Source organism: Rana temporaria, chromosome 2, assembly GCF_905171775.1.
Source record: "Rana temporaria chromosome 2, aRanTem1.1, whole genome shotgun sequence".
Lineage (NCBI taxonomy): Eukaryota > Metazoa > Chordata > Amphibia > Anura > Ranidae > Rana > Rana temporaria.
The window spans coordinates 500,493,094-500,565,182 of NC_053490.1; the positions used below are offsets into that span (position 1 = coordinate 500,493,094).

Consider the following 72,089-nt stretch of genomic DNA (forward strand, 5'->3'; position numbering starts at 1 on the left):
TGCGTCCTCACTTGTTATGAATAAGTGGACGGAGGTGGTAATGTTAAGTCATGTTATGTGTTAGTTGGTTTTGTTTGCTAGGTATTTTTCAATTTTGTCATTTCAGATCCCCAAGGATGCCTAGTCTGGATTTTGGGACACTCATTTGTCTTTTGGGGGGCAAGGCGGGCGGACGTCAAGCCCGGGGGTAGACAGCTGGGTTTGCCCAGGGAGGAAGGAAGGGTCAGGTGGATAGGCATACGGGGCTTGATGTGGCAGAAGGTAGTACCGGAGGTGCACAGGGGCGCAAGCTTAGACCGGGTACCGGACATTTTGGTAATACACGCGGGGGGGAATGACCTGGGCATTCGTCCTATGCGTCAGGTTATTAAGGACATCCAGTGGGATTTCCGGCGCCTCCGGGCCTCTTTTCCCGACTTAATCATAGTCTGGTCAGATATCGTAGCTCGTATGGCGTGGAGAGAGGCCCGGTCGCTGGAAAGATTAGATAAGGCCCGTATAAAAGTAAACAGGGAGGTGGGCAGATTTGTAGTCCAACAGGGGGGGGTGGCAGTTCGCCATCCAGAACTCGAAGTCGAGACCTGGAGGTACTTGAGAGGGGATGGGGTACATCTCAACCCGATCGGGATTGATCTGTGGGCCCTAGGATTGGAGGAGGGCATCAGGAGGGCCTTTTTCGTTTGGCGGCGGGCACAAGTGTGAGGTGTCTCACTTGTGCCGCAGTGGCGGTGTGTGCCCTGACGTTTTTCTAAAGAGAAGGATGGTTGGGTACAACGGTAGGGGCACGTTTCAGGGATTGAGTCCCCCTCGGTGGTCTGGTGTCAGTCTGGACCACCAGGGAGAAGTGGGTGGGTCTGTGGTCAGCTAGGGTCCTCGAGGCGGTGGTTGCGACTGGGGACATGTTGGTAGCTACGAGGGTACCACAGGCCCAAAAAGAGTGATCAGTGGGTTGTCAGGGGGCTGACAACCAAGGAATGGTAAAATGTTTATTAAAATGTTGTTGTTCTATATATTTGGGATTGGGATATATATATATATATTTTTATATATATATACAAGTATTTTGGTTATTTTGTTAAATAAAGGCCGAACAGGCCATTTTAATCCAGCAGGTGTCAGTGTGGTCATTTATAGAGAATTAAGGGGTATAGGTATTTGTGTTGGTTGGTGCAGTAAGTTATCCGGCTGCCCTAGTCAAGACAAGTATGGAGCCGTAGTGAAGCGTAGGTGGAGTACAGCATGACAGGGTGTAGGGAACTGGCAGTGGGGGAAGAGGTTAAAGGAGTGGGGGTGGTCAGTAGAGTAGGAATCGTAGGGATTGGAGGATACAGCAAAGGGGAGGAGTTGGCTGATTTTGTGTGGAGAGAGGAGGAGGGGACAGCAGCAGTCGGTGAGAGGAAGCCGGAGAGGAAAGTCCCGCCCTCCCGCCCTATTTTCAGGAGGTAATTGGGGGTGGTTGGTTAGGGTGTAGCGGTGTGTGCCCTGACGTTTTTCTAAAGAGAAGGATGGTTGGGTACAACGGTAGGGGCACGTTTCAGGGATTGAGTCCCCCTCGGTGGTCTGGTGTCAGTCTGGACCACCAGGGAGAAGTGGGTGGGTCTGTGGTCAGCTAGGGTCCTCGAGGCGGTGGTTGCGACTGGGGACATGTTGGTAGCTACGAGGGTACCACAGGCCCAAAAAGAGTGATCAGTGGGTTGTCAGGGGGCTGACAACCAAGGAATGGTAAAATGTTTATTAAAATGTTGTTGTTCTATATATTTGGGATTGGGATATATATATATATATTTTTATATATATATACAAGTATTTTGGTTATTTTGTTAAATAAAGGCCGAACAGGCCATTTTAATCCAGCAGGTGTCAGTGTGGTCATTTATAGAGAATTAAGGGGTATAGGTATTTGTGTTGGTTGGTGCAGTAAGTTATCCGGCTGCCCTAGTCAAGGAACGTCGTCTCAGGTACAGGCAGGTTCGGCAACAGGCTGGCAGCAAGGTAGCAGGAGGAACAGGCAGGGATGTAGTCAACACAGGCCGAGGTCAGATGCAGGCAGATAAACAGGGTTAGTCAAAACAAGCTGGGTAGGGTCAGCTGGAGCAGGATGCAGGTAAAAGACAATCAGAGGTCTCAGGTATTGCTGTAGACCGGACAGCACCGATTTAAGGAAGTAAGGCAGTTTAAATAGCCTATTAGAGCTACAACGTCATTGCGCACGTGCGCCGGCATTTCGCATGGCACAAGTGTGCAAGCGGCTGCGAGCCTGCACAGGCGCACGCACAAACGCACCCATGCAGCCCTTCTCAGTGAGACAAGCAGAACAAGGGAACGACTATAGTCGCCAACTTGATTGCTGGCGTATCCTTCCTAACAGCCTTACTCAGGGAGAGTGTTCCAGCCTACAGGGACAAAACAGGGATCCTCAGGAGTCCTGCCTATCAGCACTGCTGCTGTGCTCTGCTGTGCATGTGATAGAAGATCATCTTCCTGTTAAATCATCTCTGCTGCATCTGTGGAACCTACTTTTGGACACTAGCCTATGGCAAGTATTTAAACTGTGTCTTGTATACCATTGATGTGACTAAAGAGAGGAATAATAACTACAGTGCCAGTTTACTGAGCTGCGTTCTATAACTTTGGTAAATGGACTATAAATCTGTGCCTTATATGCTAACAAGAGAACTGATTACTCCACTTTTGTAAATATAATTTTCCACTGCTGCTTATCTTGCAATTACAGTTATTTAATTTATACAGGTAATACCTTCAGGAGCCTGTTCTGGAACGTCCTTACCCTTTGGCCTTGGTCTCGCTGGGAATTGATGAGCGGGTAGAAGCCCACCTTGTGCAAATCTTTTTAAAGAGACACTGCATTCAGACACCTTTACTTTCTTTTGCATCACAGCCTTTCAGGAGACACTTTGTACTAGTTACCCCCTGTTACTGAGTTTCTTTGCATAATAAAATCTCTTGGTACAGTTTAAACTAGCTGAAGATATAAGACAACTCAACTATAAGGACTCCCATATATCTTCTTCTGCCACTCCAAAAACTCAGTGACAAACACTGATAGTAACTGTAACTTTAACCACTTGCTGACCGCTGCACGCCGATATACTTCGGCAAAATGGCAGCGGTGGGCAAATGGGCTTACAGGTACATCCCCTTTCATTTGTGGTGCGCGCTGTGCTCTCCGTGACTGTGCCTGCGGGCCCCCGGGAACTCGATGTTCACCGGTGGCCCGTGATCATGTCACGGAGAGGCAGAATGGGGAGATGTAAGCAGAGATCTACTGCTCTTTGTCATCGGGAGCAGTGCTCTTTGTCATGTCACTGGTAGTCCACCCCCCCCCCCACAATTATAAACACTCCCTAGGACACACTTAACCCCTTGATCGCCCCCTAGTGTCCTTTACACAGTAATCAGTGCATTTGTATAGCACTGATTCCTGTATAAATGACTATAGTAGCAAAATAATTGTCAAACGTGTCCGATGTGTCTGCCGCAATATCGCAGTAACGATAAAAATCGCAGATCGCCTCCATTACTAGTAAAAAAACAATTACTAATAAAAATGCCATAAATCTATCCTCTATTTTGTGGACGCAAACCAATCAATATACGCTTATTGCAATTTTTTTTATCAAAAATATGTAGAAGAATACATATTGCCCTAAACTGAGAAAAAAAATTGCATTTTTAGGTATTTTTTGGGAATATTTACTATATCAAAAAGTCAAAAATATTGCTTTTTTTTTCAAAATTGTCGCTATTTTTTTGTTTATAGTGCAAAAAATAAAAAACGCAGAGGTGATCAAATACCACCAAAAGAAAGCTCTATTTGTGGGGGAAAATGGACGTCAATTTTGTTTGGGTACAACGTCGCACGACCGCGCAATTGTCAGTTAAAGCGACGCAGTGGCGAATCGCAAAAAGTGCTCTGGTAAGGAACCGATTCTGGGACTGAATAGGTTAAAGTATAAAGTTGATGTTGCATATTGTAACACGCTTTTGTGTTTGTGCCTATGACCTCAGGATTCTAGGGAAATAGATTGACCAGCTACAGGTCATCTTCGTTCATCTTCATTCTAGAGAATAATAGGGCTATTCAGGCCCTTTGAGTCGGTTAAAGCTGTGCTCTAGATACTTTTTGCCTTTGTGTTAACAGTTATGCTGCATAATATCAGTTTGCCATATTTAACTACCTAATTAAAGTTATTACTGTTGTCTTTTAGTAAAATACTTTTGGTTCACTACAGTTTGGTGTCCTTCTGCCATTGTGTCTACAGTAACATTTGATCACTAGGTGTGCCAGAGGGGCCGAGACAGAACCAAATATACTCAAGGGGCTCCTACAGGGGTGGCGCTACATACACTACACATCCCATAGTCCATAGTCCATCTCAGGAGAGAGCAAGGCAGGGTGGCTACGTTCCTACATACAGTGGGATCATAGAGAATGAAGGTAGCCACCCTCTAACAGGAAATCTGATCACAGCAGCAAAAGAAAAAATGAATTCAATTTGGAAAAGAATGAAAGCAATAGAATGGACTTTTCTGAGTTAAGAATACATTCTTGAATCCATTTTTTTTTAAAAATCTTTACATTTTTTTACTTTTTAGCATTAACATTGTCTGGGTCCAATTAGGACAGAAATGTTGTACGAGAACTGACATTACCAGGCCAAGCCAAATCTATACTGTAAAGGGATGTGAAGCACTGTGATAATGTTATCAGTTGTTGGCAACGACTGATAGGTGATGGCAACCATTCTTGCAGAGACGTGTAGCTTTCATTTAGAGATTGCCGGCATAGGCTGAAATGTTCACAGAAAATAAGTCATAGTAATTCAGAAAATAACTACAAGGAAAAGTATTACCTATTAGTAATGCCCTGTACACACGATCGGTTTGTCTGATAAAAACGGACCGATGGACCGTTTTCATCGGACAAACCGATCGTGTGTGGGCCCTTAATTTTTTTCACCAGAACCTGTTTTAAATTTTTCTTATGGTTAAAAAAACGATAGAAAAAAACGATCGTCTGTGGGGAAATCCATCGGTCGAAAATCCATACATGCTCAGAATCAAGTCGACGCATGCTCGGAAGCATTGAACTTCATTTTTCTCAGCACGTCGTTGTGTTTTACGTCACCGCGTTGGACGCGATTAGATGTTTTCATCAGACGAACCAATCGTGTGTACAGGGCATAAGTGTTAAATGGTACAGTGGAAATGTTTATTACCTTAAAGCAGAGTTCCACACAAAAAGTGACCTCCGCTTTTTGGAACCCCCCCCCCCTCCGGTGTCACATTTGGCACCTTTCAGGGGGGGGTGCAGGTACTTGTATAATACAGGTATTTTGCACCCACTTCCGGGAATAGACTCCCGCAGGAGTCATGCCCCTTCACGTCATCCCCGCTGTCTTCTGGGAAACACGCTGGTCCCAGGAGACAGCGGGGACCAGTTAGGACGCACTGCGCGACTCGCACATGCGCAGTAGGGAAACTGGGCAATGAAGCCGCAGCGTTTCACTTCCTGATTCACCGAGGATGGCAGTGGGGGCAGCCGAGAGACGAGCGATTGCTCGGCTTCGGCTGCCGACATCGCGGGCACCCTGGACAGCATTATAACTGTGCTCTCCAAACTGTGGCCTGCGGGCTAAATTTTGCCCTTTGCTTGCCTTTATCCATCCTTTGGGGCACCATTCCTTCCACTGACACCAACATTGGAGAACCATTCCTCTTACTGACACCAACGATAGGGCATTTTTTCTTCCACTGACACTAACGATGGGACACTATTGATGGGGCACTATTCCTCCATCTACTGACTACAGGCACCATGTAATTTTTTTTACTCTTGCTGACACTGGGGAATTTTCTACTCCCTTTGGCCACTCCGTCGCCCCTAAAGTCTGAAGGGCAGTAAACTGGCCCTTTGTTTAGAAATTATGGAGACCCCTGCATTATAACATACATATTTCACAGGTAATGTTTTTTGGTCTTGTATATTGTTATTCTTTGTTTATTATGGGTGGGTCTTAAAAGCAATTTTTTTTTATTTTTCATGTAATATGATATAATGCACATTAATACTTTGTACCTTCACATGCAGCCAGTGGGTGGTGCTCTTGGCTCCTTTTCAGAGCTCTCTGTAGTTCCTCTGAAATCCTGTTCACAGAGCTCAATAGTTTAAGGTGAAATACACACACAGCTGAAAGATCAGAACAGTGACTCTCCCCTCACTCTCATTCCTCCTGTGTATTGACGGCTCTGTACAAAGTTTAATCACAGTAAGACTGTCAGGGGAAGCAGCTTATGCTGCTTTATCTTCAAAAATAATGCATTTTTTGTCATTGGTACATTCTGTAAGAAATGTTTTTTGGTAGTGTTATTGATATTTAATAAAAAAAAAATATTAAAAACATCAGCTTAAAACATAATAAAATTAAAAAAGCCTGCGCAAAAATAAATTTATAAAAAGGATTTAAAACAATTCTTCTATGCTTTTAATATCCATGTGTGGTTCTTGTCTTCTATCTTTGTTTGCGAGCCAGGCCTTCTCGTCCATATCCGTGCCTGACCTCACAAATGCGCTTCTGGAAGAATGGTCAAACATTCCCATAGACACTTCTAAACCTTGTGGATAGCCTTCCCAGAAGTGTTGAAGCTAAAAAGAGTGGGCCAACTTAATATTGAACCCTACGGACTAAGAATGGGGTGACATTAAAGTTCATGTGCGTGCAAATGCAGGCGCCCCAATACTTTTGGTAATATAGGGCCAGATCCACAGAGCGAGTACGCCGGTGTATCTACTGATACGCCGGTGTACTTTCAAATTTCCCGCTTCGTATCGTTGTTTTGAATCCTCAAAACAAGATACGATAGCTTCTGGGTTAGATCCGACAGGTGTACGTCTTCGTATGCCTTCGGATCTAAGATGCAATACTTCGGCGTCCGCTGGGTGGCGTTCACGTAGTTTTCCGCGTCGGGTAAATTAGCTATTTCCGACGATCCACGAACGTACGTGTGGCCGGCGCATTTTTTTACGGCGTCTGTAGTCGGATTTTTTTTGGCGTATAGTTAAAGCTGCTATTTTGTCGCGTATAGTTAGACTTGCCATGTTAAGTATGGCCTTCGTTCCCGCATTTAATTTGAAATTATTATTTTTTTGCGTAAGTCGTCCGTGAATCGGAATGTACGTAAGTCACGTCTATGTTTAAAAAAATGACGTTGTTGCGACGTCATTTAGCGCAATGCACGGCGGGAAATTTCGGGACGGCGCATGCGCAGTTTATTCTGCGCGGGGACGCACTTCATTTAAATGAAACACGCCCCCTAATCGCCGATTTGAATTCCGCGCCCTTACGCCGCTTGAGATACATTACGCCACCGTAACTTACGGCGCAAATTCTTTGGGGATTCGAACCAGCCTAATGTAAGTTACAAGGGCGTAGCGTATCTCACATACGCTGCGTCGATCTATTTGTATGTGAATCTACCCCATAGTGTGTATATATATACTTTAAAGGAGAAGCATTGCCAAAGATTTGTTGGCTATACTTCTCCTGTGAATCACACAAATGCAGTTCGTCCTGCACTCATGTGATCTGTTTTCAGCTGGCAGAGGGCTGAAGCCCGATGTCAGCTGACGTCACAGGGCAGGTCAAGTTTCCGAAAAGGGCCTGACCATATGGTCGGGATCTACACATTAGCCTGGATTAGCACCTGACTCAGCCTCTAAGCGATCTACCGAGAACCTGAGCCAGCCCCTCACGCCCCCCTCCATAGCCCAGCACTCGAGTAAGCGCTGGAGGGGAGAGCAGACAGCCGCTGACTGGCAGTCACCAGCTCTCTGCTCAGAGCAGAATGGAGAACTGAGTGACTAGCGGTGTTTGATCTCTCAGATCTCACTACACAGCCGGCAGGGGATAGATGCAGGATTGGATCGATGCTGCATCCACCTAGGGGAGTAAAAATATGTATTTTTTTTTTGAAAAGCCATACTTCTCTTTTAAGGCAGACAGAAAAAGAAATGATGATTTCAGATTGGCTGTTTTTAGTTGATGCACTCTGGACATTGATGATTGACTAAAGGCCATCATTTAATGAAGTGTACAAAAAGACGTTCACAAAAAAGAATATATTTAAAGGATTTTTATTACAATAAATTAAACAAATAATTTAGACAAATTCAATAAATACATTTGTGCATCAGAAAATCAGAAACACATTAGTACATGTACCTCTTCGGCTACAATAAAAAAAATGTACATTAATACTATCAAACATTTCCATCATACAGAGCAGGCCATAATGTGATGCTGTGAACACGCATGTGTTGTCTCTGCTACCACGATCCGTTGCCAGTCTCTGACATGGATTACCTCTCTTATGCCGCGTACACACGATCGGTTCGTCTGATGAAAGCGGTCTTTTCATCAGACGAACCGATCCTGTGTGGGCCCCATCGTTTTTTTTCCATCTGAGAAAAAACTTAGAACCTGTTTTAAAATTATCTGATGGTTAAAAAACCGATAGAAAAAAACGATCGTCTGTGGGGAAATCCATCGGTTAAAAATCAACGCATGCTCAGAATCAAGTCGACGCATGCTCGGAAGCATTGAACTTCATTTTTCTCAGCACGTCGTTGTGTTTTACGTCACCGCGTTCTGACACGATCGTTTTTTTAACTAATGGTGTGTAGCCAAGTCAGCTTCATCGGATATCTGATGAAAAAATCCATCAGACCGTTTTCATCGGATGAACCGATCGTGTGTACAGGGCATAAGGCATTGCAATTTTTTTTATACATAGACTCAGATAGTGTCAACTGTCAACCAGCACTGAGTCAAATTAAGACTTCTGTGAATCATATAAGTGGAGCAACACAATTGTCATTTTAGACACTTTGAAACTGAGGGCTGTTGTAAGCTAGCTGTGGCATCTTCATAAGGAAACAATCTAGTGTTATGACTTCTGCAAAAATGCATTATTACCAACTGAGTCATAAACAAAAAACAAAACACTGAAGTCAAAGGCAAAACTATTGTAGCTATATGTAGTAGTCTACAATACAAAACACTTCCTATTAATAGTGCCAAGTGCCAAAATAATTGGTGCCTGCATTTATCTGGGATGGGGGCCGCTGCTTGGAGACCACTGGTCTAGAGGGCCTCAGAAGTCAATGATAAAAGTGAACACAAATGGTTTGTGTTGTGTTTAAAATATACTTGTCATTAGATAAAAGGACAAACCAACACTGTTGATCAGCATGTAAGCATGCTACCGGACTGGCTGTTTTATTGACCAATAGGCTTTAAATGTTTTTGGGTCACTGACATGGAATAATTATACAGATCAAAGAAAAATTACATTTCAGGTCAATATCTCTAGGTATTGAAGAAAGAGGGTCACTATGACAGGCAACTCGTTTATTCAGAAACAGAGCTAGCAGCGGCATCCTCCGTGTCTCTCTCGTGGCTGGTTCACTTTATGCAGTGTTCCCCCCTAACCCTTCTGTCCTAAGCACTAACCCATAAATGCCCTATAGTAATGGCATCTCTGTAGATACCCCACATTGGTTTTTATTATTAATCTCTCCAATTTGCCACTTCTTTAGACAAATCCTGGCATGAAAAGTTTTCCCCTCCAATATAACTAAATAGGGTCTAGAACTGTAGGCATAACAAGATGTAATTAGCTTCATACCTAGCAGAGCGTTAACGAGTCATGTCTACTGCACAGTGTGCACATGCTGCAGAATACAGAGCGGATAGTTAAACGGCTGTGTCATGCAGGGTAATTGGACAAGCAGGCTCACATACCAAAAAAAGGTCAGTAGGAAATTGTATCAGCTTTTCCTAAGCAGGTACGGATTTGCATAGTGGTGAAGCCGACTCCTTGTTCATCGGTAATTAGCACGTACTTGGCTTCTGTCCCATCCACATAATTACAGTGCAGAGCTTAGCAGTGAGACAAAGTCACAGCTAAAGGGTGCACCTGACCTTTTCTGCTGAGCTCAGTAAAATGGGCACTATTTAACCCTTTAAATCCCAGCTGAAATCACAGACACAGATGGGAAATCAGATAGCCATTGTGCTAAGAAACATCAGTTTCATAGTCTTACCTGCTTATCCTTGTTACAGTTGTGCAGGTTGTCTAATAGGCACCAGTGCCCTCAATATTTCACATGGACCTGGTCAGACACACCCCCTTTCTTCCTCTGCAGTACAAGACTGTGTGAGGTCACGTGCTGAGGGGTGTGGCTGTTACTCAGCTCTGCCAATACATAGCACTGCAGTGTTATGGCAGGTTGAACATATCATAACATGCAAGTATACATGAATATAAGGAGATAAAAATGGGGTGGGTCTTCAACTGGGCTTTACAATGTTGTACACCATCACCATGGTTGTACAGGTTCTTACACAATAGTAGGCAAACAGTGGCCCTCTATGTGATTTAGGACTGCAAATTCTAGAGTGCATGCTGGTATTTGTAGTTTCAGAGCAAGAGGTGAACCTGAGGGTGCCTAAAGGACATCAACAATTTTCCTTGCATAAAGTGAATCCGTCATGATAGCAATGTGGACATTGTCACAGTTGACATTCCTATTAAAATCTTTCAGCGGGTGTATTTGTACTGCAGGAAGCGTATAACTGTTTTTAACACTACATCCTAATTTTTTCATTAATATTACACCTATACTTTGTTATTAGGCTATACGCCCAAGGTGCACTATTGTTAGGATCATCACACCTCATTACAATAAGTAGCTGAGCTCTGGGTGGAGATAAAAAGTCTACCGATCCTAATCCCGGAAGCAATGCAATTTCATGCAATTAATTGTGACTTAAAAAATAAAGTGAGAGGTCAGTTGTACATGCACACGTCATCTTTCAGCACTTCTGCTACCCCATAAACATAAACACTCGACTGAGCATTTGCACTTAACACTATAAAGGGAGGAAGCAGGAGAGTGGTACAGGCAGACGTGCTGATCAATGGATGGAAATAATGGAATAGGAAAAGGTTTTCCAACCTGTCCAGTTTTTCCCCAAAGTGTAGACAGCTGACACATGTCTGAATGACCCGGGTTTATATCAATCCGGCCTAAAACGACCGCATCTAGAGATTTTATGTCTATAGAGAGTTTATGTCTATGGGTAATATTATACTAGACTCACTAACACTTTCTTGGTAACAAGGGGAAGGCCTTCAGAAAAAAAAAACAGTTATCTTGCAATATATTTACCAAATATACCAGAAATATACAGATATAGGGTCAGATATCCTTTCAACCTGCTATAAAGAGATTGTGACCAAACTGGCTAAGCAGTTCTGACAGCATTGAGTGTCTAAGAAAACATGTCCATTTTAAAGTCCCAAAGACCATATGGCAGGCAGAAATTAAATACAATCTTTCTAAATCATGTATGATAATAAACAAGTGTCAATGCATTATTCTTTTTCAACCCGGTCATTGCAATAAAAAAAGGGATGTACATACATTTTGTATGTAATATTATCCCATAATTTCGCATTCTTGCAATAACGCTGCCTGGAGCTCATAAAGTGGATCCCCATGATAATATCTACTCTTACAATGTCTAAAAGTGCATTTAAAATGTAAGTTAGTTTAAATATTTACTTTAAAAGTAGTTTGATCATTACAGCATGTGCACAAAATGCATTATTAACGTTCAAAGTGGAAATATAAGAGCAAGGTCTCACCCAAGCCCCATTCAACCCCGAAGAAGCTCATTAGTGCAGGGTCTGATGGGAAAAAGCAAGATTTTAGCTGTTCAGGCTACTGAATTCTGTCTGTTACAGCCTGTGATCATCATCTTGCTCATTTTCAAATTTAGCAAAAAGAAATGTCATCAGTCAGTCATCAGATGTACTGGCTTCTGCAATAATTGGTTTGGTTAGGGACTTTATCTCGCGTTTCGCATGGAACATAAACTGGTCGTGGCAGAGATGTTTGAGATGCGTAGATTGTGTTTTTGCACCTGTCGTCATCCTCATCTTCATCGCAAGGGCGGTACCAGCAGAGTATAGCTCCTGCAATCAGGAGGAAAAACATGGTGGGCCACCCCAGAAAAATTGCTTCCCCGATTTCAAGCCTTTGCATTGTTTTGCAGCGGGGGTTGTTTATTTCTTGAATGATGTTGCTAGTGGTCCAAACGATTGGAATTAGAACAAGTATGCCAGCCAGAATGAAGCCAACACCAGAAGTTAGAAGAAGACAGTATCTGCCATCACGAGCTCTTCTGCACCACCGCACACATAAGAGGGCTACGATAGCTATAATGAGGGCTATGATGGAAAGTACCACAGCAAAGGACATCAGGACTCTTCCAGCTTTTAAGTCAGTGCTGATAATCACCAAAGACTCATACGGTTTGCACTCCATAGAATTTTGATTCTTGGTTGTACAGGTTAGCCACAGACCATCCCAACGGCTCAGCCATTGTCCATCTATACGCTTATCACAGTTGGCGGCATTTCCTTCTACCATGTATGATACCCTCCACTGGGTCATCGCTGTAACAATGATGGTCAGAATTGTGCCAATAAGGCCAAGGATGAGTGCAATGAGCTGGATAATGAAAACGGCCATGGTTCTGCAGATGCTTGGTAGGTTTGAAGAATGTTTCTATATGCAGTGATGAAGTTTCAAAAAACTCTTATTCAGCCTCGGAAAGTCTTTGTGAAAATCTGAGTTTTGCTTCTTTGAAGGAGTTCTGGAGATCTGAACTTGTTGGAGTTCAATGTTTAAATGCTTCAGAGCAAGCTCAGCAGGCTGGTTTTATTAATGAAGTCACGTGAAACAGAAACTCTTCGTCATAACATGCTAACTATGGGCGTGACTACACTAGGAAATCCTATTTATAATTGATGCAAATAAAGAGCTTGGAAGTTGTGTCGAAACTTGTTTTAAAAAAAATACACGTTTTCTCCATTTGTTTTACCTTACCTACAGACATCTCCCAGTAAACATTTAATGACAAGTAGTACCAGGACAGTATGTGCGAGGAGTGTTTCAGTGAAAGTAATGCATTTTAGTCTCAATTCACAAAACATTAATTCAAAGATAATGTTACTTATCCTGCTGTGTTAGCTTTGTGATATAAGATTAATGTAATAGTCATGGGTATTCTAAAAAAATATATATATATATATATATGATGTGTGCAGGCTTATGGGGTAGCTTATGATCACTTGCCACCTATAATGGGTTATGTGGTGCCTTGTCAAATGCCATTTCTGCACAAAAAGTTGGATATCAGTTTTTCTGTCACTTAGTATTACCCACTCAGAGTTATCAGATGTTTCCAAACTTTACCAGGTTTCCCAGTCACCTGAAATTACACACTATACATTACATTATATGAGCTTGTTTTACATCCTATTCAGAAAACCATGGGTATTATAAAATGCCTAACCCCCTTTGTAGCTATAATGGCCTCTACAATTTTTTTTAAATGTGTGTCTGTCGGAATGTAAGCTTCTTTAGCCAAAATAACATATTTAAGGTCAGGCCTTCATGCTGAGCAAAAAGACTGGCTACTGGTGTTCCAATTTTGAGTTGAGGTCAGGTCTCTGCTTTGACCACTCAAGATTCTCCATATCAAACTCATCAAACCATGTCTGTTTGGAAAGGAATACCTGGGGCTGCTCCAAGCATGCCCCTGGCATAGGAAAGGATTAGGACTATCACAGTACCCATGGATAAGGCAAAGGTTATGATAAAACTAACAATTTATTAAGAAAAGGACATGATTAAAAAAAAATTGGAGGATCACGTCAAGACATACTTCTCAGCTCCCCACTCTACCAATGGGGTTTATTTAACTGTCTATCAATTTATGTACAATTGTTTTTAATCATGTCCTTTTCTTAATATTGTTTTTTCATAACCATTGCCTTATCCATGGGTACCGTCATAGTCCTGATCATTTCCTATGCCAGGGGCATGCTTGGAGCAGCCTCAGGTATTCTTTTCCAATAGTCTATTACAAAGGATGAGGGTACCCGCTCCTACCCTTATGCCGCGTACACACGGTCGTTTTTTGTGATGAAAAAAAAACAACATTTTTAAAAACGTCATTTAAAATGACCGTGTGTGGGGAAAACGTTGTTTTATGTCTTCTGACAAAACGTCAAAAAAAAAAATTCGAACATGCTTCAATTTTTTATGTCGTTTTTCAAAACGTCGTTTTTTGTGTCATAAAAAATGATCGTGTGTGGGCTAAAACAACGTTTAAAACGACGCAAGTTATGACTCGAGCTTGATTGGAACAGAGTGCCGCCGTACGTGCTGAACGTAACCGCGCTTTGCTAGAGCATTGTGACAAAACGATGGTGTGTAGGCAACGTCGTTTTTTAAAATGAAGTTTGAAAAACATCGGGTTTTTTTTCATGAGAAAAAACGTTTTTTTACAAGACAAAAAACTACCGTGTGTACGCGGCATTAGACATAATTGATCAAGGCAATTCCTTCTATTTATGTATTTTTGGCGCTGGCTTTGTGTATGCTGTGGGGAAAATGTAATTCCTCAAACTGATACATCAAGATTAGAAATGCACAATTAACTAAAACTCACAGCAAAATTTGGTTCCCTTCAGCAAACCCATAAAAAACATCAAGCTCAAACATTGCACTAAACCCCATTGAAGTCTTTGGGAGATAAAATTTGATATTTTGTTCCTTTTCGAGGTCAGTTTGAAAGCGTTTTTAAAAAAAGGAATACATGGGTAACTGGGCATTGCCATGGAGAACATGTACAAATGCAAAAGGCAACAATAAAATTACACAAATTCTTAAAATAACATGCTTGGGGGATGCCTTAAACCCTCAATTGAAGCTGTGCTTTTGGCCATAAAGTCTAGGTGTGATGGCCATGAGTCTACGAAATTTTTGACCATAGTATCTCTGGCTCTTCATGGTCACTTATCCTATGATGGCATACATATAACACTTAGGTTTGGTAATTTAAATGCCTAAAAATATGAAAGGCTCTGAAACTGACTATAAACAAAAGACCTTAAGAGGACCATAAGACACATCTAAAACGGAAGAAAAAAAATGTTTTGCTTTAGATATATTTAAGTATATCTTGATACATTCAGTTCAAGTATGGAGCATTTTTTTTTGGTATTGCACAAACCATACATATACAGTATAAAAGAGTGAAGAGTTTGAAATACAGTTAAAGAAAAGCCTTTCATAAAAAATCTTTGACCGGAAAAGAAAGGGGGCTTAAGTCATCTCTTTGGGATTTACATATGATTTGTTATGAGTGATTTTTAAATCACAGTTCCAACAGCTTCAATTTACCAATATGTTTTATGTGTCAGCTGCTCTCAGGTCCCAGTGTTTTGTCGAGACATACAAAACGTATTCAACCATCAAGTATTCTTATCCAACCATAACAAGATGTCCACATCCTGAAAAGTCTTCACATATTATTCCGGTGCATTTATTATTCTATAAACTATTTTTTCTCTGTACTGCATTTTGCATATTTCTTTCACAATAATCTGTTGTATCATGACTTTCAAACATGCCACATGTACACCATTTAAATTCATTGTCAAAAAACAATTGTGAAAGTGAAGATAACATTTGAAGTGAATAATAGGCAGACATTTTTTGTTCTAAATAAACATTAAATAAACAGCAGATCACCCTGATTTACATGATGGGGTTGGTTTACTAAGACTGGAGAGTGCAAAATTTGGTGCATGGTAGCCAATTAGATTCTAACTTCAGCTTGTTAAATTAAAGGGGTTGTAAAGGTTCATGTTTTATCTTCTAAATAGGTTCCTTTAACCACTAGCCGACCAGCCACCGTCATTATACGGCGGCAGGTCGGCTCTCCTGGGCGAGAGCCCGTAGCTATACGTCCGCTCTTCGAGCGGCCACTAGCCCGCTCGCCCCCGACTCCCGTGCGTGTGCCCGGCGGGCGCGATCGCCGCCGGGCACACGCGATCGCTCGTTACAGAGCGGGGACCGGGAGCTGTGTGTGTAAACACACAGCTCTCGTTCCTGTCAGCGGGGGAAATGCTGATTTTCTGTTCATACAATGTATGAACAGAAGATCAGTGTTTCCCCTAGTGAGGCCACCCCCCCCCCCCCACAGTAAGAACATGCCCAGGGAACATACTTAACCCCTTCCCCGCCCCCTAGTGTTAACCCCTTCACTGCCAGTGGCATTTTTATAGTAATCTAATGCATTTTTATAGCACTGATCGCTATAAAAATGCCAATGGTCCCAAAAATTTGTCAAAAGTGTCCGAAGTGTCCGCCATAATGTCGCAGTAACGAAAAAAAATCACTGATCACCGCCATTACTAGTAAAAAATATATATTAATAAAAATGCCATAAAAATACCCCCTATTTTGTAAACGCTATAACTTTTGCGCAAACCAATCAATAAACGCTTATTGCGATTTTTTTTACGAAAAATATGTAGAAGAATACGTATCGGCCTAAACTAAGGAAAAAAATAAATTTTTATATATTTTTGGGGGATATTTATTACAGCAAAATGTAAAAAATATTTTTTTTTTTCAAAATTGTCGCTCTATCTTTGTTTATGGCGCAAAAAATAAAAACCGCAGAGGTGATCAAATACCACCAAAAGAAAGCTCTATTTGTGGGAAAAAAAGGACGCCAATTTTGTTTGGGAGCCACGTCGCACGACCGCGCAATTGTCAGTTAAAGCGTCGCAGTCCCGAATCGCAAAAAGTGCTCTGGTCTTTGACCAGCAATATGGTCCGGGGGTTAAGTAGTTAAGCTAGTGCATTGTTGGTTCACTTACATTTTTTTTATTTGATTTCCCTTCTAAATGTTTTTTTTCTTTGTCTGAATTTCTCACTTCCGGTAAGCTTGCCCCCCATAATACAAGCGGTTCTGGCTGGGGGTTAGTCAGCGTGCTCACCCCCTCCCTTGGCACTACATTCCTACAAGGAGACGCTGCATCCCCGCAGGGATGTACTTCAAAGGGAGGGGGCGAGCACGCTGACTAATCCCCAACCAGAACGGCTCGGATGATGGGGGCAAGCTTAATGAGGAGAAACAGAAAGTGAGAAATTCAGACAAAGAAAGAAAAAAAAAGAAAGGGAAATCGAAAAAAAAGGTAAGTGAACGAACAATGCACTAGCTTAAAGGAACCTATTTAGAAAAAAAAAAACTGCACCAGATTTTGCACTCTCCAGTTTTAGTAAATCGGCCCCAATATGCCACAAAATATGTTGCCACCCCTCAAAATTATTGAATCCAGGTGTTTCCAGTGAAGGGTACTGTTAATGCTACAACATGCAAAGACAGCTTAGGCCCCGTACAGACGAGCGGACAGTCCGATGAAAACGGTCCGCCGGACCGTTTTCATCGGACATGTCCGCTGGGAGATTTCGATCTGATGGCTGTACACACCATCAAACCAAAATCCGCGCGGACAGAGAACGCGGTGACGTAGACGACACCGACGTTCTCTATCGCGCAAGTTCAATGCTTCCACGCATGCGTCAAATCAATTCGACGCATGCGCAGGATTTCTGTCCGCTGGTTAGGCGTACTAACCAGCGGACATGTCCGCCGGACAGCTTCCCAGCGGACATGTTTCTTAGCATGCTAAGAAACATTTGTCCGCTGGAAATCTGTCCGCTAGCCTGTACACACGATCGGATCTGTCCGCTGACACTGGTCGGCGGACCATTTTCAGCGGACATGTCCGGTCGTGTGTACGAGGCCTGAGAGAACTGTGCACTTCCTACTATGAAGCAACCGTTTAGTAAAGGCTCTTTTCTGTTCCAGCATGTCTGGAACATGACGTGGTTGTTGAATTTGGCGTGAAGGACCTTGAGTAGCTTACACAGATCTATGATCTTAACCCTACTAAACACCTTAGAGATTGGAATGCCAGTGTCAAGTTAGGTCTCCTAATCCAACATCAGTACCTGACCTCAAAAATGGTCTTTGACTGAATGGGCACATCTTACCCCACTAGGACTCTAAAATCGTATGCTAAGCCTTTTCAGAAAACTTCATATTAATGTACATGGTTTTGAATAGGATAGCCCAACAGCTCATATAGGGTCGTGATGTTTAGGTGTCCATAAAGGATGAGGGAACATAAATGTATGCTCCCAGACCATATATATGAGGTGGCACTGATTCCAGGATTTTCCTATAATGTTAATAGGAGGCTTTAAGTCTCAGAAAATCCCTGCAGTCTAGCGGATCACTGGATCGGGCTTGTTAGGGAACCTTGGATCATTATTATTCCCTGTCAAGATATGCAGCATTGATAGATTCTCCTAATGTGTCTCTAACAATTAATATTTGATAATTAATGCTAATGTGTTGGGGCTGCTCAGCTGCTTATGTAAGATTTAGCATCACAATTACTGCTCTCTGCTGACATATATTTATCAGACCTGATGAAGGGGATGCAGGTCCTCAAAATGTGTTGGTTCCGAATATTCTTTAATAGAATGATCTACATAATTCCACTTTAAAGCTCCACTACACTCAAAGTATTTTTTTTCCCATCCCTACATCCCACCCCCTTTAACTCATTCTTCCCAGAGTAAAGTTTTCCTTACCCGGTAAAGTCTATTATACTCAACCTGAGTCCCCCTCATCTTGGTTTATTTCCTCCTGTGGACAATCGAGTTCTGCATGCAAGCTTTGAAGGCCGCTCCCCCTCACTCCCATAGGCCTGATGCCATCTCTCAAGATCCTAACAGGACCACTTTGCTGGCCGGCCAACGGGTGTGATGTGAATACCCAAAAGAAGAACCCCTCCAAGAAGTAATCAGTGATGAGACAGATCTGGCATTGGATGATCACATGACTCAGGTAAGTGAAAACAGGGTTTAGAGTTTCTTTTTTTTTCTCAACCCAGTGATCAGATAGAGGGAGGATTGGGAGGGGATTACATTCATCCTGGAGTTGGGTTTTAAGCACCCTAAGGCTTGTTACAATCTGACTGTACAATATCTGTACTAATGCTACACACTTGACAGCTCTAAAAAATATTAGTTTGATAGGCTGCTAAAATTGTATAAAAACATATTAAGGTATAAAGAAAATGCTGGGTATGGCAAACACATGATAATTCAGCATCTTTGCATATTTTCATGACCGAAACACATGAAATATAAATATAAATAGTCATTAGCTGATGACTTCTTCTCCAGTCTAGGTGTGGTGTCCCGATGACTTCATACTGTCAAACTTGGAATGTCTGAGTGAATCAAATCAAAATGTAGTATTTATTTTCCCAGCCCAAAGATTAATGTCTGTCCAACTCCTTACACATCGGATACACAAACACAACTATATATTTTTTTCAGTCTAGAAAATTTGAATTTAATTATTTTCAGTATATTGCAAAAACCAACCTTCTTCTCATGCAACTAAACCTCTCCATAGTAAAGGGAATAACTGATTTCCAGAGTAACACAAACTTCTATCAGACAGAGTCATGACCTTTTCTTTTACTTGCTTATGGACCTGCGTTATATTTTTAGCAGAAATATTTGTAAGCTCTACTTTACACCCTAATGCAAAATGTATGTATGTAAAATGAATTACCGTGCAAGTAATTCAAATATCATGTTAGTATTGAATAGTGGTGGACAAAGGGCACCTGTGTGAGACTAAATTTGAATCCCCTGCATGAGGGCAGGGTTAGTCTTGGGGAGAATTTGCCAGTTGGGCTAGTACTAATACAATGTGATGGGCTTGTGGCAATAAATCAGTGGTTCTCCACCTGGGGGTCGGGACCCCCTTGGGGGTCGAATGATGATTTGCCAGGGGTCACCCAATCCTGGGCTGTTCCCGAAGCCCACATTGCTCTCCCAGCCTTTTGCGGCCCCCCAGCAGGGCTGTCCTTGGAACCTGTGGCCACCCAGGTGGACTGTTCCTGGAGCCCGCGGCTGCCCACTCAGCCTCTTTGCAGCCGCCCATTCAGTTGACGGCATGGCTGGGGGGCAGAGAGTAGAGGTCAGCTGACTGATGAGGAAAGTGAAGTGGGAGGGGCTGGAGGAGACCCAATCTCCTGATTCGGCATAGGTGTCCCTGCTACGAGACACCACAAAGTCAGAGACACAGTGATCCCAGAGACACAGTAAGTAACACTACCTGTGATTAAATTTGCCATTAGAAGTCCCCACTACAGTTCTCAGACCAGCAGATGACCTTGATCAAGAGATGATCAGGACTCCCCCCAGCATTGCCACTGATCCCCCCCCCACCCCCACCAGCACTGCCACTCATCCCATCCCCCCAAAGGAGTAAGAGGAGGAATAAAAATTGAGAATACATAAATGGATGAGGAAGAGGAAAAGAAAGCCGGCTAGAGAGAGGGATGGGAAAAAATAAGTTAGGATAGAGAGAGATACAAGGGAAAGAAAGGAGAACAGAGAAAAAGAGTGGTAAATCCTAAAATGTACCATAAGGGTTTTTAACACTGTACAAGTGGAGGGGACTCAGGGAGCACTAAGGCCCAGTATCACAAAGAGCAAGGCGCACATTACGCCGCCGTAGAGTAACCACCGTATGCTACGCCAACGCAGCGCAGAGAGGCAAGCATTGCATTCAGCAAGCCAGTGCTCCCAACGCTGTGCCAGTGTGGCATGGGTTTTAAAGGCGTACACCGACGTAGGTGGAAGTGGGCTTGACCCCATGCAAATGAGGCGTGACCCCATGCAAATGATGGGTCGAGCGCCAGACAGGTACGTATCAAGAACTGCGCATGCGCCATGACGTGGACGCACCCCCCTGCGCCTGCTCATAACCATGCCGGCACAACTGCCTAAGCTACACCAGATCACTGCGTACGCCGTGAACATAACGTACGCCCAGCCAGTCACACGTCCAACACACAATACGCCGGCTTGTGTTCCCTGGTGCAGACCTGAGCATGTCTGTTGCTGGGTTGCACCTCCTTTATGGGGAATAATTTTATGCCGGACGTACAACTTACGCGCATCTCGCGTAGCACGTTCGCGAATCGCCGTATTTCCCTCATTTGCATGTTTGAATAGCTAATCAATGGGAGCGGCACCATGCTCCCAGCCTAAATGTACGCCCACCCTACGCCGGCGTAAGCAAGATACGTCGCCGGGGTGTAGCCTGTTTTTATATTAGTTTGTGGGTCTGGGGCACAGATAATAATAAATAATAAACCTTGATTAAAGGATTCATCATCCTGGGTCCTTACAATTATAGAATAAAGACACGGACTGAGTGACATGGGTTTTATTTGGCCACAGCAGCCAATTTTATTAACCAAAGAATAAAATAATATCACATACCAATAAGTGCAAATTCAACAATGTAATTCCCAACAACAAGAGGTATTTGGGTGTCCTTGAGGCACAATTTTAACTGGAATTGTCCATGTCTTCAGCTGCGCCCCAACTGGCTCAAAGACGTAACGACATCACACATACTTACAGATTTCCCTCCCCCAGGAGACCTAGCTCCTGGGAGAACCACCGCTAACCAAGTGGAAGCGCAATAATTTAGATGGACCCTACTATGTAATTATTCACTGAACCCTTAAAGGACCCCTGGACCTGCCAAGTACTGTGACAGAATGAGCAACATACACCATTTAATAATAATTATATATATATATATATATATATATATATATATATATATATATACGTACGGCAGTGGAGAGATACGAGCCCTCCCACAATTCTTACATGGGTCACACAAATTGAAGAGGTTAATAAGATGGAGGATTTGTTATTATTGACTCAAAATCGAAAGGAGACATATCTAGAAACTTGGGGCCAATGGAATACATTTAAATTCTCGGAGGAAGGGAGTTCCCTCTTTGCTCCTGAGAGTATTTCAAAAAGAGAGGAGTGGGGGGCCTTTGGGGTACGCTCACTCCCCTGGATGATTGTATAGTACAAAACCTTGGTACATTTCCCCTTCAACTCCGACTCCCCCTCCCCTTTTTCCTTCTTCTCTCCTTCTATCTTTTTTCTCTTTTTTTTTTTCTTTCATGGGGCTTCTTACTTTCTCCTCTTCAAATATGTATAGGTTTTTCTTCTTAGTAAACTATGTTAACAGGGCATACAAGAGAAGCAGGTTTAACGGAAGATAGAATGGGGACTATCCTAAATAACTAGGTATTGTTTTTTTCTGTGGGTATAATTAAGATAGGAGTAATGCTGTTAATTGGATTTTGAATGTTGGAGCTCAAATGATTGATGGTTTAATGAAATTGTTTATTTCTCTGTATGTATGACAATTAAAATAAAGAAATTGAAAAAAAATATATATATTTTTTTTTATAAAACTTGATCAAAACTTGAGACACAAAAAACACCATCACTACTGGTACACTGCGATAACCCATAACACCAGCACGGACGGATGGAAAGTTGCCTCTTCTCCTGACTCCTTGGAATGAGAAAAAAACAACCTTTCTGCAAAGACCCTCTCATGAGGGCAACACAGTGGTGTAGTGAGTAGCACTTTCACCTAGCAGCAAAAGGGTCGCTGGTTCGAATCCCGACCACGACACCATCTGCCTGGAGTTTGCATGTTCTCCTTGTGCCTGCGTGGGTTTCCTCCGGGTACTCTGGTTTCCTTCCACACTCCAAAGACATGCTGGTAGGTAAATTGGATCTTGTCCAAATTGGCCCAGTATGACTGTGTGTCCCAAGCGTGTCGAGATCCTACACGGGAAAAAAAATGACCGCACCAGCCAAGCAGACACTGGCTGGAAAAAGCTTTCCCTGACCCTGTTCCCCTCTTAGTCATGCGCAGGAGTGACGTCAAATGACTCTGGCCAATAGCAGAGGGGTTGAAGATGGATGCAATTAGAGAGAGTGGACAGCGCTGACATTGCAGGTTTCTTCTGCAGGTAAGTGGCACATAATGGACTAGTGTGCAATGCATACTAGCCCATTATGCTTTACCTTTGCAGAAAAATAAAGAGGAAGTAAAACCCATCAGGGTTTACTTCCTCTTTAATGTAATTAAAAATGACCTTTCCTTTTCAATCTGCATCCGCTGTAATTTTCTGTAGATGCAATATTACTACCTGGAGGCGTTCTGTACACAGAGGGGCAGATCCTCAAAGAAATTACGCCGGCGTATCTGTTGATACGCCGAGTAATTTAAAATTTTGCGCGTCGTATCTTTGTTTTGGTATCCACCAAACAAGATACAACGGTATCTGTGTTAGATATGACAGGCGTACGCCTTAGTACGCCGTCAGATCTAAGATGCAATTTTCCGGCGGCCACTGGGTGGCATTCACGTCGTAATCCGCGTCGAGTATGCAAATTCGCTTTTTCCGACGATCCACGAACGTACGAGCGGCCGTCGCATTCTTTTACGTCGTTTCCGTTCGGCTTTTTACAGCGTATAGTTAAAGCTGCTATCTGGTGGCATACTCAATGTTAAGTATTGCCGTCGTTCCCACGTATGATTTTGGAAATTTTATGCCGTGGGCGTAAGTCGTCCGTGAATGGGGCTGGACGCCATTTACGTTCACGACGAAAACAATGACGTCCTTCCGACGTCATTTGGAGCAATGCACCCTGGGAGTTTTGACAGACGGGGCATGCGCAGTTCGTTCAACGATTCATTTAAATGAAACACGCCCCCTACTAGCCGCATTTTAATTCTGCGCCCTTACGCTGCGAGAGATACACTACGCCGCTGTAACTTACGGCGCAAATTCTTTCAGGATTTAAAGATTTGCAAAGTAAGTTACAGTGGCGTAGCGTATCTGACATCTGCGCCGGGCGCAGTCTATGTATGTGGATCTGCCCCAGAATGTTTACAGAACGCAACCCCCCCCCCCTTCCCCCCAGAAACATCATTACCAGCTTGTTTGATGGGCTCACTGGTTTTCCCAGAACTCTGCACAGAACTCAGATTTAAGTCATCATCTGCAACAAAAATGTAATTTTTGGTGAGATATTCCCAATCGGAACACGTCTAAAGGGAAGCAGGCCCAGCAGATTTCATCAGTAGTGCTCTGCAAGGTGCAGAAAATCTGATTGATAATTATGAAACCACTTCCATTAGATTCAGTTTCCCACATGGATACAAAGAAACAACAGAGGGATTTCTTCATAATAACAAAAGGTCAGAATCTGCAACAAAGTTTGTTATACTCCTTGCAATGTACATAGATCACCCAAAGGGGAATGTTTTGGAGTTACTCTTTAATGAAAACTGTAGCTCTCCTATAACAGGGAAGGTGCTCATTACACTACATTCATTCACGTGTCATATTTAAATAATCCAATAAAATCAGATACACACATACTTCTCCTTTGAAGAGTTCTCCTGCAAATTATACAGTTCACCATCACAGCCACATTAATGCTCATTAGCAAAATTATTCCTCTGCAGTTTGTTGATGTATTAAAATATACAGAATGCTATTACATACTTTACGGGTGACTTTGCCAATTAAGAAAGAAAAGTAGTAAACAGTTCTGCTGTGTCAGTTGTAAGCAACATTCTGACATAAGTAACACGGCACTTTATGGATTTAAAGTTTGGTATTATTCTGGATTTGGTAACATAGCTCCATTCTTATTTTCATAACATGGAACTACTTCTAGTTCTGGAAAACCAGTTCATAAATGACTACAAATTTGGTAAAAAATAGCCTGCTTCGTCCATTTGCTTTAACATGTGTGCTGTGCATAGACAGCGGCTAAATGATTCAAGCCAATCAACAAGACCATTTCCTGCGAAATGTTTATGAATTTTTCCCATTTTGAAGTGATATTCCAAAATCCAGCTCTGACAGATTCTTCTAGCAACATTCATACGTAAGTCACTTAAGTCTCGTACACACGATCAGTCCATCCGATGAGAACGGTCTGAAGGACCGTTGTCATCGGTTAACCGATGAAGCTGACTGATGGTCCATCGCGCCTACACACCATCGGTTAAATAACCGATCGTGTCAGAACGCGGTGACGTAAAACACAACGACGTGCTGAAAAAAATGAAGTTTAATGCTTCCAAAGCATGCGTCGACTTGATTCTGAGCATGTGTGGATTTTTAACCGATGGTCGTGCCTACTAACGATCGGTTTTGACCTATCGGTTAGGAATCCATTGGTTAAATTTAAAGCAAGTTTTTTTTTTTTAACCAATGGTTAAATAACCTATGAGGCCCACACACGATCGGTTTTGACCAATGAAAACGGTCCATCAGACCGTCGTCCTCTGTTTAACCTATCGTGTGTACGAGGCCTTATTGAACTATAATAAATTCTACAATGACTACGTCTGGTAATATGGCTCTGATTCTGGGTCCGGTAATGTGACTTTAATTTTGTCTCTCGTAATGTAGCTCTGATCCTGGTGCTGGTTCAATGTTCCTTTCACACATTTCTTTGTATGGTCTTAAAAGACTAATTTAAAATAAAAAAATAGCTCACTTACACAATCATCTCAACCTCATACAGAATTAACAAAACTTTCCTACCTGTCCTGTCCTTTAATTTAAGCTTATAAATTTGAAATTGGTTATTAAATTGCCCATGCAAGATAAAAATCATGATATTGAAATTACTAAATTATAAAAGATCTGTTTGATATAGCCACCTTGGGTTATGTGCATTGCTGAAATGAGCTTACAGGAAAGAAATAGACTTGAAGCTCTTATAAAAATGTTTATTAGCAGAAAGACGATGAGCCGAGGGCATGTAAAGACATGGAGTCTGAGAACTCTTGTGACCATCCCTATGAAATATTATAAAGTATGCATGTTACTGCATACATTTTGTGCATTTAGAACCATTTCTCTATCTTTTCAGCTGTGTATTTGGTTGTTTAGCCAGAGTTTCCTTTACTTTCAAGTTTATATTACATAAATAAAAATAAAAAATAAATAAAACTCTGGTTGCTTAGAGCTTCATCATATTATATGACCACGTATGTTTCATTTTGAACATTCCAATAAAATCTAATACTTATGTTTCTCCTTTGAAGAGTCATTCTGGGAATCATAAGGTATCACAGTTATATAACTGATTAAAATTATTCCCATTTTGCAGCTTGTTCATATTCTACAGTATATGGAATAACATTAAATACTTTACAAGTGGCTTTGTCATCCAATAAACACAACTTACAAAAATGGTATTCATTTTTGTTTGCAGGGAAAATCGCCAAGCCTACTTTTTATACTTTTACACAAGCAGTTTTTTGTTTTGTTTTTAACGGAAAAGTCGCAAAAGAGATAAGGCGTTGTTGTTGTTGTATGCTGTGGCATAAAAATGGTGCATGTCCAACTTTGACTGTGTTGTGGTGCATTGGCACCCTATTCTAATGAATATTTGTTAATTATCACCATTTCATACAACGTATTACATTAATGTGAATGGACCTTAACCCCCCTGGCGGTATTCCCAAGTCTGGCTCGGGGTAAGATTTCATTACCAAAAGCGGTATCCCCTAGTCGAACTCTAGATCGCCTTAGCAGCAGCCACAGGCAAAGTAACTTACCTTGTCCCTGGATCCTGCGATGCATCCCCGCTGTGTGAGTGAGCGGCGTCCTCGCTCGATTCACACAGTGTCCCTGTGTGCCGCAGATCTCCGTTCCCTGCGACGTTACGACACACGGGGGTGGAGAACGCTGCCAAATTTAAAAAAGTAAATAAACACATTACATACAGTATACTGTAATCTTATAGATTACAGTACTGTATGTAAAAAATACACACACCCCTTGTCCCTAGTGGTCTGCCCAGTGCCCTACATGTACTTTTGTATAATTAAAACTGTTCTTTCTGCCTGCAAACTGTAGATTGTCCATAGCAACCAAAAGTGTCCCTTTATGTCAAAAGTGGTTTTAGAGCAGCTAGAAAACAGCGATAATAAATTATATTCACTTGCAGAATTGAGTGATAGCGATTTGTGGGGAAATTCATCATAAAAAAATAAAAGTAATGACAGCGACAATTCTGCAACTGAGCAAATTTCTGTGATTTTGAGTTGATTACATTATTGAATAATTTTTATTATAATTATATTATTATTTGTTATAGTTATTTATAATTATTTATTATATTATAATTTATGATTTTGTTTTTCAAACTTTTTCATACCCTCTTGTTCGGACAGATTTAAGTGAGTTATTCCTAAGAATTATAGGCCTACAATGTAAAACGCCAAATTTCCTTGCAAAATAATGGTACCGCTTTCAGCACCTAAAATCTGAAATAATCATACCGCCAGGGAGGTTAAAAAATTGAAGGTTATATGTTTATGTAATTAGATTTCATTATATGATAAACCTTTCCTGGTTTGGCATCTGTCCAACCTCCATGTACCATATGGTTATTCCAGGTTAGCAGGGTTGCCAACTGTCCGTAAATTTACAGTTTCTAAAAATCAAAGATTTTTACAACTGTCCGTAAAAGTCAATTTTCAAAATTTTCTATCTGAAAAATCAGGAGAATGTGGACACTCTTGCCAATACTGCTCTTCTAGTCCTGGCTGCAGCCCTGTCACAACGGAGCGGCATCTGTCCAACTTTCAAGTGCCATATGATTCTTCCAGGTTAGCAGGGTTGCCAACTCTTTGTACATTGAGTTTGTAAAGATCTATTATTTCTTTAACTATCTGTAAATGTAAATTTTTGGCCTTTTTTTGTCCATAAAAATCGGGGCCTTTTGAAAGATTACTGGCAGGCCCCTTCACCAAAAGACACTGGGGGCAATGGGTAGGTGCAGACGGATCAGGTGGACGCTCTTGCCGATACTGCTCCTCTAGTCCCAGCTTCAGCCCTATTATAATGGAGTGGCATCTGTCCAACTTTTATGTGCCGTATGATTCTCCTAGTTTAGCAGGGTTGCCAACTGTCCCATGGAGCTGGAAAGCTGAGGGGGGGTTCTGAATCTACCCACAGAGGGTGGCCGTGATGACCAAAACCACCTACTACATTTAAACAGCAGCAGTACAAGTACACTGGTCTGCCTGTGGGGGAGTTGAAAGAGCTGGTGAATCTGGGGCCACAGTCCGGGGACACTGGTTGCATAATACTTTTTTCTTTCCCTCCGTGGGATAGATATTACATCTTCCAGTTCAGGAATCCCTCCATACATTCTGGGGAGTTATCTAAAATCCCTGTGCCATTATAATAAAGCAGGAAACTGTCAGAAGTGGCGTGGTCATGGGGCAGTTTCATATATTCAATCACATGAATAAAGACACCAGTCCTTAGGCCGCGTACACACGACCGCTCCATCCGATGAGAATGGTCCGACGGACCGTTTTCATCGGTTGACCGCTGAAGCAGACCGATGGTCTGATGTGCGTACACACCATCAGTCCAAAAACCGATCGGGTCAGAACGCGGTGACGTAAAACACACAATGTGCTGAAAAAAATGAAGTTCAATGCTTCCAAGCATGCGTCGACTTGATTCTGGGCATGCGCGGGTTTTGAACCGATGCTTTTGTGTACTAACCATCGGTTTGGACCGATGGTCAGCCGTCCATCGGTTCGATTTTAAAGCAAGTTCCATACACACGGTCAGTTTGGACCGATAAAAAAAAGGACTTCAGGCCGTTTTCATCGGTTTGGACTGACCATGTGTACGTGACCGACTTGAGTTACCTTCTTCTCCACCAACAAGACTATCACAATGACAAAGAGAAGACTGAAGTGAAACAATTTATCCCTGACTTCCATTTTGGCTTGCATCATGAACAAAAGTGACAAATTTAAGTGCTGTACCAACAATGATTGAAATTCGGTCACATGCTGGAGGCAAATACATATAGACTCATGGCATGTGTACCAGGCTCCTAGGCCTATCCATTGTTTTTCTCTGGCTGTTCAGACTTTTTGCTGATAGAGCCAATGTTAGTTGAATGTGCCTGCGTGTATGTTTCAGGCCCTGTACACACGACTGGGTTTCTCGGCAGAATTCAGCCAGAAACTCGATCGGAGCCGTATTCTGCCGAGAAACCCCGTGGTGTGTACACTTTTGGCCGAGGAAGCCGACGAGGATCTCATCGGGCCAAATAGAGAACATGTTCTCTATTTCCTCGTTAGTCAATGAGGAAACTTGGCTCGCTGAGATCCTCGGCGGCTTCACAAGGAACTTGACGAGCAAAATGATGTGTTTTGCCCGTCGAGTTCATCGGACGTGTGTACAGGGCCTCAGAAGGAATAAAACTTGCTTCCCCATATGGAAATCAAACTCCAAGCTGAACTGTAGAAGCTGCCTTCCATTGCTTTCATGAACATTCAGTAATGTCCATAGACCTAACCAGAGTATAAAAATATAAGTATAAAATAGAAGCACAAGAATTCCATCTTGAGTAATAGATTATGCAAAACCTTACTGGCCAGAAACTCACTAACAGACACTACATTACCTGTTTAGAGATTGTATTGTAGGCTATGGTTTGTTTTTATAACCTATATACTATATGCTTGGGCTGAAGAAATACATAGCTGCACATGACATGTATAATGTTGTTTGTTATAGTAAATATAAACTCTACCTGACATCTTTTCAAGTTGTATGACTCACAGCGCACGTGGCATGTGAAACCATGCAGAGAAAATTGGTAGTTTATGTATGAGGCGGCATAGCTCCAAATCTGCGGTTGGCAGCCAATAGCTGTATAATAAAGAAAGTGATGTCATGCCAAAGTCATCTCAACAGGGCATTGGGCAAACAGTGTCATTTACAGGCCAGCCTCGTGCCTGAAAGCTGCTCTTACCTGCAGGACTGCATGTTCCACATCAGAGGGTGGTTCCATTACGTGACGTGACCTGCTATTATTGCCTCCTTGGCAAATGTTTCCATGAGTATTTTTCAGAATCAGGTTTTATGTTTTCCAAGATCTGTCAATATGCTGGAAGAACAAGCCCAGTGTTCCGGAAGCTTGTATTGTTAAAATATGTTTTAGCTATCCACTAAAAGAAATCAATTTGACAAAACACCTACCTGTGTGTGGAAACAAAATCACTTTTCAGTAATTCAATGCATTGAGCTTTTGTAGAAAAAAAACATAACATACTGTAGGAGAGACAGGAGACAAAACAATCTAATTCCATGAAGAGTTCTAATTTTAAAGCATTATTGAAGTACATTTAGTAGAGCGCTGTGTGTTATAAACAATACCAATTTTTTTAAATAAAATACTTGTACTCACGTTGATAACAGTGGAACATGTGCAATGAGCATTGACATAGCCCCTTGTAGTCTCCATTAACTACTTCAATACTGGGCACTTTTACCCCTTCCTGAAAAGGCCAATTTTCAACTTTCAGCGCTGTCAAACTTTAAATGACACGGTCTTGCAATATCTTTTTTTTTTTTTCACACAAATAGAGTTTTCTTTTGGTGGTATTCATTCACCATTGACTTTTTTTTTTTTTGCTCATTTTGAAAAAAAAAAAATAGGGCCAGATCCACAAACGAATTACGCCGGCGTATCTATGGATACGCCGCGTAATTTTTAAAATGCCCCGTCGTATCTGTGTTTTGTATCCACAAAACAAGATACGACTGAATCTGGGCTCGATCCGACAGGCATACGTCTTAGTACGCCGTTGGATCGTAGGTTCATATTTACGCTGGCCGCTAGGTGGCGCTTACGTCGAATTCCGCGTCGAGTATGCAAATTAGCTAGACTACGGCGATCAACGAACGTACGTCCGGCCGGCGCATTTTTTTAACTCGTTTCCGTAAGGCTTTTTTCGGCGTATAGTTACCCCTGCTATATGAGGCGTATCCTATGTTAAGTATGGCCGTCGTTCCCACGTCGAATTTTGAAAATGTTACGTCCTTTGCGTAAGTCGTTCGCGAATAGGGCTTTGCGTAGAATGACGTCAACGTCATAAGCATTGGCTTGTTGCGGGTTAATTTTGAGCATGCGCACTGGGATACCCCCACGGACGGTGCATGCGCAGTTAAAAAAAACATCATTTACGTTGGGTCAAGACGTATTAACATAAAACACGCCCCCATCACATACATTTGAATTGCACGCCCTTACGCCGCCTAAGTTACACTACGCCGCCGTAACTTACAGCGGAAATTCTTTCAGGATACAACAAAAAAAAACTGTAAGTTACGGCGGCGTAGTGTATCATAGATACGCTACGCCGGACGGAAGAATGCGCCGCGCTCCGTGGATCTGCCCCTTAATGTTTATTTTCTGCTGTTAGAAAAGTTTGCAAATAATCGTTCTTTATAAATTTAAGCCAAAATATATTCTGCTACATTTCTTTGATAAAAAATAACCCAAATCAGTGTTTATTTATTGGTCTGTAGGAAAGTTATAGGGTCCACAAACTATGTTATAAATATCTGAAAATCTATCAATCCTGACTTACGGCCTATGTCATTTATTGAGACCCGCAAATGCAGGACAGATCAAATATGCCCCAAATTACCTTTTTTTTGGAAGGTAAACAGTCCAATGTATTTAGTAAGAGGCACAGCAAGTTTTTTTTAAGTTTTACATTTTTTCTCAATTTTTTGAAAAATTAAGATTTTTTTTTTTTTTTTTTTACATACTACTGTCACTAGTGTAGTACAGCATCATCATATAACTGGTGTGGTGGTGATCAGGGACACTGAATTGTGACAGTATGTAAAAAAAAAATAGGGATTAGGGTTTTGGTTTTCTTTTGCACACTATTATTGCTTATAACAATGATTATCACTGTTATAGACAACCATCTTTACTGAATGAAATTCAGTGTTCACTATTGTGATTAGCAGGGGTTGGTCACAGCTAATCGTATGGTACAATTGGGCTGTGATTGGCCCTGTCTGTACCATGTGATTATTGTGCCCAATCTCAGAGATCAACATAATAGTACACAATGAATGGCATGAATGGAAGCCATCCATTTTTACAACTGTCAGCAGGCCGGTACTCTGATCTGTCATCTGCTGTGTTCGCAAGACACAGTGGGTGACAGATTGCGCCAGAGCGCAGCCTGTGGGGCTCGTGAGGTGCGTTCTGGGGAGGACGTCATATGACATCCACCCAGATATAGAGTTCCCGCTTGGCCGTCATTTGACCGTAGGCCAGTCGGGAACTGGTTAAACAGAGCATTTGACACGGAGACAACACCGCAGAACAATTGGAAGAAAGGGACAGAACATTGCCACACTATATGAGGGAGGACCCTTGTAGTAAAATCACTAGATAATACATACCTCCCAACTTTTTGAGATGGGAATGAGGGACACCTATCTGCAAAAGTATGCAGGCATAAGACACACCCCTTACCATGCCCCTTAAAGGAGAATTGTACAAAAAAAACAAGATTGGTTAAACCCACAAATGCTTTTTTTTACCACTACTATTTCTTTATATTGGCTTATAGAATTTACAAATGCAGCAATTTAGAAATCAGATGAAAGGTTTAGCACTGTAAAACATTTTTTGATAGATAAAAAGTTAATTTTATATACATCTATAAAGATCAGACAAAAATGAGGGACAAATAAGGAGGAATGAGGGGCAGAGGGACATTGCTCGAAATCAGGGACAGTCCCTCGAAATCAGGGACAGTTGGGAGCTATGGGAAATATCTTGATGAAATCTGCATGCAAAGAGGGGTTGTGGGTTGGTGAGCCTTGTGTTTGTTGTGTCACCTGCCATGGTCCCTATCATGTTACATGTCAGGACCTGGATCACCTGCTGGTGGCACTGTGGATGTGTTCCACTGTCCACCAGAGGGTGTCTCTCAGCAGCCAGCAGATCAGTCTCCATCTGATGCTTGCTGTTGGAAGGGTATTTAGTCCCTCCTCCACTAGCACATTATGTGAAACTTTTTCTGAAAACAAAGCATTCCAGCAATGCGATCTCATCACCAGAGGCCGCTTTCATCTTCCCCCGTCTTCCTTCCGGGTCTGTGGACTCCAGCTGTGTGATTAGCTGGAGCTGCAATGATGTCTCTCCCACGCATGCGCAGTGGAGCCATCATTTACGGCACAGGATTATGAAGGAATGGCCCGGCTGGCCATTCGTTCAAAGCGCATGCACCAATGATGTCTTTAGCTGCATATATAGTAAATATGCACATTTAGGAGACATTTACAGTATCTATTGGTAAGCCTTATTATAGGACTCTGTGAAGCCTCGTACACACGACCGAGAAACTCGACGGGCGAAACACACCGTTTTGCTCGTCGAGTTCCTTGTTAGGCTGTCGAGGATCTCGGCGAGCCAAATTTTCCCATTCCCTTCGAGGAAAAAGAAGACATGCTCTCTTTTTGGCTCGAAGAGATCCTCGACAGTTTCCTCGAAAAGTTTCTTGCTGGTTTTCGCCGAGAAACTCGGTCACGAGGCCTGAGTCATTCAGCCTGACCTGCCGTAAACGCTGACCCAATTTCAGACTCACAAACTAAACCATGAGTCATAACATAAATTTGCCTGCACTAACACTAGTAGCACGTGAGAGGGTGCTACAATAAAAAAAATTGCAACAACCATCATTTTATTCTCCAGGGCCTCTGCTTTTATAAAATATTTAATATTTGGTTTAATTTTGTGTGTGAAAAATCTGATCAATCTGCTCTCACCTGTTCCTATGCTTTCACAATCATTTTACGCCCACAGAAATCGCATGATCCAGGGGAGGATTTAACCCCTTGTTAATAACCGAAAATTTATGTCTTTTTGTGAATATCTATAAGCATACAAAATGATTTTGCTGTCAACATAAACTGCAATACCCTTCCCCTGAAGAAGAGGTCATATAAAGTTAAGAAGCCTCGAAACGTTGGGATACCTGTCTTCACTCTACAGTCAGTGTTTGGTCTTGCATCATCTTTTGTTTGTTTATGCTTTGCAATTATTTTCACCTTAATATTATTGCCGCTGACCTTGTGCTGTCTTCCATGTAGTTCTCTCCAATCTCCTGGATGCGCTTCTTATGATAAGTTTGGCCGCCATACCAGTGATGTAAAAAACTTTTTGCTACTAAATTTATACGTTTCTATATATTCTTGTGACCTATTTTGTCACGTAGTAACCTAGTCTTCCCAACTTAAAGTCACATTCTCAAAAGTGCTGCAAAGTGTCTAATGCTGAAAAGTTCAACTCCACAGTAAAACTGTCCTATTCTCTCTTCAGGAAGTGCTTATTCAAGTTGGAGGTGTGCAGAGTCAACTAGTGTCATACCCTCTAACAAGGACCTCCATTGGATTGTGTTCAACTTAAAGAGAAACTTCACCTGACCCCCCACCTCCTTACCTTTTTTAGCAATCAATTGGTGCTCTGTAGGGATCTGCTGTTCTGCCACTCCAGACCCAGTCCTAATCATCTTCTACCCTGAAATCATCAGGGGGCAGGCTGTCTCTTCCATGTTCTTGCAAATGGCACCTTAATGATGCTCATGTATAATGCCGCATACACACGATCGGCCATTCCGACAACAAACCGTGGATTTTTTTCAGACAGAATGTTGGCTCAAACTTGTCTTGCATACACACGGTCACACAAATGTTGACGGAAATGACGTTCGGCAAGAACGCGGTCACGTACAACACTACGACAAGCCAAGAAAAATTAAGTTCAATGATTCCGAGCATGCGTTGAATTGATTCCAAGCATGCGTAGGATTTTTGTGAATTGCATACAGACGATCGGAATTTCCGACAAGAACTTTTGTTGTCGGAAAAATTGAGAACCAGCTCTCAAACATTTGTTACCGGAAATTCCGACAGCAAATGTCAGATGGAGCATACACCCGGTCGGATTTTCTGACAACAGGCTCACATCGAACATTTGTTGTCGAAAATTCCGACCGTGTGTACGCGCCATTACAGTGCATTGTCAGGGGTTGCCTGTAAGAACCTGGAAAAGACAGCCATCCCCCTGTTGGTGCTTTGGAGCCTGTGCTGTAGAGTACCTCCTTGGACACCCATGGCATGCATCAAAGGAGACTGTGGGCAACAAATAATTCATCCTCACCCAAGCAAGAATCCAGGAAATTTGGGCAGGAGTGCCCAAAAAGGGTATTTTAAAAATAATACAAATAAAAAATATCTGATAATAAAGAGGAGGGGAGCAGTAGTGGGATTGAAGAAAGGGAGGGTGAAGGTTAGCTTTGAGGCATACAGCCATGAGGTTTCATAGAAGGCAAATTTGCAAAAGGCCTTTGACCATCTCTCCAAACATGGAAGGGACCAACAACAACTGAAGAAAGAGGTAATACACCTCCTATACTTCTTTTTTATACCTTACCGTTGTGATGAAAGAATAAACAGAAGAAGAATTTCCTTTTAAAAGCAATAAGTCAATATATTTGTTTAGTGCCGTCACCAGATATCTATTTGCTGTTCTGTTTATTATCTTACTCTGGAGATCCATCTACATTTACATTCAGTGAATCAACTGCTTTGTGTCAACTCTTGTTCTAGTCTCTGCCCTCTCTCACCCGTGGCACAGCTAAGTGCTAGAAGCATCTTAAATATTTAAATTGATTGTGTATTACACTTTATACCGTTTATGAACCTTTGCTGTCCCATACAATGGTATGTATTTAGAATTTGGAATTAGTAGGTCTGAAATATTTTGCAGACCTCTGATAACTGACTTTATCCAGCATACTATAAAGCTGGCCATACAGTCTGAGGCCTATTTCACATGTGACCAGAAGAATGTAAAAACTGACAGTTGATCTGTGATTTTACAGCCTTCGACCCGCCACCTACACCTACGCTTTTGTGATTACACATTGCTTTGTATTGTCTTGTGGAAACATTAAAGGGGTTGTAAAGGTAAAAAAATGTTTCCCTAAATAGCTTCCTTTACCTTAGTGCAGTCCTCCTTCACTTACCTCATCCTTCGATTTTGCTTTTAAATGACCTTATTTCTTCTGAGAAATCCTCACTTTCTGTTCTTCTGTCTGTAACTACACACAGTAATGCAAGGCTTTCTCCCTGGTGCGGAGTGTCGTGCTCGCCCCCTCTCTTGGACTACAGGAGTATCAGGACACCCTCTAAGACACAGCTACTTTCTCTATCTGCAACGTAGAGAGCATCCTGACTTGCCTGCTCGCCCCCTCAAGAGGCTTTCTCCACACCAGGGAGAAAGCCTCACATTACGGTGTGGAGTTACAGACAGAAGCACAGGAAGTGAGTATTTCTCATAAGAAATAAGGACATTTAAAAGCAAAATGGAAGGATGAGGTAAGTGAAGGAGGACTGCACTCAGGTAAAGGAAGCTATTTAGGGAAAACATTTTTTTTACCTTTACAACCCCTTTAAGGCAACATGCTAAGTTTAACAGGTGGCACCACCTGTCAAACTCTCCTATGTAAGTGAATAGGACCAGGCTGTAAATCAAGAGAGCCAAACACTTGGTTCACAGTTGCGGTGTGGTTCCGCAATGCAATTTCGCAGATCAGCAGTACAATAAAATAAGCATCCGGTGGTGGCAATATCACCTCCTGATCACCTGCAAACCTCCTTTCACCTCTGAAAAGTCATTCACTGTGAAATCCTTTTGGGGGGTGAAAAACATTGCTGCTAGTGGCTGTTTCATTCACCCTATGGTCTCAACAAAAATCCACATTATACTGTGCAGGTAAATACTGGAACAGCAGCTGGATCTGATTGGACAGCCAATGACAGATGCCCCATAGTAAGCCTAATTGAGCGGTCCATGGGTGAGTTTTTATCGGATGGACTGATTGTGTGTACGCGGCATTAGGATACCATTCAGAATGAATGGCAATGCACTGCACAATTGTTCACGATACTAATTTACATTGGCGCAGTGGTGGTAGAGGTTAACAGGAGCGGTCATTTTTCTTTTACAAACTGTTTTTTTAATGCACTGCAACGTTTATATACAGCACTTTAATATGCTTTGCTGTACAATGAATACTAAGCGAGGAAGGTATAAAAGAAAGAGATATGGAAAGATTGTAAACGTCCTTGCAAACTAGTTTATTATTTATTACATAAAACATTATCAAGCAACATAAAGAAAAGCAAGCAATAAATATTAATGGACTCGCAACAGAATAACATACTTTTTTTTATACATATTATTTGTTAAAATTAAATAATCTCACTAAGATAATTGAACCTATTAAATAAATACATGTTTTCTAATAGCTGTGTACTATATGTAGTAAAATAAAAATATTCACAGTTTAAACAGATGTAATACTGAAGACCTATAAACAGTTATAGGTTGTCATTCATCATAAAATAAATAATACTGATAAAGGCTGGATATTGGGATCTGTACACATGGCAGTTGGGGTCAGTGTACATTGCAGTCAGTTAATACCTGAGCACAATTTATGCTCATTCACATATTGTAATTTCATAATCAATTTACAGATAAAATATTTAGTGCTTTCCTCAATGGAAATAATACTGATAATACTGAATAGTTTCATACTCATGTGTGTTGACAGCACTGACATATATACATAGCTGTGAGTGTAGGGGTATATGTATTTCCTTCCTTAAGTGTTCCAAAATTATTGAAATGATAATACTGAAAATATTAATCTTAGGTTAAAACCCAAGGCGGATTTATGTCTATACTTTGCAGGAACGCAGGAAGTAATACTGAAATGTTGAAGCATTACAGTGCCATTAGCACTAAGGTAATGTAATGCAAAGGCATGTTTTGGTGCAGCTGTAGCCTGTTGATTGTAATTGGTGACCTTAATGCAGCATATGTTAATGCATGACATACGTGCATTAACACATAACATAAAAATGGGCCCTAAAGTTTATCCTGTAATGTTATCCTCTCTTCATGAACCCTTTTCAGGTGCAATCAAGCCAAAATGTCGAATTGTTGTCTAAGACCCTGAGGTTGAAATTTCCTCTTACTTCCAGTATCAATGACAATGTTGTCACCAAAGTGGGAAACAAAGGGTGTATTTTCCAATGAAGACGCAGACAGTTAAAAAAAAAAAAAAAAAACACTAAAGCTGAACTCCAGGCTAATAGTTCAAAACAGAACTGAGATAAGCTTTTTCCTTCTGTAGCCAGTTTTGTGCTCTAGACATACCTGCCAGAACACACAGATCCATAGGCTTTATTTTCTATATTGCAGTTAAGCAGTACAATTTGGTCACTTTCTTACCCCTCCCTACCCAATCACTCTGTTTGACTAATAAAATAATATCACCACATTGGTAACATCATCACTCTGTTCTCTCCTACTATTGCAAGCTTCCAGCATTGCATGGATTGAATGCTGTATAGCTTCATAATATTGACTCTTAAGCCTCGTACACACGATTGGATTTCAATCAGACAAAGTGTAGGACTTTTGGCCAGGAACTTGAATTGCATACAAACGGCAAATAATTGTCGGCCAACAAACACAAACCTATGTGGTTTTTCAGTTCTTTAGCGCCACCCTTTGGGCAATTTATGCTAATGTTGTGTTATGGTTAGCATTGCTTCTGAGCATGCGTGTTTGTACCTTGGTGCTTTGTCCGAAGGACTTGTGTACACACGGTTGGATAATCCGACAACATACATTTGTTGTCGGAAAATTTTAAAGCATGCTATGCAACATTTGTTGGCGGAAAATCCGATAACAATTGTCTGATGTAGCATACAAACGGTCGGATTATCCGACAACAGCCTGTCATCACACAATTTCCGTCGCCTTAACTCTCTTTTTTAGAATGTTACTGTCTAGAAGATTAAAAACAGATTCAAGTACTAGTTGATATAAAAATGCATATATTTTAAAATTTTAATAGCATACATAATTGGATTATGCATGCCTAGAAATAAAATTTCATATATTTGTTCCCTTTAGCTAAACTAAAACTGCTAAATAGGAAGGTTTTTCTGTTGTAAGGCATTTGCATTTTGTTTGACACTAAAGCTGTCTTCACATTGAACACCCAAGTATGCGAAGAAGAGGTAGTTAAAAAAAAATCAGAATTTTCTTGGCTCATGATCAGATAACTAAATTGAATATAGCTTCACGAAGCTAAACTAAAAATGATCTCCTTTAATGAATCAACCGCACATTGGCAAAATCATTTGTTGCTGCATCTCAATTAAATAAAATTCCACTATCATACAATTAATAAATAAATTATATATATATATATATATATATATATATATAGATAAATAAAAATAAAACATTCTGATTCTAACATTCTTAAATATAGATATATAATTCTAACGCTAACATTCTTATATATATGTATAAATAAAACATTCTAATTTACCTCCATTCAATCTCCATGTGTGCGTTGTAATTGTCTAAAACTGTAAATGTCACTTCTTGCAATAGAGCAATGATGGCTAACCTTGACACCCCAGATGCTTTGGAACTACATTTCCCATGATGCTCCTGCACTCTGCAGTGTAGTTGAGCATCATGGGAAAAGTAGTTCCAAAACATCTGGGGTTCTAAGGTTCGCCATCACTGCAATATAGCATCCTGCTTTTTTTCTTAAATGTTGATTTACAGAACATCCCGAGAAATTACATTTTCTATTAATGTGATTGGTTGCTTTCCCCGGAAGATACTTTCAAAAGTTCATTCACTTCTAATAAAATCCGGACACTGCAGTTTTCTCATTACAACACTGAGATTGCTCATGTGACTAAAATGAAGTCAGGTCCATTGATTTACAAGTCAGTTTTAAAAAATAAATAAAAAATTCTTCAGAAAAGAGGAAGGTATGAAATGTAAAAATTATTCCTTAAATCTGTGAAATGTTTTTTTCCCTCAGAAAAACTTTAAAGCATACTGTTTAGTTACATTTAAGGTACCAGATATTGGTTGGACAGAAAGCGTTGCTGCTTTAATAATTTCTCTTCTAACGTATCTATATTCTTAGCTCTTCATTCTTCCTGCAATGATTTTTAAAGATACAGCATTCTGTTGCTAGAGGTTTTTCCTTTTTTTTTTTTTTTTTTCTTCAACGATACTTTAAAGAATGCTGTTTAGTTATATTTAACATACTAGTTATCGGTTGGACAGAATATTGCTGCTTTAATCATTTTTCTTCTAATGTATCTATATTCTTAGATCTTCATTGTTCCTGGAATGAATTTTAAAGACACAGAGTTCTGTTGCTAGAGGTTTCTCCTCTGGACAAGGGTGAGGTTCTAGCTGGCAATCTGACGGAGGGATGCACCTCCCATTTCTGCACTGACAAGAGTGGTACCAGCAAAATATGGATCCTCCAATGAAGAAGAGCAGGGCAGTTGGCCATCCGAGCATGACGGCCTCACCAATTTCTTGCTGCTGGACACTTTTACAATAGGAAAAGCAAACGGCTTTCATGACGTTGACGGCTACGAGTGTCACGGGTATTAGAACGAGAATTCCAGCAATGATGTAGCAGATACCAGTCAAAAGAAATAAGCAGCGACGGATGTCTAGGTTCTTTCTGTAGCTCTTGTTCAACAGCATGCCAATAAGACCATTCAAAAACCCAGTAACTGCTGCCAGCACTGCAAAGGCCATAAGCACTCTGGAAAGCTTCAGGTCTGGAGTCAGACCAATGGATGCAGAATAGGATTGACAAGACATTGGATAGTTGCTTTGCCTCACGCAGGTTACCCAAAGCCCATCCCAACGGCTTATCCAATGTCCATCGAGGCGCTTGCCATAGCCATCACTTTCTACTAAAATAGACACTCTCCAATGGGGAATCCAGCAGACAGCAATTGTGAGAATCATGACTATGCCACCCAATATCATGCCAATGGACTGGACTATATAAGGAATCATCATGGCACTAGGATTGGGTCTTTTCTAAGACCAGAGATGATCTATGTGAAAGGAGAATCGCACCTTTTCAATTTGATTGTTCAAACAAGTCAACAATCTCTTGCTCTGTTCAGTATCCTTGTTTTAAATGGCTTCTCTTGGAGTGTTCAGTGTCTTCTTTTTTGAACACTTAGTGTCTTCTCTTTGAATACTTAAAGTCTCTTCTTTGGATGTTCACTGACCTGTCTTTGGACTGAGTATATAGATTGGTAGCCCAGCTTCTTCTCTTTGACTGTTCAGTGTCTTCTCCCTGGATGCTCAGTGTCTTCTCTTTGAATATCCAGTGCTCTCCTTGAGTGCTCTCAGGTTTACTTCTCATTCAGGTCTCAGTTTAAGCAGGTTCTGAAAAACTAAGCTCTACGAGCCAATTTATTATTCCTCTGACACGTGTATGAAATATGTTCTGTTACATAACTTGTCAGGCGTGGCATAAGCAAGATGTCCATTCTAAACACAACTCAGTGATCTAAATCAGCACATAGACACCTGAGGCTATGAAAAGCCGTCACTCTCAGCATTGGGAAATGAGATGTCTAAGGTAATGCTGTGATAAATGTGTATAGTATGTGGTGTGCACGGTATATACAGTACATTATGTACAATACTGAAAAACTAATAGTAAGCATGTGAATATCTAAATGTTTTAACCGGCAGTTAAGTGGTTTCAGCTGATATTTTGAAACATAAAGGGAATTCTATACATACTGTACATGGAATTCTGTACAAACTCTCAATCTCTCAGATGACACAAATGTATCACTGTAACAATGATCCGGATAGTCAGATAGTGTCAGTCGGACAGTGTCAGAATATATTACTTCAAATGCCACAACCCCATAAGAATATACTGTATATAAGAAAGCTTGGGACCTTAAGTAGGGCACTAAATATTTTGATTAACCTAAAAGGAATAAGCAGTGGTATTACTGAATTAATAAATTATATATAAATACTTGTAAAACATGTAAAATGTATATGAGTATGCTCCAAACACAATGCACTGATCAGAGACTACAGACGTAACACAAGAGATAGTCAGAGACTCCATGGACATGATACAAGAGATGGTCAGAGACTACAGACAAGATACAAGAGATGGTCAGAGACTGCAGACATAATACAAGGGATGGTCAGAGACTACATACGTGATACAAGAGATGGTCAGAGACTACAGACGTGATACAAGAGATGGTCAGAGCTGCCTCCTCATTGGCTGAGAAAAAGCAGCTGTCAATCACTGCCAGTGAAGAGGGAGTGGGGCCAAGCTCCATTCTGTGTGTCTTATGGACACACAGGGCGGGGCTCAGGAGCTGCTTGCTATGGGGCACTTTGAGAAGAGGAGGAGCCAGGAGCAACTGTAGGGGACCCGAGAAGAGGAGGATTGGGGCTGCTCTGACCTAGGAGTTATAGTAAAACACCTAGGGGGCAGATCCACAAAAGGATTACGCCGGCGTATTATTATGAGGGACCCCAGGAAGCATGTAGATATAAGAACTGCTGGGCTTTGTTACTCCAGGTGCCTTGCTAATAATCATCTCCACATTCCATGGCGGTGAATACCAAATAACGTGAGGGTATGGAAAAATACAAAAATGCCTCGGATAGTGTAAAAACGTCTTAACTTTAATAAATAAAAGGAAGTAAAAACATTGCACTCACAGTTTTGCAGTGACAGATTTGCCTAGAGTCTGCTGTGCCGGCCGGACACAAACAGACAGACCCGTCTGTCTGGGGAATACGAGCAGTCCAGGAAGGTGACGTCAATGCGCTACGAGTTTCGTGAAAAATCAAGTCTTCCCGGGGCACGGGCAGCACACTGCGTCACCTCCCTATGTACACAATAGCATCACATCAAGCCTCGTTCCCAGTCCCAGTACGCATGCGCACCGCAACAGTGAGGTAACCAAGCCTCGCTTTGGGCCACCATCCTTACCATAGCCCGTACGCACGCGCACTGTGATACTAAGATAACCAAGCCTCATTTTAGACCGCCATCCTCACCATAGGCTAGGCCAGGGTGAACTTATAGGACCGTGTGATGCGATAAACCGGAACAAAAACAATATGGTCCTTGTCTCGGGAAACAATAAAAAACAGGACACCATCACATTCACCTTAATGGGGCAATGGTATGGTGTTGTTCCCATTTACACCTTTCTTTGCAATAATGAATGCAGAAAGTAAAATTCAATAAGGATTATTGGCTATATAGAATATATGAGCCAAAAATACTTAAATGTATAATTGAATAAATAGGTAAGGTTTGGCGAAGCGTATACAGCTGACTCTAAGAGTGTAAGACACAACCCATAGTCGACCACCAAGGGAGGGCTGAAACGCTAAGTGGCTATGCCAACCTAAATCAATTCACAAATTAAGGAATATTAAAAACATTACAAATATTATCCTACACATAAATATGTGGTTTGAAATCTACAGCCAACACCACATAAATATATTTTAGAACCTTTTGTATTGGTTAAAAACATTTGATGGCACATGTTATTTTATACCAAAAGAAGTTCGGACAAAAACCCAAAATGAGGAGGGCTGAGAACAAAGTCTCAGTGACCCCTGAATAGAGGCCTCTCCTCGCATCGGACCTATAAATCCTACAAACAATAATAAAATTGGAAAAATGTAAAAATAAAAATTAAATAACATAAACTGTTGTAATAAAATTAAAACGCTCATAAACCACCAACGGCACTCAATAACAGATAGAAAGGAGTTAGAATCCCACGAGTCACTAGCAAAAAAACATTGATGACATCACAAATTATTAATAAAAGCGTTGATGTCCGTGTCTATATTGAGACCGAATGGCGTATATGTTTTTAAGGGATAAATTCACGTGTAACCATTCCCCCCACTGTCCCCATGATGGTAAGCAGGATTGATTCTATCATAGCTCACACTCTGGGGTGGATGTGTCTGTCTGGTGGGGTGCTGATCCCACGTACGAGAGGACATCCCCTGATTGTAGTGTTGAATGACTCGTCCAGGGTCACCCCCCCTCTCCCGCTACCCTTAGATGAGGCTACAGCTTGAGTTGGGCCTTTCTTAGGGGTTTTCTCAGGTTTATTAGGGTGTTGTGAGGTTCCCTGTCGGGGTGGGTGTGAATGACCTCCCTTATTTTGAGATAATGCAGAGTTTACAGTCGGGTCCGTTAATCCAGAGCGCTGAGGGAGAGTGTCCATCACTGTATCACTTTCATTTTCCAAGGCTAACTTATTTTGCCACAAAAAAACAAAACCTGAGTGATAATCCTCACTATTTTTTATTTTTATTTATTTTTTGATCCTCTCTCTCTAGTGTTTTGCGTAAGAATGCTCCTTATACTCCTCACCACTTCTGAGGGGGACCAATTGGTCTTTAACCAATTTGATTTCTTCATCTAGTCTGGCCAGTTTACCGCTCTTCCTCTCTGCAAGAAAGCACAAAAAGGCCACCCCAGAGTCATTGAAGTATTTGGCCCACCCTTCAATGTCGGTGTCCCCTCTCTGAGGGCTCACCCCCCACCTTAAACTCCTTGGGACCATGGCACTCCTGATGTATGTTTCCAAGAATGCAATGTCCCATTGAGTGTGGATCTCTGCCACCAAAAGGTTTTTTAATCGCATAAATAAACCACTGATGTCAGATCCTGGGGATGTAGGGGTGGAATCGAATACACCCTCCGTATTGACTACTCGTTTAGCACGAAAGTCTAAGATGTCCATAGTGAAATGGTCTTAAAGCTGCAATTTAAATTAATTTGAAATATAAAGAGATACTTTTTATCTAATCCGATTAGGGATAATCAGTTACCCAACACTGAGTACAAACACTCTAATTTGGCTAACGCTTCATTGTTTAATCCCCCAGGGTCGTTGGCTCCTAGCATTAGAGTCTTTCGGGATGTCGTTTTAAATGATTTAGAACTCATCAAAGTTAAGAAAGTGAAAATGCATAAAGACTTAGAGATGGGTTTGGAGTCGTTGTGCTCCAACAAGTCTCTGGTACTTAGACCTGCTGACAAGGGGGGGGAGTCGTCGTCCTTGATCGATGCGACTATCTGAAAGAGATGCATCGTATCGTAGACGACTCTGCCACCTACACACCTTTGAGCAGAAATCCAGTGGGTAGATATAAGAAGGAGCTTAAGGTCATTGTTGACCGTGGTTTGAATAGTGGCATTTTAAACAACAAAGAGTTGGGTTATTTCTGATACCAAGTGCTCCGCGCACCCCAGTCATTTATTATCTACCCAAAATACATAAGAATCAGACTTGCCCCCCGGGACGTCCCATAGTCAGCGGAATAGATTCCATCACATCCCGGGTGGGCAAGTACATTGATTTCTTTTTACAACCACTGGTTCAGAAGATCGCCTCTTACATGAGGGACACCAAACAAGTCATCAACATGCTCACTAACATCACTCCTAAGCAAGGGTTATGGATGGTCACGGCTGACGTGACCTCCACCTACACCATGATTCCACATCAGCTTGGTCTTGAGGCAGTCCTACTATATCTAGTAAGGAGTTCGGGGTTAGTTCAGATGCAGATTGATTTTATTATGGAGCTGTTGCAATATTCAGCTAGCCATAATTATTTCTGGTTTGATAACCAATATTACCGGCAGGATAGGGGAGTCGCAATGGGGGCTAAGTATGCCCCCAGCTTGGCCAATCTATTCATCGCCAAGTGGGAGGAGGACGTCGTCAATGTTTGCTGCAGACCGGAGGTAATACTTTGGTCCAGGTACATTGACGACGTCCTCCTCCTGTGGGACGGGAGTGAGTCTGATCTCAAGGAGTTTATGTCGGATTTGAATATTAACAACAGAGGTATCAGGTTAAGCTTTGAGGCTAGCCTGGAGGAAGTTAACTTCCTTGACTTAAAAATTTCCATCAAGGATGGGAAATTTGTGACAACCACCTTCTTCAAATCAACCGACAGAAACTCCTATATCCCACTTGACAGCTGCCATCAGTCAACTTGGCTGAAAGCGGTCCCACAAGGGCAATTCACATGTTTAAGACGCAACTGTACAGAGATCGAATCCTTTGAGAGTCAGGCTATGGTGCTTTCTAAAAGATTTTTTGAGAAGGGATATGACCATACCACACTGTCTCAGCTGATCGAATCTACCAGAACAACTGAGAGGGAGCATCTCTTGAGAGATCGCATTAAAGTGGACAGAGGTGACAATTTTTCCTTGCCATTTATCACCACTTTATCACCACTTTTTCGGTCCAGCACCACAATATCAAAAAATTTATTCAGAAACACAGGCATATTTTGACCACGGATCAAGTTTTAGCCCCTGTATTACCTGAGAGACCACGCACTGTGTTTAAGGGAGCGTCCTCATTAGCTAGTCAGATTGCTCCTAGTGTCCAGGACCCCCCAAAAGAGAACAGAACCTTTTTACAAGACCTCATGGGTTACTTCAGATGCAAGAGGTGCCAAGTTTGCTCTCTTAATAGATGCCAGGACAGAAAAATATGCACTTTCAAATCCACTAAGACTGCTCAACAAAAGTGGTAGTGTATCTCATCCAGTGCCCTTGCGGCCTTCAATATGTTGGGAGGACCAAAAGGGCACTTCGGGTGAGACTCACCGAACATATCGCCAACATCAGAAAGGGTTTCGACAAACATTTAGTGTCAAGACATTACGATCAGGTACATAATAGGGACCCTGCCAACACACTATTTGTAGGGATCGACAAATATAGACCACGCTGGAGGGGCAGTTTAGTCGTCCGCAAAATTTCCAAACAGGAAATGGTGTGGATTTATCGCTTAAAAACATATACGCCATTCGGTCTCAATATAGACACGGACATCAACGCTTTTATTAATAATTTGTGATGTCATCAACGTTTTTTTGTTGGTGACTAGTGGGATATAACTCCTTTCTATCTGTTATTGAGTGCCGTTGGTGGTTTATGAGCATTTACATTTTATTACAACAGTTTATCTTATTTCATTTTTATTTTTACATTTTTCCAATATTATTATTGTTTGTAGGATTTATAGGCCGATGCGAGGAGAGACCTCTATTCAGGGGGCACTGAGACTTCGTACTCAGCCCTCCTCATTTTGGGTTTTTGTCCGAACTTCTTTTGGTATAAAATAACATGTGCCATCAAATGTAAAAGGTTCTAAAATATATTTATGTGGTGTTGGCTGTAGATTCCAAACCACATATTTATGTGTAGGATAATATTTGTAATGTTTTTAATATTCCTTAATTTGTGAATTGATTTAGGTCAGATTCACAGAAGAGATACGCCGGCGTATCTCCTGATACGCCGTCGTATCTCTGAGAGTATCTATGCGTTACGCATCAGTTACGCATAGATAGCCCTAAGATCCGACAGGTGTAATTGACTTACACCGTCGGATCTTAGGATGCAATACTTCGGCCGCCGCTGGGTGGAGTTCGCGTCGTTTTCCAGCGTCGGGTATGCAAATGAGCTTTTACGGCGATCCACAAAGGTTTTCGCGTTCGTTACGTCGTCGCTAGTCGTTTTTTCCCGTCGTAAAGTTAAGCCTGCTTTAACATGGCTTAACTTTAGACGAGCCATGTTAAAGTATGGCCGCCGTTCCAGGGTCGAATTTCAATTTTTTTTTTTTTTCGTAAGACGTCCGGGAATATGAAAGTACGTTACGCACGTCGCCGTTCAAAAAAATGACGTTACTTCGCGCAAAGCACGGCGGGAATTTAAAAACGGAGCATGCGCAGTACGTGCGGCGTGGGAGCGCGCCTAATTTAAATGGTACACGCCCCATTTGAATTAGGCGGGCTTGCGCCGGACGCCTTTACGTTACACCACCGTAAGTTTACACGCAAGTGCTTGGTGAATCAGGCACTTGCGCTGAAAACTTGCGGCCGTGTAACGTATAGACGATACGTTACGCCGCCGCAAGTATATGTGAATCTGGCCCTTAGCGTTTCTGCCCTCCCTTGGTGGTCGACTATGGGTTGTGTCTTACACTCTGAGAGCCAGTTGTTTACGCTTTGCCAAACCTTACCTATTTATTCAATTACACATTTAAGTATTTTTGGCTCATATATTCTATATAGCCAATAATCCTTATTGAATTTTACTTTCTGCATTCATTATTGCAAAGAAAGGTGTAAATGGGAACAACACCATACCATTGCCCCATTAAGGTGAATGTGATGGTGTCCTGTTTTTTATTGTTTCCCGGGACAAGGATATTGTTTTTGTTCCAGTTTATCGCATCACACGGTCCTATAAGTTCACCCTGGCCTAGCCTATGGTGAGGATGTCGGTCTAAAACAAGGCTTGGTTATCTTAGTATCACAGTGCGTGTGCGTACAAGCTATGGTGAGGATGGTGGCCCAAAGCGAGGCTTGGTTACCTTGCTGTTGTGGTGCGCATGCGTACTGGGACTGGGAATGAGGCTTGATGTGTTGCTATTGTGTACATAGGGAAGTGACGCAGTGCGCCGCCCGTGCCCCTGGAAGACGTGATTTTTCACGAAACTAGTAGGGTGGAACCAGTGGGGCAATGACGTGACCTTCCTGGACTGCTCACATTCCCCAGATGGACGGGTCTGTCTGCTTGTGTATGGCCGGCACAGCAGACTCTAGGCAAATCTGTTACTGCAAAACTGTGAGTGCAATGTTTGTACTTCCTTTTATTTATTAAAGTTAAGAAGTTTTTACACTATCCGAGGCATTTTTGTATTTTTCCATACCCTCACGTTTTTTGGTATTCACCGCCATGAAATGTGGAGATGATTATTAGCAAGGCACCTGGAGTAACAAAGCCCATTAGTTCTTATATCTACATGCTTCCTGGGGTCCCTCATAATAAGAGGGCTCACCGGGGTCTGGTAAGCCGATCTGTATGCTTCGGTGGAGGATTTCATTGGATTGCTTGCCACTTTCATCTGTGATCCAATCTGATTATATTGTTTAAGGACTTTCACACTGGTGGTGGAACACTCTCTTTGTGGCCAGCGATAAGTATTTATTCACTTATTCACTCATTTTATGGACTTTTTTGAATGGGGATTAATGTTTTCACCACAAAATGTGTTCACAATCATCATTTAAGGATTGATATTTTCTTTGAATTGTACTTTAGTATATGTACATATTTGTTTTAATTCAACTTCATTAGTTTTTAGCGCGACTATATTTTTTCTACCACTTTAGGGAGTGATGGTATGGTGTCTTAGTAACTTTGGATCCCTCCAGCTATTTGCCTGTGTTACCAGAGTTACTCTGGACTTCACTGAGTTGGATGTTGTTTCTGAGGATAAGCTCTAGTAACTGTTTATGTTTTGAATTATTTCCAAGGTACTGATTCTCAACCACGCTCTGTATGTTGCTATAGTTTTGTAGAAATGATGCTATGCAGCCACGGGTTACTCTGATTGAGCTACAAAGACATTGCTTTGAAGAGCCCATGTGTGTACATCTTTCATTATCTATTGTATCGCTACCCCCCTGGAAAGCCGCTTAAGTATATTTGTTGAGTACTCTGCCTCTCAAACCCAATAACAGTCGGAGCCCCTACTGGCACACCTGGCAATAGTGTAAGTGCAATGACCAATGAGAAACACACACATTATGATAAAACACAGAAAGTGCCTTTACTGCAATATTTCTGTGGAAAAGAGTAACAAACAGTATATATTGAAGTAATCAACTGGAGAGCAATAACTGAGATTAAGAGCAATACAGCTCAATACTAGTGTTGCTCACGAATATTCGCATTGCCAATATTCGTTACGAATATGGCATATTCGAATATTCGCAAATAACTCGAATTTCGCGGCCAATATTCGCTATTCCGAATATTCGCATTTTTTCAATTTTATTTTTAAAACAGATCACATCCTAGTGATCTCCATCGACGTCTAAAAGCATTGCTGGTATGATTAGAGACCCTGGGCCGAGTAGCTAAGCTGAGGCGATCCTTTTATGTTGCCGAATATTCGCAATCGCGAATATTCGATTTCCGAATATTCGCGAATACTTTCTCCGCCCTTCTTTTGCATCAGAGCCAATCAGAGTTCTCCTACCACAGTTGTCATCGGAGAGAGTGGAGTGTTTCTGTGCGTTTTTCCAGTGTATCACATCTTCAAAGAATTTTCCATCTTTTGTCCCGTGTCATCATCATTTGCATTTCACCTCTTTAATGAGAATAATAACTGTATAACATAAAGACATTTAAGAGATGTCAACGTAAACGGTTTACTTGTATTTTCCAAATCTATGGTTATTCAATATTTATTAAACTAATCAATATACAAATTGGTCAAAGTAAACCCTCAAATCTATATAATAATGTATTTATTTTATTAATACCTTGTTAGTTGCAGGGACCATTACGTAAAACCACACTTTTTCCAAAGGGCAGGTGAAATTGAATGTTTCAAAATTTCGCAATCAATTTCGCATTCGCATTAGCGAAATTTCGCAATCAGTTTCGCATTCGCATTAGCGAAATTTTGCAAAAAATTTTTTTTGATAAAATATCACGAATATTCGATTTTATCGAATATTTCACGAATATTCGGCTATATATTCGTGATATATCGCGAAATCGAATATGGCGTATTCCGCTCAACACTACTCAATACTAAATTCAGGCTGCTTTTAGGGGATTCCAAACCTGAGAATGTCCCCAATAGCAGAGACACACTGAAATGGCAAATAAATCACAATATGACACTTTACATGGGATTTTTTTGCTTCTCTTCAAATTTGTCTCTATGAGTCCTGGCAGGAGGAGAGCTGAACACTGATCCTCTTTATGTCAGACCTCTCTCTTCTTTCTCCTGACATCATAGACCCAACGACAAGCACTGTATTCAATTCACTATTTAATCGCTTAACTTCCCAGATAAACTTCCCCAAGCTGGGAAGCTGAGTGTTCCGCCTATCACGGAACAGCATGAGGAAGAGGTGCGGCTTTTGAAAAATGGACGGCCACGGTCTGACTGATTTTGATTGATTAAAGTAGAAGCTTCTCAGCAGCAGCAACAGACCCTCTTAAAGGGTCACTAAAGGATTTTTTTTAGCTAAATAGCTTCCTTTACCTTACTGCAGTCCTGGTTTCATGTTCTCATTGTTCGTTTTTGCTCTGATGTTGCTGTAATCCTTCTCTGTTCTGAACACTTCCTGGTTGTCTTATGAAAAAAGTCATGGGAGCTTTCTCTCTGTGGTCACTAATCAAGGAGGTGTGATTACTGTGTGTCTAAAACCCCTCAACACCAATCAGTTTCGTTTTACAAACCATCACTGCCCTGTATTGGCTCTGAGTCTCTGTACATCACAGAATCAGGAAACAGCAAGCAAAAATGAAACTGAAACTGTAGGTACATTATATGATTGATTTTTATCTATTTTTAATCATTTTTAAAAGGAATCAGTTAACTATTATGGGGCAGATCCACAAAAGGATTACGCCGGCGTATCTATTTATACGCCGGCGTAATTTTAAACTTCCCGCGTCGTATCTTTGTTTTGTATCCACAAAACAAGATACGACGGCATCTGGGATCGATCCGACAGGCGTACGTCTTAGTACGCCGTCGGATCTTAGATGCAATATTTCGGCGGCCGCTAGGTGGCGTTTCCGTCAAAATACGCGTTGAGTATGCAAATTAGCTATTTACGGCGATCCACGAACGTACGTCCGGCCGGCGCATTTTTTTACGTCGTTTTCGTTCGGCTTTTTCCGGCGTATAGTTAAAGGTGCTGTTATGAGGCGTACTCAATGTTAAGTATGGCCGTCGTTCCCGCGTACAATTTTGAAATTTTTAGGGATTTGCGTAGAATGACGTCACCGTCGGAAGCATTGCCTTTTTCAGGGTTAATTTCGAGCATGCGCACTGGGATACCCCCACGGACGGCGCATGCGCAGTTAAATAAAAACGTTGTTTATGTTGGCTCATGACGTATTAACATAAAACACGCCCCCATTACATCCATTTGAATTCCGCGCCCTTACGCCGCCAGAGATACACTACGACGCCGTAACTTACGGCGCAAATTCTTTGTGGATTCGAAAAAAAAGAAGTTGCGGCGGCGTAGTGTATCTTAGATACGCTGCGCCCAGTGTATTAATGCGCCCAGGTACGTGGATCTAGGTAGTTAAGAGGGCTGGGCTAGAAGGGAGCATGTGTCTTTTAGACACATGCCCCCTTCTATGACACTGCAGTGCGAGAAGAGCCCCCACTGCAGCATTTTTATTATGGTATTTTACCATTTTTTCCAAGGCTCCAAGCTGTCCATTGAGCTCAGTGCCTCTGACAAGAAGTGAAGAGAGGCACTGTGAGCTCATCCTCTCAGTCTGCCGCAAACAGCGTGTGCCAACTTGTAATTAAACTGGCCGTTCTGTATGTAGCTTCTGACAGGCTACGCAAGGAGCCAATTATCTCCGGAACCATAGGTGGCAGGAGCCCCAAATGTGGGGTCTCTGTAATAACCCTCGAAGCGCAATTGTCTTTTTTTTTTTGCTCTGCCTCACCTGCCTGCACGTCCCTGGTCTGCAAACTTGCCAGTGGGGTGAAGTATACAGTTCCCATTTACTCACTATGCTCATATCTAGACATATTCCCCTTTAACTTTTCCACAACTCACTTAGTTCCATCCTTTAGCTGTTTGCCTTTGTTACCAGAGCTACCCTGGACATCACTGAGAGAGATGTTGTTTATGAGGATAAGCACAATAATTGTGTTCTGAACTGTTTTAATGAATGGTGATTCTCAGCTAGACTTTCTATTGTTGCAGAGTCTTATAAAGTCTATGCTATGCAGTCACATGTTACCCTGATTGAGCCACATAGACACTGTGGCAAAAAATCTATTTTGCATTGTTCTGCAGTGTGTGAATGCGCATTTCCATCCTGACCCTGTTTTGCCTTATTGATTCTACTTTGTACTTATTTAGTAAACTAAGTTACAGTTACTTCCTGTCTGATCATTCAGCTAATTGCCAATCCTACTATGGTACTGATCTGTGTACTCCACATTAAAGGCAGGTGTCGTATGCTAAGCCATTTTATTCTACTTTTATATTTATACAGTACAGACTAAAAGTTTGGACACAACTTCTCATTCAAAGAGTTTTCTTTATTTTCATGACTATGAAAATTGTAGATTCACGTTGAAGGCTTCAAAACTATGAAGTAACACATGTGGAATTATACATAACAAAAAAGTGTGAAACAACTGAAAATATATTTCATATTCTAGGTTCTTCAAAGTAGCCACCTTTCGCTTTGATTACTGCTTTGCACACTCTTGGCATTCTCTTGATGAGCTTCAAGAGGTAGTCACCTGGCGCAGCACCCCATCACTCCCCTTCTTGGTCAAATAGCCCTTACACAGCCTGGAGGTGTGTTTGGGGTCATTGTCCTGTTGAAAAATAAATGATGGTCCAACTAAATGCAAACCGGATGGAATAGCATGCCGCTGCAAGATGCTTTGGTAGCCATGCTGGTTCAGTATGCCTTCAATTTTGAATAAATCCCCAACAGTGTCACCAGCAAAGCACCCCCACACCATCACACCTCCTCCTCCATGCTTCACGGTGGGAACCAGGCATGTAGAGTCCATCCATTCACCTTTTCTGCGTCGCACAAAGACACAGGGGTTGGAACCAAAGATCTCAAGTTTGGACTCACCAGACCAAAGCACAGATTTCTACTGGTCTAATGTCCATTCCTTGTGTTCTTTAGCCCAAACAAGTCTCTTCTGCTTGTTGCCTTGCTTTAGCAGTGGTTTCCTAGCAGATATTCTACCATGAAGGCCTGATTCACACAGTCTCCTCTTAACAGTTCTAGAGATGTGTCTGCTGCAAAAGGTGGCTACTTTTGAAGAACCTAGAATATGAAATATATTTTCAGTATGTTTCACACTTTTTTGTTATGTATAATTCCACATGTGTTAATTCATAGTTTTGATGCCTTCAGTGTGAATCTACAATTTTCATAGTCATGAAAATAAAGAAAACTCTTTGAATGAGAAGGTGTGTCCAAACTTTTGGTCTGTACTGTATATGATCACCATAACAAATGGAAAGAGTAAATCCTCCCAGCAGAGACACAGACAGCAATTAAAAACCTAAAATAGGTTCTAGCCCCTAACCACTCTAACTAGAACAGAAAATCCAGCAAGTCTTGAACATTCAAATACAGTATATACAGTATATTGTGATGTGTGAAGGATAAGTGCATTGGTTGATCCTGTATATGAGCCTTAAGCCGGGTACACACAGGCCCAATGTTGGGTGACAACAGCCTGTTAAAAAAAAAACGTTCGCCAATCGGCAGTGTGTATTTCGTTCTGTCCGACAGAAGCCGGACGGCTTCTGTCGAACAGACCAAAATAAACACAGGCCGAATGTCGGACATTTTATTTAAAAAAAAAGAAAATCTAACTTTTTTGTAACCTTTTTTTTTTTTTTTCAAGCCGGCCGGCTTCTGTCGGATGTGCATGCTGGAAAACCAGCATCTGGCCAACTCCCGATCTGCACCCTCAGCCAATGACAGAGAGCGCTGATTCGAGTGTTCTGGAGGGGACAGAACAAAACAGCTCAGCAGGAGAGAAAAACAAAAACAAAAATGAATAGCATCTACCCGGTTTAATGATACCATTCAGAATGATTGGCAATGCACTGCAATGCTGACATACAGCACTTTACTATGTGTTGTTGTAAAAGTTTTATCAAGTGAGGAAGGTAGGAAAAGAAAGAGATGTGGAAAAAATTTAAACATCCTTGCAAACTAGTTTATTATTTATTACGTAAAACATTATCAAGCAACATAAAGAAAAACAAGCAATAAATATGAATGGACTCCGAACAGAATCACTTACTGTTTAACAAATTATTTGTTAAAAATAAACGAATCTCACTAAGGCCACTGAACCTATTAAATAAATACATGCTTTCTAATAGCCATGTATTATATGAAGTACAATAATAAAATTATTCACAGTTTTAACAGATGTAATACAGTACTGAAGATCTCTAAACAGTTATAGGTTGTCGTTCATCATAAATAAATAATACTGATACAGGCTGGATATTGGGATCTGTACACATGGCAGTTGGGGTCAGTGTACATTGCAGTCAGTGAATACCTGAGCACAATAGATGCTCATTCACATATTGTAATTTCACTGATATATATATATAGCTGTGAGTGTGTGAGTATATGTATTTCCTTCCTTAAGAGTTCCAAAATTATTGAAATCTTTGAAAATATCCATCTTGGGTTAAAACCCAGGGCCGATTTACATCCATGCTTTGCAGGAAGTAATACTGCAATGTTGATGCATTACAGTGCCATTAGCACTAAGGTAATGCACGTGCATTTGCAATGTGCTGGAACGCATACCCATGCTACATAGTACTGTATGTTGCTGACCGGATAACTAAATTGATAAAAAAAAAATCTTCACAGAGCTAAATGAAAAATTATCTTTGTGAAAAAAATTCTTTGTTGTTGCAATTCTCAAATAAATTCCAGTGTCTTTAAAAATATATATATTTCTAAGTTAGTAAATGTTTACATTAATTACTTTACAATTAAATTTTATTAAAGTTTACCCCATTTCAATCTCCATGTGTGCGTTGTAATCATCCAAAACTGTAAATATCACTTCTTGCAATATAACATCCTAAGGGTTTTTTTTTTTTTTTTAGAATGTTGACTTACAGAACGTCACGAAAGTACATTTTCTTTTAATGTGATTGGTTGCTTTGCCCAGAAGATACTTTCAAAAGTTCATTCACTTTCAATGGAATCCATACACTGCAGTTTTCTCATTATAAGAGAGATTGCGCAGGTGACTAAAATGAAGCCAGGTCCACTGTTTTACAAATCAGTTTGAAAATGGATATAGTAAAAAAAAAAAATAATTTTCTTCAGAAAAGAGGAAGGTATAAAATTAAAAAATTATTAATTAAAATCTGTGAAATGTAGTGTTTTTTCTTTCTTCAACGATACTTTAAAGAATGCTGTTTAGTTATATTTAACATACTAGTTATCGGTTGGACAGAATATTGCTGCTTTAATCATTTTTCTTCTAATGTATCTATATTCTTAGATCTTCATTGTTCCTGGAATGAATTTTAAAGACACAGAGTTCTGTTGCTAGAGGTTTCTCCTCTGGACAAGGGTGAGGTTGTAGCTGGCACTCTGATGGAGGGATGCACCTCCCATTTCTGCACTGACAAGGGTAGTACCAGCAAAATATGGATCCTCCAATGAAGAAGAGCAGGGCAGTTGGCCATCCGAGCATGACGGCCTCACCAATTTCTTGCTGCTGGACACTTTCACAATAGGAAAAGCAAACGGCTTTCATGACGTTGACGGCTACGAGTGTCACAGGTATTAGAACGAGAATTCCAGCAATGATGTAGCTGATACCAGTCAAAAGTAGCAGGCAGCGACGGATGTCTAGGTTCTTCCTGCAGCACTTGTTCAACAGCATGCCAATAAGACCATTCAAAAACCCAGTAACTGCTGCCAGTACTGCAAAGGCCATAAGCACTCTGGAAAGCTTCAGGTCTGGAGTCAGACCAATGGATGCAGAATAGGATTGACAAGACATTGGATAGTTGCTTTGCCTCACGCAGGTTACCCAAAGCCCATCCCAACGGCTTATCCAATGTCCATCGAGGCGCTTGCCATAGCCATCACTTTCTACTACAATAGACACTCTCCAATGGGGAATCCAGCAGACAGCAATTGTGAGAATCATGGCTATGCCACCCAATATCATGCCAATGGACTGCACTATACAAGGAATCATGATGGCACTAGGATTGGGTCTTTTCTAAGAAAATGATCTATGTGAAAGGAGAATTGCAAATTTTCAATTTGATTGTTGATAATCAAAAAAGTGTTGACCACTGTCTCTTGCTCTGTTCAGTATCCTTGTTTTTAATGGCTTCTCTTGGAGTGTTCAGTGTCTCCTTTTTTGAACATTTACTGTCTTCTCTATGGATACCTAACGTCTCTTCTTTAGATGTTCACTGACCTGTCTTTGGACTGAGTATTTAGATTGGTAGCCCAGCTGCTTCTCTTTGACTGTTCAGTGTCTTCTCTCTGGATGCTCAGTGTCTTCTCTTTGAATATCCAGTGTGCTCTCCTTGACTGTTCTCAGGTTTACTTCTCATTCAGGTCTCAGTTTAAGCAGGTTCTGGAGAATGGTGCCCTACCAGCCAATTTATTATTGCTCTGGCACATGTATGAAATATGTTCCGTTACATAACATGTCAGGCGTGGCATAAGCAAGACGTATAAACTCAGTGATCCAACTCAGCACATAAACACCTGAGGCTATGAAAACCGGTCACTCTCAGCATAGGGAAATGAGATGTCTAAGGGATGTTGAATGGAAAGCTGTGATCAATTTGTTTAGTATGTGGTGTGTACAGTACATACAGTACATCATGTACAACACTGAAAAACTAATAGTAAGCATGTGAATATCTAAATGTTTTGACCAGCAGTTAAGTGGTTTCAGCTGACATTTTGAAACATAAAGGGATTTTTACACATACTGTACATGGAATTCTGCCTATGTACAAACCCTCAATCTCTCAGATGACTCAAATGTATCACATGTAATAATGATTAGTTTAGAGAGTCGGATAGTGGCAGAATATATTATTTCAAATGCCACAACCCCATAAGAATATACTGTATATTAGAAAGCTTGGGACCTTAAGTGGGGCAGTAAATATTTTGATTGTGTAAAAGCAAAATAAATCTGCGCTAAAAAAAAACTTAATAAATTAATAAATTAGTGAAATAAAATGACACCAAAGTGAAAGAAAAATCATGTTAAATTGTGACAAATTATTGAGGTAGTGTTGCAGCTAAAAAAACTTAAATCTTCAGTCAACTTATATAAATAAAAAATTAGTTGCGCTCCCACCAAAAAAATTCATAATAAAAAAAGAGTTATCATAAAAACTCAATAAACCAATAATGATCATCAAAGTGTTCACACAAAAAGAAAACTATACCATATAGGTGCATAAATACACTCTAAAGGGATATCAATGAAGTTTCATTCCAATAGGTATATAAAAAAAATACAAATATAAAGCACTCATAAATGGCACAGTCCACATATATTAAATGGATAAGGAACGGCTTGACAGCAGGTGAAAATATTCAAAATGTTCTGTTCATCAAGATAAGGAAAGGCGCTCACCGCCGCTTACCAGATGGAATCTCCTTTCCCAGAAAAATCCTGTTACGGGAAACGCGTCGGGTAGAGTCAGTACCCTATACGTCACCACGCATGAGCCAATCAGGGTGTCAACGCGGCTGTGTGTTTTTTTTATCTCTGCATGCCTCATTGGTGTATTTGCGGTGTATTTGCAGTGTTTTGAAATAAATACCTTTGAACCTTCATACTGCACCATGAGACTTTCTTCTTTTTATCTTGCCTAAATTATCACAATGAACTGGTGATTCGTTCGGATAAACCTGTAAGGAATATACTGCAGCAGGAATTCAGTGGAATGCGAGTGGTGTGTCTTGAAAAAGGAATCCCCTGATGATCATCCACTATTTTAGTGCATATCAAATATGGGAAATCCCCACTCCAATTCTTTGGATATCGCTCTACTCCCAGGGACACCCAAATAGGCAAATACTCACATTATAATATTAACTACGTCATTAATTAAGATTGCCAAACAAGGCAGATTTTATAATACTCCTCTAATTCTGCTGGGATTCCACTCTTAATGAAGGTGATTGAACAAAACATGTTGGGTGGAGCCAGAGCTCTGTGATATCATCACAAATGCTGGGTATGTATGCGCATACATTACCTGAAAGTGGTGCGGTCCTATGATTAAGTGATGTCGGCTGTCACGATACGCGTGAGGACTCGGAGGGTTTGCTGGTGACGTCATCCGCTCGCGGCCGCAGAGCGGAGACACACGCTACACACGCTGTCTAAAACAGCACTGTTTGTGAGTGCAATTGTTATTGTTTTTATTCATTAAATGTTACCATATGGTTTAATGCTATGGAGGCTTCCCTTGTTTCATTTTGAGAGCCAGCGCTGAGAGATTGTGAGCCGTTCTGGAGTGGATTATTACGGTTACTGAGCAGCTGCTGTTACAGGCTTGGTAAAAGCCTCATCAAGGTAAGAGGCTGGTACAAACATCTTTACACTGAGGAAAGCCTGCCTTTTGTATGTACAAGCATGTGGGCACATCTCAGCAGTTTACACTGAATTAACCACTTGTGGACTTTATCATTTATGAATGGAGCACAGATGCACCTTGCACTTATATGATTGAATTTACTTTGGACTTATATTTTATATTTAATTTTTCATTACTGCACGATTGTGCACTGGACACAGCTATTTATTTATTTTTATTGCCATTTCACATTTTTGTCTTTATTCATCTATATATTGGATATATATTTTTTTCTTTAGATCCTATTTTTTATTGACACGCAATACGTTTAACCCTTGGGTTTGGTTCATACGGACACTTGCACTGCAGGACTATTTATTTGGTTTTGTTTGATCTCTCCTGCATGCTTTTTATTGAGCATTTTTTCAGGAATTTGGACTTTATTTTCACTTATTTATTATCATTTGTTGATTATTTGCACATTGCACTTTCTTTGGATGAAGCACTTTAAGGATTTGATTGCACAGTATATCTTATTGTTCTAATCATTATATGTTACTCATTGATGATGATTGCCAGCATCTCATCTACATTGTGCTGTCAGTAGGCACATCTGTCCATTTGATTTCAGTATTTATTCACTCGCATTACCTTCCACATCTAGCCATCGATGATGGGTGGTAACTTTGGTTAAGACCTAGAGTGGAACACTATTTTACCTCAGCAGGGGATGGACGCACTCTTATGTTGTAGGAATTTTAGTCGTTATTGGTTTTAATTTAATATCAGCTTATTCTTCATTGCTTGCAAGCGCCACTACACCCCCCCATTTTATATCTGTTACCAGTGCGTGAGCACTATTAGTTGTGGCTGCTGCTCAGTTAATTTTATTATCTAATTTATTTTATTCATTTATCCATTTATTGTGCCGGAGTTAGGTTGGTTTGCGCATTAGTTCCCCCCCTTTTGCAAATTTAAATAAAAGACGCCCACAACATCCCCATTTGAATTAGGCGGGCTTACGCCGGCCCACATACGTTATGCCGCCGTAACTTAGGGCGCAAGTTCTTTCTGAATACGGAACTTGCGCCCAAAGTTACAGCAGCGTAGCGTATCTAAGATACGTTACGCCGGAAGAAAGATAGAGCATTCTATCTGAATCCGGCTCTGAGTCTATATGTTTCCTCCTCTTCCATTATGGATTCTATGATGAAGTATTGTATACAATAGGAATACCAGTCACCTGTAGGTACATGTGCCCAGCCGTGCCATTCTGCCGACGTATATGTGCAGGAGGCGGTCCTTAAGTGGTTAATCATATTGCTGCATACATTTATTTAAGCTCAATGTTCAGACCATTGTCAAACATCTGTGTTACCTACACCTTTAAAGGGGTTGTAAAGGTAACATTTTTTCCCCCTAAATAACTTCCTTTACCTTAGTGCAGTCCTCCACTTACCTCATCCTTCCATTTTACTTTAAATGTCCTTATTTCTTCTGAGAAATCCTCACTTCCTGTTCTTCTGTCTGTAACTACACACCGTAATGCAAGGCTTTCTCCCTGGTGTGGAGAAAGCCTCTTGAGGGGGGAGGGGCAAACAGGAGTGACAGGATGCCCACTAACACACAGCTTCTTTCTCTATCTGCAAAGTAGATAGCGTCCTGACACTCCTGCTCGCCCCCTCCCCCCTCAAGAGGCTTTCTCCACACCAGGGAGAAAGTGTCGCATTACTGTGTATAGTTACAGACAGAAGAACAGGAAGTGGGGATTTCTCAGAAGAAATAAGGACATTTAAAAGCAAAACGGAAGGATGAGGTAAGTGAAGCAGGACTGCACTAAGGTAAAGAAAGCTATTTAGGGATTTTTTTTTATACCTTTACAACCCCTTTAAAGCAGTCTTGAACAAGTGGAACCAGTCATAAAATGAATCAAAATGGATCTAACGATATTGATCTGGGTCTTTAGTTTATATGAGTGTAGCGCCTGTGTACTTTTCAGTACAGGTGCTATGATAAATTTAGTGTGGGATGAGAGAGTTACCTTTCTCTCATCCGTGCTGTTTTACTAAATTGGGTTTCTGTCGGTTAGGCAAGATAAAAAGAAGAAAGCCTCATGGTGCAGTATGAAGGTTCAAAGGTATTTATTTCAAAACACTGCAAATGCACCGCAAATACACCAAGGAGGCATGCAGAGATAAAAAAACACACAGCCGCGGTTGACACCCTGATTGGCTCATGCGTGGTGACGTATAGGGTACTGACTCTACCCGACGCGTTTCCCGTAACAGGATTTTTCTGGGAAAGGAGATTCCATCTGGTAAGCAGCGGTGAGCGCCTTTCCTTATCTTGATGAACAGAACATTTTGAATATTTTCACCTGCTGTCAAGCCGTTCCTTATCCATTTAATATATGTGGACTGTGCCATTTATGAGCCCTTTATATTTGTATTTTTATATATACCTATTGGAATTAAATTTCATTGATATCCCTTTAGAGTGTATTTATGCACCTATATGGTATAGTTTTCTTTTTGTGTGAACACTTTGATGATCACTATTGGTTTATTGAGTTTTTATGATAACTCTTTTTTTATTATGAATTTTTTTGGTGGGAGCGCAACTAACTTTTTATTTATATATGTTGACTGAAGATTTAAGGTTTTTTTTTGTTGCAACACTACCTCGATAATATGTCACAATTTAACATGATTTTTCTTTCACTTTGGTGTAATTTTATTTCACTAATTTATTAATTTATTAAGGTTGTTTTTTTTTGTGCAGATTTCTTTTACTTTTACACAATCAAAATATTTACTGCCCCACTTAAGGTCCCAAGCTTTCTAATATACAGAATATTCTTATGGGGTTGTGGCATTTGAAGTAATATATTCTGCCACTATCCGACTCTCTAAACTAATCATTATTACATGTGATACATTTGAGTCATCTGAGAGATTGAGGGTTTGTACATAGGCAGAATTCCATGTACAGTATGTGTAAAAATCCCTTTATGTTTCAAAATGTCAGCTGAAACCACTTAACTGCTGGTCAAAACATTTAGATATTCACATGCTTACTATTAGTTTTTCAGTGTTGTACATAATGTACTGTATGTACTGCACACACCACATACTATACAAATTGATCACAGCTTCCTTTTCAACATCCCTTAGACATCTCATTTCCCTATGCTGAGAGTGACCGGTTTTCATAGCCTCAGGTGTTTATGTGCTGAGTTGGATCACTGAGTTTATACGTCTTGCTTATGCCACGCCTGACAAGTTATGTAACGGAACATATTTCATACATGTGCCAGAGCAATAATAAATTGGCTGGTAGGGCACCATTTTCCAGAACCTGCTTAAACTGAGACCTGAACGAGAAGTAAACCTGAGAACAGTCAAGGAGAGCACACTGGATATTCAAAGAGAAGACACTGAGCATCCAGAGAGAAGACACTGAACAGTCAAAGAGAAGCAGCTGGGCTACCAATCTAAATACTCAGTCCAAAGACAGGTCAGTTAACATCTAAAGAAGAGACATTAAGTATCCAAAGAGAAGACAGTAAATGTTCAAAAAAGGAGACACTGAACACTCCAAGAGAAGCCATTCAAAACAAGGATACTGAACAGAGCAAGAGACAGTGGTCAACACATTTTTGATTATCAACAATCAAATTGAAAATTTGCGATTCTCCTTTCACATAGATCAATTTCTTAGAAAAGACCCAATCCTAGTGCCATCATGATTCCTTGTATAGTCCAGTCCATTGGCATGATATTGGGTGGCATAGCCATGATTCTCACAATTGCTGTCTGCTGGATTCCCCATTGGAGAGTGTCTATTGTAGTAGAAAGTGATGGCTATGGCAAGCGTCTCGATGGACATTGGATAAGTCGTTGGGATGGGCTATGGGTAACCTGCGTGAGGCAAAGCAACTATCCAATGTCTTGTCAATCCTATTCTGCATCCATTGGTCTGACTCCAGACCTGAAGCTTTCCAGAGTGCTTATGGCCTTTGCAGTGCTGGCAGCAGTTACTGGATTTTTGAATGGTCTTATTGGCATGCTGTTGAACAAGTGCTGCAGGAAGAACCTAGACATCCGTCGCTGCCTGCTACTTTTGACTGGTATCAGCTACATCATTGCTGGAATTCTCGTTCTAATACCCGTGACACTCGTAGCCGTCAACGTCATGAAAGCCGTTTGCTTTTCCTATTGTGAAAGTGTCCAGCAGCAAGAAATTGGTGAGGCCGTCATGCTCGGATGGCCAACTGCCCTGCTCTTCTTCATTGGAGGATCCATATTTTGCTGGTACTACCCTTGTCAGTGCAGAAATGGGAGGTGCATCCCTCCATCAGAGTGCCAGCTACAACCTCACCCTTGTCCAGAGGAGAAACCTCTAGCAACAGAACTCTGTGTCTTTAAAATTCATTCCAGGAACAATGAAGATCTAAGAATATAGATACATTAGAAGAAAAATGATTAAAGCAGCAATATTCTGTTCAACCGATAACCAGTATGTTAAATATAACTAAACAGCATTCTTTAAAGTATCGTTGAAGAAGAAAAAAAAAACACTACATTTCACAGATTTTAATTAATAATTTTTTAATTTTATACCTTCCTCTTTTCTGAAGAAATGTTTTTTTTTTTTACTATATCCATTTTCAAACTGATTTGTAAAACAGTGGACCTGCCTTAATTTTAGTCACCTGCGCAATCTCTCTTGTAATGAGAAAACTGCAGTGTATGGATTCCATTGAAAGTGAATGAACTTTTGAAAGTATCTTCTGGGGAAAGCAACCAATCACATTAATAGAAAATGTAATTTCTTATGACGTTCTGTAAGTCAACATTCTAAAAAAAAAAAAAAAACCCCTTAGGATGCTATATTGCAAGAAGTGACATTTACAGTTTTGGACGATTACAACCCACACATGGAGATTGAAATGGGGTAAACTTTAATAAAATGTAATTGTAAATTAATTAATGTATAAATTGACTAACTTAGAAATATATATATTTTTTTAAAGACACTGGAATTTATTTGAGAATTGCAACAACAAAGAATTTTTTTCACAAAGATAATTTTTCATTTAGCTCTGTGAAGATTTTGTTTTATCAATTTAGTTATCCGGTCAGCAACATACAGTACTATGTAGCATGGGTATGCGTTCCAGCACATTGCAAATGCATGTGCATTACCTTAGTGCTAATGGCACTGTAATGCATCAACATTGCAGTATTACTTCCTGCAAAGCATGGATGTAAATCGGCCCTGGGTTTTAACCCAAGATGGATATTTTCAAAGATTTCAATAATTTTGGAACTCTTAAGGAAATACATATACTCACACACTCACAGCTATGTATATATGTCAGTGCTGTCAACACACAAGTATGAAACTATTCAGTATTATCAGTAATATTTCCATTGAGGAAAGCACTAAATATTATATTGGCAATTTGAATATGAAATTACAATATGTGAATGAGCATCTATTGTGCTCAGGTATTAACTGACTGCAATGTACACTGACCCCCAACTGCCATGTGTGCAGATCCCAATATCCAGCCTGTATCAGTATTATTTATTTATGATGAACGACAACCTATAACTGTTTAGAGATCTTCAGTATCACATCTGTTAAAACTGTGAATAATTTTATTATTTTACTTAATATAGTACATGGCTATTAGAAAGCATGTATTTATTTAATAGGTTCAGTGGCCTTAGTGAGATTTGTTTATTTTTAACAAATAATTTGTTAAACAGTAAGTGATTCTGTTGGGAGTCCATTCATAATTATTGCTTGTTTTTCTTTATGTTGCTTGATAATGTTTTACGTAATAAATAATAAACCAATTTGCAAGGATGTTTACATTTTTTCCATTTCTCTTTCTTTTCCTACCTTCCTCACTTAATAAACCTTTTACAACAACAAAGTCAGCATTGCAGTGCATTGCCAATCATTCTGAATGGTATCCTTAAACCGGGTAGATGCTATTAATTTTTTTTTTTTTTAGTTTTTCTATCCTGCTGAGCTGTTTTGTTCTGTCCCCTCCAGAACACTCTAATCAGCGCTCTCTGTCATTGGCTGAGAGTGCAGATTGGGAGTAAACGCTATTATTTTTGCGCAAACCAACCGATAAATGCTTATTGTGATTTTTTTTACAAAAAATAGGTAGAAGAATACGTATCGGCCTAAACTGAGGAAAATTTAGTTTTTTTTATATATATTTTTTTGGGGGATATTTATTATAGCAAAAAGTAAAAAATATTGCATTTTTTTTCAAAATTGTCGCTCTATTTTTGTTTATAGCGCAAAAAATAAAAAACGCAGAGGTGATCAAATACCACCAAAAGAAAGCTCTATTTATGGGAAAAAAAGGACGCCAATTTTGTTTGGGAGCCACGTCGCACGACTGCGCAATTGTCATTTAAAGCGACGCAGTGCCGAATCGCAAAAAGGGGCAAGGTCCTTTAGCTGCATTTTGGTCCCGGTCTTAAGTGGTTAAATCACTAAATTCAAAGTTAAGAGCACCCAAAAATCCAACATTTCAACAGATCTGTGATAACAGACCCAATTTCAAAATATTAGCGCATTCAAGGTGAGTAACACTTGTTGCAATTTCATTGAAAACAACACAAAACTTAAGAAACCTTCCCCCAATAGCCGTAAAGCAATGGAATGCATGAAAGGTATACAACAGAGCAGAGTGAGGTCATGTGACCACACAGCAGAGCTGGGCAAAGAATGCATTTAACTTACTAGAAAGTATTTTTACTTTATAATAATAAAAAAACACACACACTGTATTTAATATGTTCCTAAAACAGAGAAAATAAAATAATATAATAGATGACAATGTGACTTTACAACCACTTTAATTATATTGCAGTATATAATATAGTCCTTAGATGTGTTGGCTGTGTAGCACTACCCCCGAAGGAGCTGCTGGTTTGTTTTGGGTGGCATGTTACCTCATGGCACCTCCGCCATCCAGGGTCAACCATACGGTCAATAAAGTAGCAACGGAATGTCCACGACAGGTGTCTTTTTCTGTGCTCTTTATTACCCAGCCAGGTAAAAACAAATAAACTTATGGTGATAGAAGAGTTGAAGTAAAAGGAGAAATAGCAGGTTCAGGCGTAACAATAGGAAAACAGTCCTGCTTCCAACAACACTTAAGCCGCCTACACACGATCAGTCCATCCGATGAGAATGGTCTGATGGACCATTGTCATCGGTTAACCGATGAAGCTGACTAATGGTCCGTCGCGCCTACACACCATCGGTTAAAAAAACTATCATGTCAGAACGCAGTGACGTAATACACAACGACGTGCTGAAAAAAATGAAGTTCAATGCTTCCAAGCATGCGTCGACTTGATTCTGAGCATGCGTGGATTTTTAACCGATGAATATAGTGACAGGGGAATCCGTAGTGCAGGGTGTCAGCAAGGAAGGTCCTGAAGGGTGTCCCTGGCGATGGCAGATTGTTGCCGTCAATGTAGCAGCATTAGTGCAGAAGTTTGCAGGTTGGTCTGTTGTTGTAGCATTGGGGACAATGGCACCATTGTTTGTAGCGTGATCGAGCTACGGCAATATTTATAGTAAGGGGGCAGCTGTAGTGCATAAGCACTAATTCAAAAAGAAGCGTTGTATGCTGCGGCGCACTTCCGAGTTCCAAAGTAGTACGCACGCGGCACCGCGCAATGACGTCATTGAGCGGTCGCCGTAATGCGTTCCAGCGTGGAACGCACTAGGAAGAAGAGGGCGCGAGGAACGCCCGTTACACTGTCAAGCCTCCGCTGGTGTCACCTGCTAAACCGGCCCTCGTGCCGCTCTGTGTACTTCACTCTCTTTCATCTCTATAAGGGGCATTGGACAGGAGGTGCAAGAGAAGCCCTCTCTGCAGCTCAATCTCCACCAGGTACGTGACAGCTGTAGTGCTGAGACTGATGAGCAGCTGTTGCTGCAACTGATTTATCGCTACTAGTAGAGAATGAGTATATGGAGACTGACAATCTACCTAGTGGCTTCAATCACTGCATGCAGATTTTAAAGCGACTGTACTTACCACTTACTTCGCCACCTCAAAGATGCGGCCCTAACACTAGCCGGCTGAAGGTTTACAGCTAGGAACTGTTTACCAACCAACTGCTTCATTGGATCTTTGCCCTAATTGCCCATAGTTAGAGGTACCTCTTTAGTGAGCTTCATTAACCTTCATAGTTATTCATATAGAGTGCACTCTGCTCTGGGTATAGACTAATGGTTGCAGAGAAGTTTCTGTGGGAATAATCATTATTGCTATTGCTTTGTTGACTTTGCTCAGTGTTCTATACTAAGCTGCTATAGCCTAGAAATGTCATCGATTCATGTACTGTGAGTAAAATTAATTCTTCTACATGCTGATCTGTGTATGTGTTGCCATTTACCTTAAACCGTGATAATCTACTCTATTTACCATAGAGGCTCATTTAGACATGCCAGGAAATTTGAGCACCCATTAACGCACACCAAATGCATTAAGATGCGTTAACAGTGCATTTCTGATGTGTTTGTGTTTTGTTAAAAAATCCTTGCCAGGCACCCTTCTGTGTTGTTTTTTTATTGTATGGATATTTGTATTATCATCTTAGCTAGTAACACTTTCCAAACACATCTCAAACGCACTGTAAACGCCACAGGCAGTGTGTTTGCAGCGTGTTTTTCAATGACATCAATGGTAGCGTTTGGGGAGCCTGCCAAACAACATATGTTGGGTACATTTTGACTGCCTGTCACAACATAATGCTAATGCAACCATGTGAACAAAATTGGGCACTGCAATGCACACAATTGTGACATTCGCAAAGCTTTAAAAATGCTCATGAAAGGCCTGCCTTTGAAGATAGTGTAAACTTGGCCTTAAAGTGGTTGTAAAGTCAGAGTAGGATTACTGCCAGCATCTATGTTATACCAAGGTATACTACACAGGGTAAATGTTTTTTTTTAAATAAAATAAATACCTTTTTTCACATCGCCTCTGTTCGGTCAAGTGACCTCCCGCTGTTCTCCTCCTCCAATCTAAGAGCTACAGCAGGAGGCACTGAGATCTCCCCCTGACATCAGCCAGGAGGTCACGTGACTGCTGTGCTGTCTGCTCAGCCCTTCCAGCTGTAGCCCTTAGATCAGGAGAGGAGAGCGGCGGGAGGTCACATGACCGCAGAGAGACGATCTGAAAAAAGGTATTTAAACAAACATTTACTGGCAGTAATCCTACTCTGACTTTAATGCCAACTACTAATAAAGGCAGGAGGGGAGAGGTAGGGAGGAAATCCCTCAAATATAGAAACTGACAGGCAGGGAAGAAAGGGGAGAGGGGGAGAGAGGAGAGCAGAAAGATGACGGAGGCACATAAACTGGTTACGGTTTCATTGATCACCAGCCATGATTATCATGGTCGGTTTACATAGGGGGCACAGGAACCGACAGGATCAACCAGGTTTTTTACAGCATAGAAAGGGACAGATTAGACAGCACAAGCATTATGCTGTTTAACCTGCTTTAAAGAAACAGGAATCTTTTTTTTTTCTTTTTTTTTTAGGGTTACAACCTCTTTAACCAGTCTGGTGCATATTTCCAGGTACTGAAACATAGTTGTGTGCATGATTTTGAGATTTGTGCTCTCATAAGTGTTTACAACACCATTTGTATAACCAGTTGTTTCAGAGGAGCCGATATTGTTCACAGGCAGGGGCAAAAAGAACAGAGAACCCAATCTACCAAAGGAGCTCCTGCGGGGGTAGCATTATGTAACTTAAGCCCTTGCTGGGACACAGAAATTAAAGCATATTTTATGGGTACAAAGTCTATGGCAAATGTGTACCATGCTTACAGCAAGTAGGTTCAGGTTGTGTTTAGCCATGTCCCTCTTAACCCTTGTATTGTTGATGCAATTTGGCAACACCCACACAGTACATTGCATTACGACTCTCCTTGGGGTGCCCCAGGTCTTTCACAATCCTAGCAATGCCCCATGTTCAGCAAACTCATCTTGTTCCTGAACCAGGAGCTCTGGATCCTAAAGATTTCAATGCAGGACTCCTGGCCTTTCGGCTGCATGGATCAGTTGGGTCCATGTGGCTTCGGCTGCATGGATCAGTTGGGTCCATGTGGCGTCGGCTGCATGGACCACAGATTACTCTTTTCCCTGCCAGGAGCCTAACGCCCCGGGGGATCAGAGCTGGGCCCTTTTCGGAGGGCCACTTGACGATGCACCCGTCACAGTTTTTTTGTGTTTCACTCTTTATGTGTGTGCACATTTTTTCCTGCACCGGGTGAAGTTTTTGGGTTGTGTTATGCACGCCACAGGCTTTTCAATTGAGCAGGACTGCTGGCCTTGATCACAAAAGCTTTGCCCCTCTTAGTGCACATTCAGTACCAATTTATTATCCTAATGTTTCCACTTGGTGTGATACCCTCAACTAAAATCTGAAATAATGCCTATAAAGCCTTTCCACTTTTTTTGTGTACTTTCAGATCAATAATAACCATGTATTGGTCGAACAGTTTGGAGAAATCATGTTTCAAATTGTTTCCCAACAGCAGAATTCATTATTATGTTTTTGTCCTCTGGTTTTCGGTATTTCTTGTATCAAGAAACAGTCTGACAGCATGTTTACCTTTTATATCACAATTATAAGATTAGTAGCCAGCCACAGTCAACATGAGGTTATGATGAGAATTGTCACATGGAAGTCACGTTTTACATCGTTTCAGAGATAAGCCAATGATGTACGGCGCTTATCAGCTCGTTACCACGCAGACAACAACCGCTGAGTCATCGCATTAATATTTATGTTTATGTCTGTTTACTATAAAGACTTCCACAGGAACTGCATGTAGCGGAGTGATTTGTGGATGAAATGTTTAGAGTGAAGACAGCCAAGTCTGGAAAGTTAACATTTTAAAAGTATAAAAGTCTGATGCCGCGTACACACAACATTTTTTTTTTAATGTTGTAGCGCTACCCCCTCAGGAGCCGCTGGTTAGATTTGGGATCGGCGTAATTATGTTACCTCTATGATGTGTCTAGGGATGAGGATGATGAGAGTAGTGACGGAATGTCCAGACAACGGGGTGACGTTTTCAATGCTTTTATTTGCGACCCAACACGACCAACAATCAACTTGAGGTAGATAGGATAGGTTGGTGAAAGGAGAGAACTTTGCAGATTCAGGCCTATGGATAGATTGAAGCAGTCCTGCTTCTAGTAGCGACTTTTACTTCATTGCCACTCCAGCCGGAATGGGTATAGTGCCCCCGGACAGGTCCCTCTCACAGGCCTGGCATCCAGAGCGTCACTAGAACTTCTGGGAAGGAACAAGTCTCTGCCACAGACTTGGCTCTAATAGGATTAGGATTTGTGATGAGACCTCTGCCACAGGCCTAGTACTTGAAAGCATGGATAGTAGAGCGAAACCTCCCAGTAACACAATTTTGCCTGAATCTTCCCCAGGTAGACTTGATAGTTTGGGGTCACCGACTGACAGTTTGCAGCATACAACCTGTCAGTGTCCAGTCACCCAGATCCCCGATGGTTCGTCTAAGCCCTATTGGATCACCTGCCTCCGGGCTCACCTCAGACCGACTCCCCACCGAACAGCACAACTCGCTTGGGATCTTCTTAATAAAGTTGGGGGACCCAGTAAGTCACAGGGGCCCCTTGGCAGCACAGGTTGCTCTGGGCCATGAGGGCCCAGAGTCAGGAACTCCGCGTAGCACGTGCGCCCCGGCCTGGTAGGCCATATCGCCGGGGCCCGTGATGTGCGCACACCCTAAAGGTGGGTGCCACACCAGGAACCCGCGAAGAACCCTGAAAAATGGCATCTGTCACAGAAATACCCTCCCCCAGCATGCCCCGCGAGGGAAACACTCCTCCAATTGGCTGCTGGGGAAAGGCGGCTCTTCCCGGACCCCTCTGGCGCCACCTGCCATCCAGCGATGGAACTACATCTCTGGAGCACAGAATGACCCACCGGACAGTCTAGAACTGACAGAACCCCAGTTTAGTAAAATAGCATGGATGAGAGCAAGGTAACTCTCTCATCCCCCACTAAATTTATCATAGCACCTGTACTGAAAAGTACACAGGCGCTACAATGTCATTAACCACTTACCCCCCAGACCATATTGCTGCCCAAAGACCAGAGACCTTTTTGCGATTCGGGACTGCGTCGCTTTAACAGACAATTGCGCGGTCGTGCAACGTGGCTCCCAAACAAAATTGGCGTCCTTTTTTTCCCACAAATAGAGCTTTCTTTTGGTGGTATTTGATCACCTCTGCGGTTTTTATTTTTTGCGCTATAAACAAAAATATAGCGACAATTTTGAAAAAAAATAATATTTTTTAATTTTTGCCATAATAAATATCCCCCAAAAATATATAAAAAAACATTTTTTTTCCTCAGTTTAGGCCGATACGTTTTCTTCTATATATTTTTCGTAAAAAAAAAACGCAATAAGCGTTAATTGATTGGTTTGCGCAAAAGTTATAGCGTTTACAAAATAGGGGGTATTTTTATGGCATTTTTATTAATATTTTTTTTTACTAGTAATGGCGGCGATCAGCGATTTTTTTTTCGGTACTGCGACATTATGGCGGACACTTCGGACACTTTTGACACATTTTTGGGACCATTGGCATTTTTATAGCGATCAGTGCTATAAAAATGCATTGGATTACTATAAAAATGCCACTGGCAGTGAAGGGGTTAACACTAGGGGGTGGGGAAGGGGTTAAGTATGCCTGGGTGTGTTCTTACTGTGGGGGGGGGGGTGGCCTCACTAGGGGAAACACTGATCCTCTGTTCATACATTGTATGAACAGAGCATCAGCATTTCCCCTGCTGACAGGACCGAGAGCTGTGTGTTTACACACACAGCTCCCGGTCCCCGCTCTGTAACGAGCGATCGCGTGTGCATACGCCCCTAGTGGCGGCTCAAAGAGCCGCCGTATAGCTACGGGCTCTCGCCCAGCAGAGCCGACCTGCCGTAGAATGACGGCGGCTGGTCGGCAAGCAGTTAAAAACTATCGTGTGTGGGCTCCAGAGCATTGTTTTTCACGTTGTCGT

General features: G+C 41.2%; 4 protein-coding genes across 4 annotated transcripts; 1 reads left to right on the forward strand and 3 right to left on the reverse strand.

Annotated features, from left to right (window-relative positions):
• Positions 1–11,893: 11,893 nt before the first annotated feature.
• On the reverse strand, positions 11,894–12,622 carry LOC120928360 (claudin-8-like). The gene has a single exon (XM_040339457.1). It carries the CDS (start codon positions 12,620–12,622, stop codon positions 11,894–11,896), a length of 729 nt encoding a protein of 242 aa, XP_040195391.1.
• A 27,285-nt stretch (positions 12,623–39,907) lies between these two features.
• On the reverse strand, positions 39,908–41,154 carry LOC120927885 (claudin-8-like). Its single transcript, XM_040338857.1, has one exon. It carries the CDS (start codon positions 40,757–40,759, stop codon positions 40,037–40,039), a length of 723 nt encoding a protein of 240 aa, XP_040194791.1. The 5' UTR covers positions 40,760–41,154; the 3' UTR covers positions 39,908–40,036.
• A 14,623-nt stretch (positions 41,155–55,777) lies between these two features.
• Positions 55,778–57,027, reverse strand: LOC120927886 (claudin-8-like). Its single transcript, XM_040338859.1, has one exon. It carries the CDS (start codon positions 56,598–56,600, stop codon positions 55,881–55,883), a length of 720 nt encoding a protein of 239 aa, XP_040194793.1. The 5' UTR covers positions 56,601–57,027; the 3' UTR covers positions 55,778–55,880.
• Positions 57,028–62,757: 5,730 nt separating this feature from the next.
• LOC120928361 (claudin-8-like) lies at positions 62,758–63,426 on the forward strand. The gene has a single exon (XM_040339459.1). The coding sequence runs from the start codon at positions 62,758–62,760 to the stop codon at positions 63,424–63,426; it is 669 nt and encodes a 222-aa protein (XP_040195393.1).
• Positions 63,427–72,089: the final 8,663 nt, after the last annotated feature.

Bases quoted from the DNA above. Each gene is read 5' to 3' on its own strand.
- LOC120928360 (XM_040339457.1), bottom strand. From the start codon at position 12,622: ATGGCCGTTTTCATTATCCAGCTCATTGCACTCATCCTTGGCCTTATT.
- LOC120927885 (XM_040338857.1), bottom strand. From the start codon at position 40,759: ATGATGATTCCTTATATAGTCCAGTCCATTGGCATGATATTGGGTGGC.
- LOC120927886 (XM_040338859.1), bottom strand. From the start codon at position 56,600: ATGATTCCTTGTATAGTGCAGTCCATTGGCATGATATTGGGTGGCATA.
- LOC120928361 (XM_040339459.1), top strand. From the start codon at position 62,758: ATGATTCTCACAATTGCTGTCTGCTGGATTCCCCATTGGAGAGTGTCT.